General features: G+C 38.9%; 2 protein-coding genes and 1 long non-coding RNA gene across 4 annotated transcripts in view; 1 reads left to right on the forward strand and 2 right to left on the reverse strand.

Moving 5' to 3' along the window:
• Positions 1-9608: 9608 nt before the first annotated feature.
• LOC147513776 (uncharacterized) lies at positions 9609-12612 on the reverse strand. Its single transcript, XR_015215647.1, has 2 exons — positions 12478-12612; positions 9609-12064 (listed from the first exon to the last, which is right to left on the reverse strand). It is a non-coding gene; the product is annotated as an uncharacterized LOC147513776 (long non-coding RNA).
• A 41307-nt stretch (positions 12613-53919) lies between these two features.
• LOC147513777 (uncharacterized) lies at positions 53920-54873 on the reverse strand. The gene has a single exon (XM_086598957.1). It carries the CDS (start codon positions 54871-54873, stop codon positions 53920-53922), a length of 954 nt encoding a protein of 317 aa, XP_086455083.1.
• Positions 54874-68636: 13763 nt separating this feature from the next.
• The window catches only part of LOC147513778 (SPX domain-containing membrane protein At4g22990-like), a 7641-nt gene continuing 4188 nt past the window's right edge, over positions 68637-72089 (forward strand). Inside the window, exons 1-5 of one of the 2 annotated variants that reach the window (XM_086597055.1) lie at positions 68637-69052; positions 69983-70057; positions 70231-70351; positions 71486-71797; positions 71999-72089. The exon at positions 71999-72089 is cut by the window's right edge and continues 14 nt beyond it. In XM_086597055.1, the coding sequence (XP_086453181.1) occupies positions 70005-70057; positions 70231-70351; positions 71486-71797; positions 71999-72089 (577 nt within the window). In that variant the 5' untranslated portion in view covers positions 68637-69052; positions 69983-70004. Of the gene's footprint in view, positions 69053-69982; positions 70058-70230; positions 70352-71227; positions 71415-71485; positions 71798-71998 lie in introns of those variants that run through there. The other variant, XM_086597057.1, reaches the window with a different exon arrangement.

The following is a 72089-nucleotide window of genomic DNA, read 5'->3' on the forward strand; positions in this document are numbered from 1 at the left end:
TAATGTGGAACATAGGGAATCGAGGAGATAATATAAATCTATTTGATGAACTTTTGAGTGAAACATGTCAACCTTTGTATCCGGGCTGTAAATCTTCAAAGTTAGATTGTGTTGTGAAGTTGCTTTATTTGAAGATAATCAATCGCTGGAGTAACAAATCATTCACTATGATTCTCCAATTGATTAAAGCAATATTACTGAAGGTGAGACACTCCCAAAGTCCCATTATGAGGCGAAGGCATTAATCGTAATTTGGGACTTGGTTATATCTCAATCCATGCATGCAAAGTATGATTGTGTGTTGTTTTGGAAAGAAAATGAAAATCTTCAAAATTGTCGAATGTGGTGAGCGAGGTATCAAGTCTTTGAAGGCAAGACTAAAAAAATACCACAGAAGGTGTTACGTTACTTTCCACTTAAACCAAGGCTCAAGAGGCTATTCATGTCGAGGGTTAATGCTGCAGATATGAGATGGCATAAAGAAAAACTTGAGCATGAGGAGAACGTACTTAGACGCCCAGCATATTCTAAAGCTTGGGGTGATTTTGACAAGGAACATGAGTGGTTTGCCAATAATCCTTGCAATGTTCGCCTTGGTCTCGCAAGCGATGGATTTAACCCGTTTGACAATATGAGCAGCCAATATAGTATTTGGCTGGTACTGGTTATGCAGTATAATTTACCACCGTGGAAATGAAAGAACCATTCACTTTCATGTGCCTACTGATCTCAGGGCCTACATCACCTGGGAATGATATCGATGTCTATTTACGACCTTTGATTGATGAACTAAAATAGTTATGGAATGATGGGGTGGAGGCGTATGATCACGGTAGCAAAGGAAACATTTCGGTTGCATGCTGTAGTGTTATGGACTATATATGATTTTCCAGCACTAGGTAATTTATCTGGTTTGGAGCACAAAGGGAAAGCTGGCTTGCCCTAATTGTAACAAGGATACAATTTCCATGTATTTAAAGAATGGCGAAAGTTGTGTTATATAGCCAATCGATGGTTTTCTGATAAGGCATCCTTGGAGAACTTCGTGGCAAATACTTATTTGATGGAAATAGGGAGCAGGTTGCCACCTACAGAGTTGTCTAGGGATGAATTGTTATCACAGGTGAACTATGTAGAACCTTTTCAGAAATTCGGAAAGCCGCCGCCTAACAAGAATAGAAAGCATACTGAGATGGAGTTGAATTGGACAAAGAAAAACATATTTTTTGAGTTACCGTATTGGGACACTCTTAAGCTATGACACAACTTGGATGTTATGCATGTTGAGAAGAACATCTGTGACAATGTAGTGGGGATATTGTTATATATAGATAGCAAAACAAAAGATTCAGTAAAAGCTTGATTAGATTTGGCCGCATTGGGTATAAGAAAAGAGTTGCATCTAATCCCAAGAAGTGATAAATTTGTAATGCCGCCAACATGCTACACATTGTTATCTTCAGAGAAAAAAATCTTTTTGCGAGTAGTTGAAGTCAGTGAAGTTTCCTGATGGCTATACATCTAACATTTCTAGATGTGCAAATGCTAAAGATGGTAAGATAATAGGAATGAAAAGTCATGACTGTCATGTGCTCTTGCAACAACTTCTCCCAATTGCAATGTCGTGGTTTTGTGCCTGATGATGTAGCCATTGCATTGGTTGAGTTGGGAATGTTCTTTAAAGAGTTATGTTGCAAGACTTTAAAATTGGAAATATTAGAAAATGGAAAAGGACATTACGGTGATACTTTGTAAGCTCGAGCAAATATTTCCTCATGCATTCTTTGATGTAATGGTCAATTTGGCTATCCACTTGCGTGGTGATACTTGAAGGACCAGTGCAGTATAGGTGGATGTATCTTATTGAAAAGGTGAGGTTTACGGTTTGTAATTTATTTAATTTGAAATTAGCATGTTCAAGTTTTTATTTACTATATATATATATATATATATTACATGTGTGTGTTATATGTAAGCGGTATCTACACCGCTAAAACAATATGTTGAAATAAAAGCTGCGCCCGAAGGTTCAATTCTTTGAAGCGTATGTAGACTGCAGATGTCTCACGTTTTGCTCCATATATTTTCAAAGGAGTTGAAACTTCGGTTCAATCGTGAAGAAACGAAACTATGATGGTGGTAATGAGAATCAAGCGGGTTGGATTTAGGTGTTTTTCACCTGAGAATGTTTGGCCTTTGGGAGCCTATACAAGTTCCATTCTTGATCAAAGACTATGCCAAGGCTCATTACTATGTGTTGAATAATTCTGAAGAAATTTCAACATATTTAGAGTAAGTTTTATTGCATTTAGCTTAATAGGAGTCTTTTTTATCATCATCAACTACTCTAAGTTATTAAGTTTATATATATTTGATATGCATGCAATCAACACATAATGAGCTTGAAATGCAAAGCTCACACAACTTACATGAGAGACAAAAATATTGTTTCCTAGTTGGTTTCAAAAGCGTGTAAGAATTTCATTATTGCTACTTTTTTTTATACATTGGTTATGAACTTGGATAATATGCTAATTATATTTTTCTAATTTGGTGTACTAATTTTATGAATAGATGCAAGTATTGCGGTGAGAACTCCTCAGGCGGACAGGATGAATTATATTCATTGGCATGTGGGCTGATAAGCGTGTGAAAGCGGTATAAGCGGATGCATTGTTAATGGGATTAGGTCTCACACCAGGATGAGGAAAAAAATCTCGAACCCAAAATAGTGGTGTTGAAGTAAAGGGAACACCAAAGAGAAGATATTGACTTTTATGGTGTGTTAAGCGTGTTTTGAGGTTAGTTATCTATTTGGGAATCGAGGTTTATCTTTTCAAATGTGATTGGTATGATGTTGGTAATAGAAGGACGGAGATTCAAGCGGATGGTCACTTTACTAGTATTAATGGCTCCAAGATGTGGTATAAAGATGACCAATTTGTGCTATACGTAAGCATGTCAAGTCTTTTCGTCGATGATACCAAATTAGGTGTTGGTTGGAAAGTTGTGTAGAAGACAAAGCCTCGAAACATGTTTGATGTTCCGAGAAAGAAGCGGTAGTGATGTAGCATATCAGCGGGGAGAGGAGAAGGTTGGGGGTGAATATCGACAATGTCAACTTGATCAAACTCATGAAGCAAGCAAAGCGGGGTTTAAAATGCACCATTCACTGCACGTCTAGATGGGGAGGATTTGGACCCAAGCGAAGTTGATGCTAATGTGGTCGTGGGTATGGAAAGTCATCAAACCGATGACAATTTCATTATTAATGAGGAAGATGATGAAATAGATGACACATTAATGGAGTATTGTTACGAAAAGGGCATGTGGTATCCATTGATGATGATACAAACATTATTTGAATGTTAATGAAAAACTTCATTATCCATTTTGTATGTGGGTAATCTATATATATATATATATATATCATGCATTCATATTAAAGCGTTAAAGCATATTCTAGCTAGGACGAGTTTATGCGGATTGCATTATATTAAGTGATAGTTTTGTTGTTGGATCTATTTAGGTGCTAAGTGAGGGTACATGCTTATATATTAAGAATTGAAACTCTCCATTTTAATGCTATATTAATCTTTTATATATGACTTTTAATGTACTTTATTATTGTATTTAGATTATGTGCCATTTTATATCAATTGTTTTTATCAAATTTAAGTTTTTCGTGTATAGTTATGGCGTCGGGTGTAACTTCGATGAGTGAGGGCACAACCAATGTCGGAGTTAGTGAAGTGAACACATCAAGTATTAGTAATAAGATTATATTTTGATTTGTTTAATGCATTGGATAATTCAATAATAAAGACTAGGGCATCTTTTTTCTTTTTTTCTTCTTTTATGAATGTATTTGTTAACAGCTCAACTAAGAATAAAATAGGCAAGGCTATGAATAAGAAACTCATTGATTACAAAGCTGCTATTGGTCAAAACCTAGGATAGAGATCCACAAAGATCATGCAAGACTTGTAGGAAAGGTGGAGTACTCAATTCGTGAGGGAGATTGGAGTAGTAAAACAACATGGACCTCTTCGGTGGTGATTGGGATAAAAGTGGAAGAGGGCGTGAAAGGACCGTTAATGAGTGATCGCATTAAGGTAATAAAGTTTTTTATTCTAGTTGCATGGCATATCATAATGATTCTCTTGTAACTTTGTAATGCATTTCTTGTAGGACAAGTTTGATGTGGATATGCAACTTCCCACATGTGAAATGCGATCGTGGACAAGATATTGGGGGGCGGCTTAAGAGGATATGTGTGTCTCTTTCACTTGCTATAAACATTTTGGAAATGATGCAGTGGTACGAAAAAAAATCCTTATAGTGGCGCACTTAAGATAAATGGGATGCTTGTTGTGATTGGTTTGGGCGGAAGATTTCAAGGTATGATAGTTTTACTTATTGCTCTCCTTTAAATGGTTATTGTTGGCTAGTTATTGTTGTGATTGGTTTCATCGTTTTGAGGAAATTAAGGAAATCTAGAAGAGGATATAATTATATTTTTGAGGTTGAAATGGTAGTCCGGGCTATGTTCCAAAGGAAAGGATTGTTATAATTTTTTATTAAAATTTTGAGACCTTTTTGTTTTCCTCGACTTGAGGGTAAGGCAATAATGTAGCTCTTTGCATCTATCCCATTTTAGTTTAAAGTTGAGTCCAATGAGTCACTGATTATATGATTATATGATTTAAATACAACTTGTAATACAATATTCATTTTACTTGAGAAAATTAGCGGAAAGGAGATTCAAATAATCGGCAAAGCTTCCTAACAAACCATTGTCTTTGGTTCAAAGTCATTTCTACATTTCTTGGTGAATCGATTATATTTTTATTTACATAATTTATGTTGCTTTGAGTTGTGTACTATTATTTAAAATAAGTTATGGGTTCAAATATTTTTCAAGAACTCAAAACCCAACAAACATGTAGGAAAGATTGAATTCTACCGGTCGAACCCACTTTTTAGTAGTAAGGGGATGGACTAGTCCTGTAGCTCAAGAAAATTATGTAAGTTAAATTACTCTTACTTACTTTTACCATTGCACTTTAATTTCATATATTTATCCCTAGTTTAAACTACAGGAACGGATCGACAACTTAAAGTTAGTCCATGTATGAAGGTGGCCAAAAGCATCGAGGATGAAATTTTTAGTACTGAGATTGAGTGTAAGATCTGGATATTATAAAAGGCCTTGAGCATGGTGTCATGCCACCATCAGTAGAAGGATGAGATCCATTCACTTAGAGGAGTCAAAAAGTGATGAAGAGGGATGGTGAAAAGGGAAAGCTCAGCTTGCTGGGAAATGGTATCCCAAAGGAAGAAAGAACCTTGTTACAAAGCTTAAATATGATAATGGTGGGTGGGTGCAAGGAAGGGATCAAGTGGGGAGACAACATCAACCACTTTTTCAACAACCTGTTCACTTCAGATACTCCTGAGCCAAACCAGGAGATGCTTTCTCTGTTCCAACCCTATATCACAGAAAGGGAAAATAGCCTCCTTATTGCTATCCCTAGTGATCAGGAAGTGTGGAAGGTTGTCCACAAGATGGGTAAATCTAAGGCTTCTGGGCCTAATGGTCTCCAAGGCATCTTTTACTCAGAATGTTGGGATATTGTGGGGAGTGACATTATTAGCAATTTTGTCCAAGATTTCTTCAGGCTTGGAGTCATGCATCCTAAGATGAATGAAACTTTCATCACTCTAATCCTAAAGATTAGCATGCAATCCTGATCATATTTCTAAGTTTAGGCCTATTAGCTTGTGTAACTTTGCATACAAGATTGTATCCAAAATACTTGCTAATAGGTTTAAACCCTACCTAAACAAAATTGTTTCACCATTCCAAGGTGCCTTTGTTAAGGGAAGAAATATTGGGGATAACGTGGGATTAGCAAGTGAGATGTTCTATAATATGGATCATATGACCAAAAAGAAATGTGGGTGGATGGCTCTGAAAATAGATATGGCTAAGGCTTATGACAGGGTGGAGTGGAGTATGCTGGACAATATCTTTGAACAACTGGCCTTCAGTGAGAAATGGAAGGGGCTAATTCAGCCTCTCAACTGTGTCTTTCAGGGTTTTACTGAATGGGTCCCCTTTGTCACATATTACTCCACACAGGGGTATTAGACAAGGAGACCCATTATCACCCTATTTGTTCATTATTGTTACAGACGCTTTGTCAAGGCTGATTCTCAAGAAGGAGAATGAAGGCACTATCCATGGGATTAAAATAAGAAGAAATGCCCCCTCAATCTATGCAGATGATCTTATCATCTTCACCAAAGCAACTATGGATGAAGTTGTGGCTTTGTATGGCATCTTGGAACAATATTGTGATGCCTGGCGGTTGGTTAACAAAGAAAAGTTCAGCATTTTTTCAAGAAGAATGTGCATCCGGACCAACAGAGGCATATCAGAGAACCCTCAATATGAGGGAGTTCTCGAAAAGACAAATACCTGGGGTACCCATTATTCTTTCTAGAAAGAAAACCGAGGACTTCAACCACCGGTGGACAAGGTCTACTTCAAGATTCAAGGGTGGAGGACAAATGTCCTTTCCCAAGTAGATAGAACAGTGCTTATCAAGGTAGTGGCTCAGGCTATGCCTTTATATGCAATGTCTACCTATTCTATCCCTCAAGGGATTTGTGATAAAATTGATGCTGCATGCAGAACCTTCTGGTGGCAAGGGGGGAAACCAAACAAAGTAATACACATTGTCAAATGGGATAAGCTGTGTAAGGATAAAGATCATGGAGGGTTAGGGTTGATTGGCGTGGCAAAGTAATAACTTTCTGCTATCTAAGTTGAGTTGGAAAACCATGACTGACTTTGACTCTCTGTGGTACAAAACTTTCAAAGCTATATACCATACATGGTGGCCTAGAGGAGGAGGGAAAGATCTTCCTTATACAGCCTCACCTTTTTGGAGGGGAGTTTATAAAAACTTTAGATCCATTGACAAGGGTCTTATTTGGAATACTGGGGATGGGTGCAGGACTAATGCTCTTAATGACCCCTGGGTAACAAGGCGGAACAAGCCCATCATCCTAAGTTATCACTGCTTAAGAGGGGATATGGATCCTAATATGAAAAGGTTACAGACCTTAAGAATGTCTCTGGGGATGGATGGGATGTGACTAAGCTGGAAAACTTGTTCCCAGTTAATATTGTCCAAGACATCCAAGAGGTTAAGGTGAGAAATCTAAACACCCTTCGACAGGACACATTTTTCGGGTTTGGGACAAAGGCCGGGAAGTTCTCGTTAAGAGTGCTTTCAAGGTAAAGTACAATGGAGAGAGTTGTGAAGGACAAAGCTCAAGCTACCAATGAGAGAACTATTAATAGAATATGGGGGCTCGGTGGGCTTCCACATGGCAACTCTTCATATGGAAACTCTATATGGGGATGCTACCTACTAGGGAGATTCTGAAAGCGAAATATATGAAAGGCAATTTTGATTGCCCCTTCTGTGGAAAGGAAGCAGAAACTGACACATTTGTTTTTCAAGTGTGACTGGATTCGAGAAATCTGGTTCAGATCAGAGATAAGCATCAGAGTGGATATGCATGGGTGGGAAGCAAATGCATGGTTGGTTAGATGAGATTATGCAATGGAGTGGTAGCTATGATAGAACATAGCTAAGCTGGCTAACTATGCATGTATCCTTTTGTATGGCATCCGGGGTTAAGGAACTCTTGCAAATTCGAACAGGGGCTTCCCAATGGAGAAAAGCTGCTGAGAAGGACATACAAGCTATGGATTAAGAGCTGCAAGGCCTTTGATCAGGGAGCTTCTTCCTCTAACTCATTTTCTCATAACAATACTATTACAGCTAGCTATAATGATACTGAGTATGATGTATTTAATAACTCTGCAGTAGAAAGTAATGAGGAGTATATGTGGTCTAATATAAATGTGGATGCTTCCTATAACAGGGATACTAGGGAGGGAGCTGCTTGAGCCATTCTATGGGATGGAGATGGGAGGATAGTGGCAGTAGCTTGCAAGGAGTTCAGTGCGGGATCTCCTGAAAAGGCTGAGTACATGGCTGCTGAGGTGGGTGTGATGCTGGCAAAGAAAGAAGGGATCAAGTTTGTCATACTACAAGGAGATTGCCATCAAGTGATCCTGGGACTACAAAACCCATAAAAAGCTAATTGGTGGATGCAGGCGATTGTCAAGACCATCATCAGTGTTCTCGATAGTTGTTCTCCCTGTAACTTCTTTTGGATTCCTAAGAATCTTAATAGCCAAGCCCATGAACTAGCAAAATGGGTAGCTAGGCATTTGGCCATGGAATATGTCCCAAGTTGGTTTGTAAATTCTGGATGTAGACTCCACGTTATTGAAGTAATATATGATACTTAACGAAAAAAAAATATTAAGAGCTTGGGGATATCTCATCTTTATACCAATGCTTGAAGACTTGCTCAAACCTAAAACGAACTTGTCAAGTTTTAAATGAATTGAATTTGTTTTATTTATTTTCTTGCTTTCGTTTTCATGCTAATCATACATCTGATTATAGTTTGGGATCTTTTAAACTAGCTGCTTGAGGGATCATATTGCATTTGAATGCATATTCTAAAAAAAAAAAAAAAAAAAAGTTTTATTTGTGTTTGTAATTGAATTTCTGGTTGGCTGAGGCCTGAGGGTCGATCACTGTTTCATACACGAATACATTTTTTTATGGTTTTTCATTAGTTTTGGTCCTAACGGATCAACTATGAGCGGCGCTGAACTGCTGATTCACGTCTCGCTTTCTTGAATTATTGGTGCTTGAGGGGTCATTTCCAACATGCAGGCAACTTTAAAGGACTTCAGGTGGCTGATGGTGACGACAAAACTACTAGTCCGAACCCAGCTTTGATACATAGATATGCAGATGACCCGAATTGCTATGACGTGAAAGATTATGAACTTACAAATGACAGTGGATACACATTCATGTATGGAGGCCCAGAGGACGGTGTGGCGTTTGAGAGTTGAGACACATTTAGTTATTTTGTTATTGTAATAGTTTAGCTATTGACTTTTATGTGTATGGTTGCATTTGCGTATCTACTAATTTGCAACTACAGAGTTCTTAGTCATGGTTAGCAATGATAATCACGTTCTCCTGGAAACAAGCTGTACCAAAGAAGATGTGAAATACAGTGAGGGTGCAGCTTCTCTAAAAGAGGTTTTTTTGCATGTGAGCTTCTACCTACTGAAGAACCAAAGTCCATGATGTACATCTCCCTTGGTTGGTTCTATTCTAGCTAGCAAATACTTGTACCAATTGAAGACTCTAGTGAAAAACATTTCGCATTAGGGAGATGAAGGACTATAATAAGTTTAATGGAGGAATAAAACATCAAGTTGCTAACTGACTGAACTAAAACAGATTGGGAAGTCGTAGAAACCATTTTGTCACATAATTTGTTTTTCACGCTATAACCACGACACCACCTGAGAACAAGTAGTCATTTTCAGTTTTCACGCTGGTCTTCTGATTACAGTCAAATACTGTTGTGACAGGACTCTGTTACAGGATTTTTTTTTTTTTTTTTTTTTTTTTATGAATGAGCAAACTATATTAATGAAAGAATAGTCATAGAAGGTTAAGTATTAGGCTGTCACAAAGCTTCCTAATTACACACAAACCTAAAATAGGCTACTCCTACTATAAAACTAAATTCTCATAAAGAAGTTTAGTAGCATGCTTCGCTGCTTGATCTGCAGAGAAGTTGGCTTCTCATGCACTTGAAATGAGACAGTAGTCCAGCTCCTTCGCGCACTTTTCCCATCTTGGCTTCACCTTACAAAGGGAGTTGAGATTATCCAAAAGCTGTTACTGAAGCCACTGAATCTGACTCAGCCCATAGCCTCTTCCACCCTTTCCCGATTGCCTGCTCAATGCCTTCCAAAATAGGCATGCATTCTGCCATGTAACTAGTACTTATGCCAAGGTACCTGCGAGTGACTTGTAGTATTTCACACAAGTGATTTCTAAAGACAGTCCACATTGATTTTAATGATTCCAGGATCAGGTGGCTCCCATGAACACTCCTTAATTTTCAGTGCCTTGCCATGCTTTTCTGGTAGTCCCCACGACTTCAAAGTGGTAATATCAGCTACTGTATTGTACATAGTACCTTTTGATAGCCAGAAAGTGTTCTTCACTTGTTTCTTGATCTCCTCGTTGCAGAAGTTCGACTCAGGTGTCTTGTTGTCCATTACAATCATGGTACTGAATTTCCAGATTGATACCATGCCTGACAATATAGCCGCTACCAACAAATGCTTGATAATAGTACTACGCCCATCACATATCTTAACTACCTCTTTGAAGTCGTAGAAATTGTTACTGAACCCAAAGCATTCAACCACCCAATATCCCACACTTTCCTCGCACTAACACAATACCAAAGAAGATGTTGTAGCAACTCCTCACAGTGACACCCCATGTAACACTTAGACACCAGCTTGATGCCCCTCCTCTGCATTCCTTTGATGGTGGTAGCACAGTCACTGCAAAGTTTCCATGCTATACCAGCTAATTTGGAATGAATATCTTCATTCCACACTAACTTGTACCACCACACCTAATTTCTCTTGCTTCTTGTATCTTCGAATGCCGATTTCATATTAAATTGCCCTTTCTGATCTGGTAACCAAACCCTATAATCCTTCTCACACTGATTACATCTCAGTAGTCGATCCACACCTGAAATCTGCAGCACCTCTTTCAACTGAATTGGAACTCTCCATTCTCCATTGATGATTACTTGGCTCAATCTTGTTTTGCAGCCTTGGAGAACTGAGTTGTGAAATTGTAGAGCTTGTTTAATTGACTGTGAACTAGCCCAGTTGTCCCTCCACAAGTCCACGCTACTCCCATCACCAATGACCCATTGAGTTCTTTCTTGCACTTCCACTAAAGCAGATTTGTCACATAGTAGGAAATAATCTCACCATCCCTGGTAAAGAATTTAGCCCTCATAAATTTAGAAAAGTCATCCTCTTTGGTCAAAATATGCCACGCCAACTTCATAAGTAAAGCCATATTTACTTCTTTGAGCCTTCTATAATGCCAATACCTCCTTCTTCATAGGGTTTACAACACTTATCCCAAGCTAGTGCAACCTTTTTCTGAGTTGAGGGGTTCCCCATCCACAAGAAGTTTCGCAATGGTAGTTCCCATGGTCATGTTTCCAATGAGCTTGAGTAGGTGCGCTAGTGTAGAGAATAAGAACATACCAAATAGGACGATGAAGAAACCTTGTGTGGCAGATACTTGAGATCATCATTTACATTTCATAAAACAATAAAGAGTAGAAATTCTGAATCAGAGGTAGAAGATACTGGAAGATTGACTTAATGCTTGGGGAGTTGGGGCAATAAAAAGAAAAACTGGAAAACTGGAACATGCATTTCTTAAGGGATATAGATCTGGAAAGTAGCCATGGAAGTGCACAATCTTTGGTCTATAGCTGGCGGGCAAGCAGACAAATTGCTGAAATTTTCTAGGAATTTTGTAAATCAACTAGCAAGCTTGAAAGCATCGATGAAGAGGCCATAGGTGAAACCCATCTTAAAATTGTTGAGTAATGCAAGGGGAAAGGTAACCTTGGGCCGACTGTAATAAAATCTAGTTGCATATTCTGTGAGTAGAACACACAGTACTGCAGCAATTACGTCGTTCACTCCTAAAGCTCCGAACGACAAAGAGATGGTTTGAGCCACATAAAACCCACCCAACAAGGAGATTCCACCAAAAAGAGCCCTTCGAGAAGGGCTTCTGAAATAGTTCCTTGAAAGCTGAGGCACAAACCTGATTATGTCTACTAGCCTTCGAGGCCCCCCATTCTCCTGCACAGCTCTGATAGTTAAATACCTAGGTGAAGATTTCCTAGCAATAACTCCAATTCTTCCGCGTGGGACACTCGTCCCAGGTGTTAAGCTGAGATGACAGATACATGGGGAGATGAAACTCGACGCTTGTGCCATTGGATATCTTTATCACGTACTCTATGAAAATTATGGCCTTATCTGAAAAAAGAAAATGATGAATCAAGCCTACAAGTATACAAGCAAGTAACACAACACTAAACCATACAAAAAAACCCCTTTACAGTAAGCACCAACAACGCCATCAGTCAATTAAGTTTGTAGACAAACATTTGTTCTGATCATCACAATGCCTAGTAAGTAGTAACTAATAAACAGTTTAAAAACGTCGCTCACAAAAAAGATTTCGTCTACAGTCACATGAAGCATGGTGTATATAGAGAAAAATATAACACAACCAAATACATTACGAGGAATTTATACCCTTCAAAAACAATATATAATGCTAACATAATCAACCTTATTTCCCTCTAACAACCGTCTGTCTTTACTTAAATTCAGATGGTAAAAACAAATGAAACAGATACCAATTTAGTTGAGGTAAAGTAAATTACCCGATCGCTAACAACATCTCACACCAACAAACATATGTAGTAGTGTGTTATATCTCTATATCTCGTCTTTCCCTTTCTTTGCAGTTAAAACTCGTATTCCCACATGAAAACTAGTCCACCAAAATGAGATATTTTGTTGATAAACAAAAACTTTATGTTAATATGGCTGTCTAGGGACCGGCCCGTTAAGAATTTTTGTTCAGACTATCGGGCTTTGTCAATGAAGTATCAAACAAATGTTGGGTCCAAAGTCGGCCCGTTATGAGAAGGGGGAAAGGTTTTGACTAATTCCATATTTTTTATATGGAAAAAGTTGAATCACTGTGGATGAGATCATGAGAGCATCATCAACACACTGCTATATTTTTTTGTGACACTTCAGCATTTTTAGTCAATCAAAATTTCTAAAAACGAATAAAATACTAACGCATTTGGACAAAATTTGGGATTTTTATTTTGGACGGGAATAATTGTCCTGTTCCAAATTAATTTTTTTATTTTTTGGGCCCAACGGTAGAAAAGCCCAACGATACAAAATTGAGCCATTTAAATTTTTTATTAAAAAAAAATGCTAAATAGCAAAACTTGTCTCATTTCTATGTTTTTCAGTATTTTGGTTTGGAATTTGACAATTGTTAGAATAAAAACAATGTTTTGGCAGCGTATTGGGAGTCAAAATTGTCAAATTCATTTCCATCTGTCACATTAGAAATGAGATTTGACAATGCGTTGATGATGCTCTAAAAATATGAGACTTAGAAAGTCAGAAAAAAAGAAGTGAGAAACGTTTGAGAATATAGTACTAAAAGTGGTTTTTGTGATGAAAGGGAATGGCTGGTGCATTTACCACCACGCTTTATGACCCAAAATCAGGGCTACACTTGTTAATATGAGATGATAACCTGGGTGAGATAAATTGTACCAAAATAACTTTTAAAAAATGCACCGAGGTCAATGATAATTTTCTTCACTATTGAGTTCTTCCTACCAAAGAAAATAGAGAATGATTCAATAATTGGGCGCTATAGAATTTCTATCCAAATCATAAAAGCAATCCGCAAGCGTATGGTACTGGGAATTGGTTGGTCCATATTGGTTGGTTGTTATAGAGGGGGCTAAGTCGCAGGCTTGACAACCTTTTCAATAAGCTGGCCCACTAACTCATTTTGCACGCCTAAGAAGCCCAACCCAAGAAGTCGTCTTATGGAATTTCGAATTTGTCAATTGGCTGAATTCTCATGTGAGTCGTGTCTCAAGTCTCAACTTGTGTGAAACGGTTAAATTCAACGGGACGAGTGGGTCATTGCGTTAGACCGTTAGAATGTTAGACACTATGCATCCACCTGGTTGGGCACGAGTACCACTCCTACGAAACCGACCCACCCATGACCATCTTTATTTATAATTTTATATCATCTAAAAAGTGTAAACCAACACTATCATATGTCTAATTTACTAGGCTTGCTAATTATCGGTTTCTTTTTTCTTTACTAAGCTTGCCCTTACCTATATGTTAATTACACATTTTTTCTTTTACCAATTTTTTTCCAAATTTAAAACATTTAACAAACAATAATTTTCCTTACATTAAATTTTAGAAATAATAAACTGCTTGAAACTTGAATCAATAGAATCCATCGATAAACATTTTTTCCCCTTTTCTAAAAGTATAAATCATTCATACATACAAAACAAAGGTCGTACAATCCTACACGCATTAAGACTTTAGAAAACTGGAAATTGAATCTCTTAAAACTTAAGTATAATCGAATTTCAAAATTTTATGCACAAACCAGAATGCCAATGTCGAAACTTCTGACAATTCTTGTATTAAATTTCGTTGTACCATTAGCAACGGACTAGCCATTTTCAAGCCCATTTTTTTAGAGACAGGGTGTCGTTTATAGGCAACTCATGCTTTCTTTGTGGTACGTATTAAATCCTTGTGTTAGCTAACTGATCTATGTACAATGGGACAATTCTTCACGTATATTAATATGCTTGAAACGGTTAGCTTATAATATAAACAATTAATGAAATTCGCTTTGTACATGGCGTGAAATGCTAGGATCACGATTATATTGCATTAGACATCTATCAAAGAGTGTTTCCGTTTATTCCAAGAGAGCAAGCTGCGTAAATTGGTTTCAAATCTTTAACAACCTTTAACTTCAAGACTTTTTTATATTTATTTCTTAAAAGGAAGACATTTCTAAAATTAGAAAAAACTTCCTACAGTCGTTACATCTATATATAAACTAATCAGTGACCTTGCCTTAGCAGGGTTTAAAGATAGTTAGATATGAATGAGATTTCAATGAAAAATTTAACAAAGGAAGAAGACAATCTTTACTAAAAAAAACTAATGTAAATTATATATACATGTGTTATTTCTGTACCAAATATCAAATTATTATATTTTTATTTTTATTCTTTTGGGTTAAACAAAAAAATTCGATGAATCAGTCAAATCTTAAACTTTCACAAGATAATATTTGAAGTCTAATTAAACATTCATGACAATACATTTGAGTTAGTGACCAAACTTATTGGATGGTGGCAACTGGATCAGTCGACCAACTAAATTTGAACATATAAAATTGTCGACAAATTAAATAAATCAATAAACAATTATGATTATATTTGAACTGAAGTGTTTTAAGAAAATAAAAAAAACATGGCCTCTTCTGTAACTTTACGTCACAAGAAACAGAAGAAGGTGATACACGTAACACATAAAGCCAATGTCACGTAGGCACGTAGCCTTGTTGTAGTTGAAATGTTGAACGGCTACATAAGTACATAACCCCCTCAAGTAAACCGCCAAACACTTCCACATACACCCGCTTTTCTCCCTCTCTTTCTCAACTCCACCTTCCTTCCTTTTATATATACGAAACCCCAACGCTCAATTTTTCATATCAACTTCTCTAATGGCACCCAAGTCCAAAAATAAGTCTATGAACACAATAGTGACCGTAGCTGATGCTGCTTCATGGTGGTGTGCACTTGTTCTAGTCAGTTTTATTTTGATAGCAGGTACTTTTAAAGAGAGTTCTCTTATGGCTGATCCTGGTATGAGAGGGAATCATCTTATGACTCGACCTTGCGAAGAAATTTATGTTGTTGGCGAAGGCGAGACGCTTCACACTATAAGCGACAAGTGTGGTGATCCATACATAGTTGAACGAAATCCACACATCCATGACCCTGATGATGTTTTCCCTGGTTTAGTTATCAAAATCACTCCTGCGAAGACTAGCTAGAAAGTTATTGAGATGATATACAAGTTTAATTTTTAGTTCTATGAATTTCGATATAGAATTTGTATATTCAGAGTTCCAATAGAAGCTTAATTCACATCTTTTTAACGTTTCCATTTCCCCCCTTCTTGTTCATCTTTTTTCCCCTATCAATTTATTTAAGATAAAAGTCGTATTAACATATGACCATGATGTTGTTGATCATGAGTTCATGCCTTCATGGTTTATTATTTGTTTCCTGTGATGGTTGTATTTTAGGTGTAAAACAGATTTTGTTACAGACTTAATTACAATATTAAACTAGTTATTCAGATTGATTCTTAGTAATATGTATATTTATTAAATCTGTGGCACTTCTATATTTTGATCAAATTCAATATTTGGATTTAGTTAAAATACTATAGGATGTTGTTGTTTTAAATGAATTTTTTGTTCTGTCATGAAGTAATAGAACAGTTCCATTCCATTTGATTAAGGGATGTTCTGTGTAATTTGGTTCAGGTATCCATATTACCATTTCTTAGTTTAAAGAGGGGAACAAAAGCATGAGCCTTGATTTAAGAAATAGATACTTGTTTTTAACATTGAAGCGTTGTTCTTTCTTGTTCTGTTGTAGAGGGAAAGAGGCATCTGCTGGGAGGAAAAACACAAGTTCTGTTTTAGGTGCATAAGAAATGGCATCGTTGCATGCGTATCTTTTGGGCCTACTTTCCTGGACCATGATCACTTAGGCATCCCTAAATAATTTTTCCTAAATCAAATGGACTGCTAACCAACACCATGCATGCGCACTTTGGGGACTCGAGGTTATTTAGGGATGTTGGCACGATAAGACAGTCTTCGGTACATAGCTTCTGGATTTTAAGCCGGTTCCAGCACCCCGGAGTTCATGTCTCTACCTGGAGTTACGAGCTAGAACGCCCCCCTAGATAGCTTAAACTAAAAAATAAGCCGACCGGTCTTACCACTATCCAAATTATTATGAAATGCATTTTCACCGAAACTACATAACTTCATGAGTTTAATGATGAGGATAGCAGCCATTAGCTATGTAGACTGGATATAACCGTTTTGTTTATGGCAGCAGTATGTGTCAATCTTTTGGATGTTGTCACTTGTCTTGTTGTCTATTTCTTCGTATATGATATAAGGGTCCCATGATATAAACATTAGTTGATATTTTACTCTGGTGATAAGTTGATAACCACACTAATGTAGGTTATAGGGCGATGGCTGCTTTAATTTAGGTCAGCCAAAAATTTGTTCAATATGTTTTGGTCAAAGGTAGATTTATTTGATTGACCATATTGTTATTTTCTTGTTATGTGCGTCCTCAGTCCTCACAATCTCATTGTATAATCTGTAGTCATGGCTAATGAGGTTTGGAACTTTGAATTACTCTGAACGTGAACACAATGTCAGCAATATAGCGTGCCAAAGGAAAGAGTTCCTTAATATTTTCATCAAAACTTTAATAAACGTGTCCATCATGAGCAATCAGCCATGAGGATTATATCTAAGTTTGGAAATCAATTAATCAAACAGATATATACCAGAGGATGTCTTCTGTTTCTTTTGTTGCAATTATTTTATTTTGCATGACAATATATAAGATAAGGATGTGGATCTCCTCATCTCCAATTCTCCAAACAGTTGGGCTTTGAAAAACTTTCTTTTGTTTAGAGCGAGCATAGTAGCCCACCTTCGATACGTTGTCTTATCCAATTATCCAAGTCTGATGAACCACCACTTTGCAATGTCACACTGTAACACTTTTTTTGTCTCTCCTACAGTGTTAGTTGCACATTCCACCAGTTGTCCTCCCACTTTGTACTTTGATCATAGCATTTTGACTATGATCAATAGGTGATGAAAGATCTAATAAAAGATTAGAAGTTGTAATTATTTTCGTGAGGTTTACTACAGGTGGATTCCGAGTCGTTTTCCTCATATAACTTACATTTAATTTAGTGACACTTCTCCACTTTAGAGAGAGTCAAAGAAAATGAGCTAGGTTTTTGTTTGGTGGGTGTAGTAATCTCGTCAAATTAAGTAGTTATGTTCAAAGGATCAAATTAATTAGTTTTGATTAAGATAGTAAATAAACCTAGATAAAAGTTAGCCATCTTGATGGTCTTAAAGTGGAGAACTTGATGTCAGGGCATTGCTTGGTTCATGGAAGTCAGCAAAGTCTTTATCAAAAAAATTAGCTTACAAACTTCTCCAATTTCTTTATATGGAGTTTAGCACTAAATATAGTCAAGAACGATAGAATTCATTTTCTGTTCTTTCTCTCGTTTAAAAGCAAAAGGAGAAGATTGGTTAATATTTCTTTTTTTAGCTTCGTAAGGTGAAAATATATTAAAGAAAAAAACAAAAGATTGGTTAATATTTCTATCGGATTGCAGATTAGATTTGAAGGTTGTACATATTCTCAGATTCTCTGGTCAGTCCGGTTATCGAAAAAAAAAAAAAAAAATCTCTGGTCAGTCCAGCTCCTCTAAAACCGGGTTTAGGTATTAGGGATCAACTCTTTACAAGTGTGTTCATCAATCGTTTATGTGCACCGTGATAACTACCAAAAGCTCTAGATATACGTACTGCATATTCCCATGCACTTTAATGGTGGATCAACACCTTTGTAGGAAAAATGTCATCGGAAAAAAAAAACATTTTTAGAGCATTTCTAATGCAGGTGAAAAAAAAGGGAATGTGAAAATTTTCACCTCCTTTTTGTTCAAATCCAGTTCCCAATGCAGAGGTGAAAACGAGGATGATTATTTTTCCAAGTCATTACCAGAATGAAACCTACAACCGAAATAGTGGCTGACTTGTGAACTTCGGACGGGATGTTGAATTCCATCTCGTGTGTTTTTTTAAAAAAAAATCGGGTTTTTTTAAGGACGGAATGTTAAGTTTAATTCCATCTCGCGTGTTTTTTCGGTTTTTTTTTATTTTTTTTAACTCCAGATAAAATACAAGAATGCAGACGGGATGTTACATTCCATCTCGATTAAAAAGCCTCCAGACGGAAGTTAACATCTCGTCCGAGATTATTTTTCACATTTGCATTGGACAGTTTCACCTTGCTTTTCACCAAAACGATGATAAGAGAAGAAAATACTGCCTACGTGGAGGTGATAAGAAGGAGAAAATATTGACTTGCATTGAGAATACTCTTATAAGAATTTGATCACTCAGCCCAAAATTTAATGGAGTTGACCTCTTCACTGGTAAAAAGTCCAAAGTTTTTTTTTGAGCAAAATTACAAAACTCCTTGAGCATGTGTAGATAATTATTTTTTTTTTTTTTTTTTTTTTTTTTTTTTTGGTTAGAATCATAATTTCACCTAGCGAAAGTGTTGAAAATTTCTTTTCTTTTCTTCCTGAATTAAGTCGTCCCACTTTCTGACTTTCTCCCCAATACACAAGATAATCAGCACTTAGCAAATGTCATAGATTGGTTTTAGTGAATATCCATGGTATTATTGGTCATAGTTCAATCAGCAGGAATAATTGGGCTTTAAAGGCCAACAAGTTGCTACGAAAACGTCCCCTTGTGCCTCGCTCAACCCAAAAATTGGAAAAGGTCTCACCAAACCCATTGATTTGATGCATTCTTGCACAACCTAGTATTGGAAACAAGTTTTCAACCCAATTAAGGTCACTCGTCCAAATAATAATTCTACACTGACACAGAAAATTTGACATAGTTGACCGACACAGTGACATGACACTACAACATCAATGCTGCACTATGAAAACCACTACTGCAACATCAATGTTGTACCAAGAAATATCACTGTAACATCAATGTTGCACTATGAAAACCATTCCAACGTGAATGTTGCACCAAGAAATATCACTTCAACATCAATGTTTTACCATGAAAACCACTACAACATCAATGTTGTATCGTGAAAAATCAATGGAATTGATGGTTTGCTATGAAGAAAAGATGAAAATGGCAAAATAAAAATAGAAAAATGATAATGAAAAGAGAAGAAGTGTTTTGAGTGAGAGAAAAGAGATTTTTTACTCTTATTTTCACCACTGCAATATTGATGTTGCAACATGTCACGTCAGCGTGTCTGTTGGTTGTGTCATTTTTTCTTGTGTCAGTGTAGTATTACTCCTCGTCCAAGTGATATGGAAGTACGATACACTAACACTATCAATAATACGTACTACATTTACACATGAAAAATGACACAGTGACGTGGCATGTTGCAATATCAATGTTGTAGTGTGAAAATAAAAACCAAAAATCTATTTTCTCTATCTCAAAACATCTTTTCTCTTTTCATTATTATCTTTTTTTCATGGCAAACTATCCATTCAATGATATTTCTCGGTATAACATTGACGACGCAGCAGTGATATTTCTTGGTGCAACATTGATGTTGCAGTGATTTTCATAGTGCAACATTGATGTTGCAATGATAGTTCTCGGTGCAACGTTGATGTTGCAGTAGTATTTCTATAGCACTCTGAAACCAATCTTTTACCTTAGATCGGTCTTTCACCCTTGGGACATTAATTAACTTTATAATTTCTAACTAATTGATGCATTTTAATATGGATTCATAATTAAAGACAAATAACATTATAACTAAATTATTACAAAGCAACTTAAAAGGAATCAATTTGAAAATAAAATGAATAGGTAAAGAACCGTTGTATCAATCAGAGTGTGCTTCATTCACGTTAAATTGTTCTTAACTTGCACATATGCCTTTTCTTGTCTTATGGGAGCACCTATGAAAATACTCCAACGCTCAACGTTGGATACGTAGTCAAGATATAATAATCAATTGGAAATGAAATTGAATACAAAAAAGCAAAGGTTAACACGTACATTTAGCTGCTTAATAAAACTTACCGTTTTCTTATTAAATTCTCGTAAGTGCATCGCTTAACATAATCTTAAGAAAAACGTTAGCATTCAATATAAATCAATATTTCCATGTCTAACACATACAATTATATATTTCTCATGTTCAAATTCAACAGCAGTAAAAGAATATGAAAGAATTCGGTTCCCTTTCTCAAGGGGTAGGGGTTTTTCTATGGAAGCGGCTGAGTCGGGTGGCTGCCTACGTACTCTTTTTAAGGGATCAAGCCATTTGTTGTTCTCCAATTGGGGTGTAAGGTTCTATGGGAATAGATTAAGTCATTCCGATGAGGAAGGTAGTATGGGTTCCTCACTCATGTTCTAATTAGGTAACGTCCACTAATTAACCGATTCTCAACTTGAATCGGTATTCTACCTAGTATGTCACTTTACTTCTACTTATTTGGGAATTTTCTCGAATTCTCAAGCAAACGAACAAAAATCTCTATACCAATAAAAGAATATTAATTCATACTATTCTAACTAAAAATATAGTTACGCTAGAAAATCAAACAATAAATTAAAGCGTGGCCTGTCATTGGCCCTAGCGATATAAGTGACATAGATCTTTGCCTAAAAGCGGCCTAACACGGCCTGGTGATGGCATAGTGCGGCCCGTTGATATGGCTTGACGCGACCTTGCTGCGGTCTGACAACGGCCTGACAGTTTGTTTGATCTTAATAACTTAATAACTTAATAATCAACTTAAGGTGAAATACACATTGTACTAAGAAGCCACAGAAGAAATTAGAAGATATGGGTAGTGTCCAACATAAAGTATATTTGTTCAATACATACATATGATGCATGTCTACGACAAGTCTAAAAGATGAAGTATGCACAAATTAAATTACCTACTAACTAATGATTTCAGGGTTCACAATCCATTCAAGATAAACATGAAAACTAGGTACCGAAATTCTCCAGCCCGCCTCTCTTCCAATAGCTCCTGATCCGTAGAGACAGTAGTGAGTGCTCAAACAACATAATCAAAGTCGTTCCCCCTCTCCAATTCCCTAAACACCAGCTCTTTTTCCCCCTAGTTCGCGAAGGTTTTCCCCTACTAGTACGTGGATTCCCATTCTTATTAGATGGCCACCTCCACCTTATGTCTCCAAGAGGTGATGTAACCCAAGCTCCCCTTTTTAAAAGAGTGCATGGAAATGGAGGAGTGAACACTATTGGCCGCCACATGTATCTCCTTTTTTAATTTCCTCCTTTTTCTGGATGTCCTTTCTCTCCCTTTTCTGCTTGTTAGCTAGCTTCCCATATAGAGAGATATATTAAAGAACCCACTATATATTAAAGAACCCCATTCTTAGCTAAGTATCATAATTAGGATAATATCCACCACAAGAGGTAAGAAAACTCCAAAACTAGAAAGATCCCTCTCCTCCATAAGAAACTCGCTCAATCATCTTTTTTACAAGTAGGAGGTGTTCTACTCTCTCTCCCCCGATTTGAAAGCTAGCATTTTTTTTATTTTTATCCCCATCCAAAAGAAGCCATACATGCCAACTAATAATACGGGCCAAAAATATAAAACAGACCCAATAATATAAGAAGCCCAAAAGTAAGCCCAATATATTAAGATAAAGCCCAAAACAGTTCTAAGCCCACATAATTTAAACTAGTAATATAAATAAAGGCCCAAAATACAATAGACCCAACATAAAATTAACCATCAATGAAAAACCCATATCAATTAATCAAGCCCGCCATATGATAAATGTTAAACCTCGCCATATAGTACGTAATTACCTAGAATGGCACTTAACTAACACGTAAAATGACCGGTTTACCCATAGATAAAATTCCGGGTCATTACAATTTCTCAATGCAACATTAATATTGCAGTGGTAGTTTTTTATGTTGCAACATTGATATTGTAGTACCACATCATTATGTCAATATAGAATTCCACGTTTCCAGTGTTCTTCCATTTAACCCAACTTCTCTCACTACTATGACAATTTGGATAAGTTGTCAACATATAACTCAACAATGACTAATATTGAGTGAGAATTTTTCATTTATTAGCTTCAGTCAGATAGACCAAAAATTTGTTGGATCAATAGAAGATTATAGAGTAGCTATGAATTAACAATAGACTACATAACACAAAATATGAAAATGTAATGGAGGGAATTTTATTATTGAATGAAAACTGGAGAAAACAAACAGGGGACTTGTTCCTTGAATTACTTGGTGTGGAGCAATGATCCTTATTTATTTATACTTGTTACAAACCGGCCATTGTAACCTCCTTAATAGATTTAACTAATAAGTTTTTGACTCTTTAGAGCAAGCCCAATGGAAGTGCTATATGGGCTATTAAACGTCATATATATAGCTAGCACCCCAAACGTCAAATGACCATTCCAATGGGGCTATTAGAAAAGTCTTAAATTTGGCTAGTGTGGGTCTAACCAAATTTGTGGCATTGTCTAGCATCTGCCATAATATAATTAAGTTTTGGGAGATGAACGGCACAATTTATGTCGTCCGTGTGTTAAATTTAGACGGACGGCAGAAATTGTGTTGTCCATATTAATTTACCAGCTCTAAGTCTAAACCCCCATTGGAATGGTTTTTTATGTTTGGCATGCCAAATTTGGCTGGGCAAGGTAAAAAGGCTAAAAATCCTACGTGACAACCTTTTAGCAGCTCCATTTAGCATCTCTCCATTAGACTTGTTCTTAAATACTAAGCATTTGAATGCTATAGTTTGGAGCAAATACAACATACGCTATTAGCACCTCCTTAGTTTTATCTAGAAGACACTAGCACACACTTGACTAATTAGCCGACTCTTCACCTCCATACTCTTTTCTAGATAATACTAGCATGACCATATATACTCTTTCTAGATAGCACCAACACTTCCATTATATTCTTCTAAACTGGATTACAAGTTACTAATTTTTATCATTGTTAAGTTATTGCAAAGCAAATTAACTAATTTCTTTTTTAGTTATCACTACAACAGAAGGGATCTGTTGCAACGTAGCCTTTTGCAACGCCTACTTTTCGTTGGTAAAGCATAGCATTTGCAACGCCTAATGGCGTTGCTCAAACGTTTCCGTCTTATTAGTACCACCTGATTGGGATATAACTGGTGTGACGCTAGCTGGCGTTGCAAAAACATTTGTTTAAATTTTTTGTTTAAGTGAAATTTCATTTTTAATAAAAAAAATTGAGCACCAGCTACGACGTAGTGACCGCAAAAAAGTATTTTGCCCTTGGCGTCTTTAATAAATTTAATATTACAATTTCTTTTTTTCACGAATTTCTATTTTTCTATACGATTGTAATTGTCAGCGCCATTGGTGTCACGTAACAGTATTGGGCGGGTTAATTTTAGGTGGGAATTGTTTTGGCGGTCACCTTGCGCTAACAATTTGGGAAACCAAAAGAAACCCTACCCGAGAAAAGAAACTACCGCTACTCATAAAAAAAAGGATAAAAGCAAAAAAAAAAAAAAAAAAAACCATTCTTCATCGACTGAGGAGGCCGAGTGTACCACAAAAATTGTTTCTTCAAATTGCTAAAAGCCATTTCTTTGGTTCTTGATTCTCGATTCGGTGCGTCGCCCTTTAAATTTAGAAAATATATACTTCAAGTTATGATTTTTGGTTTTGTATTTTTTGGAATTAAAGTTTGAAGCTTTGGTTATTACTTCAAACTCGAATCTTTGGTAATGGTTTACTCTATTTCTGATATACCCCATTCTCTCTTATCCCCTAGTCATAATTTATTTACCTTTTCTTTAGTGTTTATCTACAGGAATTGAGGTTCTCTCCACTGTTTCTATACACAATTCCCGTAGTGTTTCAGGTTCTAATAAATTTCTTTGTAATATTTTCGTTAATTTATGAGTATGATTGATTTTTTGTCATTGTTTTGTTGTATGATTATTTCGTTGGGTGTTTGGTTTTTCATTATTGAATTCTTTGTTTGATTCTCCTTACTTTATATTCGTTAAATTTATTTTACTTCAAGTATGCCATGTTATTGGTGTAAAAAATTGTTCATTGGTTTTCACTGTCACATACCATGTAACCGAATCATCTTGCTAGCATTTTTTAGTATCTGTAATTCTGCTATTCTGTATCATACTAACTTGATGATTTTTTTTTTCTTTTGAGCTGATGGGATCATCAGCTACAAGCATTTGCTGCTTGTAGGATCATCTGTCCTCTTAGTTTTGTTCTTATAAGAACCTAAGGAGTGAAATTTGAACATGACGTCACTAAATCCCCTTTTGCACTTGCACTTGCATCTCCACCATAACAGACTCTTATTAGGCACTTGGTTTAGTTATATACAATGAGATTTCCTCTCTGTAGTAGTGTATTTAATTTCACTATTTCTATTTTGATTGAAAAAAGTTGAAAATCTAATAAACTGCCATAACTATGAAAAAAACTAGTTTCCATAAACTGCCATAGTTATATACAATGAGCTTATGGGTGAATTATGTGCTTCTTTGGTTTCCGTAGCGTGTGTGCATGCTTGCTAAGATGACTTATGTATTAGAACCGAAGTTCACGGTGATGATTCTTGGCCCTTTTTTCTCGATTTTGGTTGCTTTTCAATCTTTCTATCATGTGTATGTATTTTAAGGACGGTAGAAGTCTGGTTGAATGCAATCTTGAATACAATACCACTTTGTGAAGTTAAATTACACTTTGTTTTACGGTAATTGTTCAGTATATTCTTATATGCATGCCTAAATTAATTTCTATCAATAGTGGTGTAGGAAGTTGGATTGTTAATGGATTGTCCTTGGTTAGTTTAAATGTTTGGGTTTTCTTATTTTGTGATGTACAATTATTATCTCGTAGTAGGGAACACGGAAATGGATAAGAGTTGGATGCAATTGCCAAATAGGTTTTGGCCAGCATATCAAAAAGGAATTAGGGATTAGCTTGAGAAGTAGTCGCGAAGAGCTACTATATAAATAAGATATATACATTTCTTACCTTTTATGATTAAATTTGGATGCAGCAAGTCAAATGTAAGTTATATTGTGGATGCAGCAAGTCAAATTGTCCTTACATAGTAGTTTCAATTATTCATACCAGCTTAAGTATGATAATAGATCGAGTGACTGTGATATTTTTTTCCTCAAATTTGCACTCCCCGACAGCTCCCTGGTTCGAGCCATTTGGATATACATATATTGTGATACATATTTCACTTGTTGCTTTTGTGCTAAGGCTACCTGAACCTTATAGTGAGACATTTTATTTTTTTGTGAAAAACAACTATTTCATTAAGGCTCAAGAGGAAGTTTCTTGATTGTGAACCTCTAGTCTCAAGAGAATCTATTTCACTTTATGATATATACTTGAAAGCTACATGCTGGATTGTGAGTCACATAGTTGTGGATACTATAAACTATGTATGCATAACACGATTTGGTGTGAAATTGGTATAATGAGTATCCTCTAATAAGGTGCTAAATAGCAAAAGTGAGTCAAGATCTTCAACTAATTATAAGAAAACTTCTGACTTGAGCTTTATTTGTTTTAAGTATTCTTTGCATGAGGTATCTCTATGTCGTTGATGGATTTTGACTTCTTAAAATATTCACATGCATTGCTTACTTCACTACAACAGAAGGGGTCTTTATATTTCAATTTGAAGGAATTTTAGCGTGTATTCTATTCCAATATCAATCTTTCTATGGGAATAATATTGCCTTTTAATATTCTTGTTATGCAATTTTGTTGATTATTCCTCGGTCTTCGCAACTTAATGTAATAGAGTGACGGTAATGTCTGTTTGAAAACTTGGTTCAGGTCCTCAACTTAAACACTCGCAACAAGGAAAACATTGTCTCTTGTTCACATTGATTATAGTTTGCCATGTCTAACGTAAATGCATGTTGATCCTCGTTTTAATCTAGTAGTGTTGTTTTGTTCTACCATGTGACGTGTACAAGTATTTTTTTTTCCTTTGGTGAGATATGTTTCCTTTGCCATATTTATTAAAGGTGCAACATACTTGATTCATGTTTTCTTCTTTGATTACTAGAAATGGATAAGAGTTGGATGCAATCCCCGAATAGGTTTAGGCGACTATAAAAAGGAATTATAGATTTTATTGAGATTGCTTTCGTGGTCATACTGCATTTAGCAGGCGGGACCAAATGTCCATGCAAACAATGCAAAAATTGGAATTACAAGCACATCGACGAGGTAAAAGACGATCTAGACCTTTACGGCATGGACAAGAATTACACCCGTTGGGTTTTTCATGGAGAAGACTATGAGGAACAAAGTGACGATGATGTTGGTGAAGGGGTACAATTTGATGGATTGGATGACATGTTTGAAGATTTGCAGGCTCCAATACACATTGATAATCTGGTGCCTAATGTGGAACATAGGGAATCAGGAGATAATATAAATCTATTTGATGAACTTTTGAGTGAAACATGTCAACCTTTGTATCCAGGCTGTAAATCTTCAAAGTTAGATTGTGTTGTGAAGTTGCTTTATTTGAAGATAATCAATCGCTGGAGTAACAAATCATTCACTATGATTCTCCAATTGATTAAAGCAATATTGCCTGAAGGTGAGACACTCCCAAAGTCCCATTATGAGGCGAAGGCATTAATGCGTAATTTGGGACTTGGTTATATCTCAATCCATGCATGCAAGTATGATTGTGTGTTGTTTTGGAAAGAAAATGAAAATCTTCAAAATTGTCCAGAATGTGGTGAGCCGAGGTATCAAGTCTTTGAAGGCAAGACTAAAAAAATACCACAGAAGGTGTTACGTTACTTTCCACTTAAACCAAGGCTCAAGAGGCTATTCATGTCGAGGGTTAATGCTGCAGATATGAGATGGCATAAAGAAAAACTTGAGCATGAGGAGAGCGTGCTTAGGCATGACATATTCTAAAGCTTGGGGTGATTTTGACAAGGAACATGAGTGGTTTGCCAATAATCCTTGCAATGTTCGCCTTGGTCTCGCAAGCGATGGATTTAACCCGTTTGACAATATGAGCAGCCAATATAGTATTTGGCTGGTACTGGTTATGCAGTATAATTTACCACCGTGGAAATGAAAGAACCATTCACTTTCATGTGCCTACTGATCTCAGGGCCTACATCACCTGGGAATGATATCGATGTCTATTTACGACCTTTGATTGATGAACTAAAATAGTTATGGAATGATGGGGTGGAGACGTATGATGCGGTAGCAAAGGAAACATTTCGGTTGCATGCTGTAGTGTTATGGACTATATATGATTTTCCAGCACTAGGTAATTTATCTGGTTGGAGCACAAAGGGGAAACTGGCTTGCCCTAATTGTAACAAGGATACAATTTCCATGTATTTAAAGAATGGCCGAAAGTTGTGTTATATAGCCAATCGTCGTTTTCTGCAGCCAAGGCATCCTTGGAGAACTCGTGGCAAATACTTATTTGATGGAAATAGGGAGAGCAGGTTGCCACCTACAGAGTTGTCTAGGGATGAATTGTTATCACAGGTGAACTATGTAGAACCTTTTCAGAAATCGGAGGAAAGCCGCCTAACAAGAAGAGAAAGCATCTTTGAGATGGAGTTGAATTGGACAAAGAAAAACATATTTTTGAGTTACGTATTGGGACACTCTTAAGCTATGACACAACTTGGATGTTATGCATGTTGAGAAGAACATCTGTGACAATGTAGTGGGGATATTGTTATATATAGATAGCAAAACAAAAGATTCAGTAAAAGCTTGATTAGATTTGGCCGCATTGGGTATAAGAAAAGAGTTGCATCTAATCCCAAGAAGTGATAAATTTGTAATGCCGCCAGCATGCTACACATTGTTATCTTCAGAGAAAAAAAATCTTTTTGCGAGTAGTTGAAGTCAGTGAAGTTTCCTGATGGCTATACATCTAACATTTCTAGATGTGCAAATGCTAAAGATGGTAAGATAATAGGAATGAAAAGTCATGACTGTCATGTGCTCTTGCAACAACTTCTCCCAATTGCAATACGTGGTTTTGTGCCCAATGATGTAGCCATTGCATTGGTTGAGTTGGGAATGTTCTTTAAAGAGTTATGTTGCAAGACTTTAAAATTGGAAATATTAGAGAAAATGGAAAAGGACATTACGGTGATACTTTGTAAGCTCGAGCAAATATTTCCTCATGCATTCTTTGATGTAATGGTCAATTTGGCTATCCACTTGCCACGTGAGGCGATACTTGGAAGGACCAGTGCAGTATAGGTGGATGTATCTTATTGAAAGGTGAGGTTTACGGTTTGTAATTTATTTAATTTGAAATTAGCATGTTCAAGTTTTTATTTACTATATATATATATATATATATATATTACATGTGTGTGTTATATGTAAACAGGTATCTACACACGCTAAAACAATATGTTCGAAATAAAGCTGCCCGAAGGTTCAATTCTTTGAAGCGTGTATGTAGACACGAATGTCTCGCGTTTTGCTCCATATATTTTCAAGGAGTTGAAACTTCGGTTCAATCGTGAAGAACGAAACTATGATGGTGGTAATGAGAATCAACAGGTTGGATTTCGTGTTTTCACACAGAATGTTTGGCCTTTGGGAGCCTATACAAGTTCCATTCTTGATCCAAAAGACTATGCCAAGGCTCATTACTATGTGTTGAATAATTCTGAAGAAATTTCAACATATTTAGAGTAAGTTTTATTGCATTTAGCTTACCGAGTCTTTTTTTATCATCATCAACTACTCTAAGTTATTAAGTTTATATATATTTGATATGCATGCAATCAACACATGACAGAGCTTGAAATGCAAAGCTCACACAACTTACATGAGAGACAAGAAATATTGTTTCCTAGTTGGTTTCAAAAACGTGTAAGAGCTCGTATTGCTACTTTTTTATACATTGGTTATGAACTTGGATAATATGCTAATTATATTTTTCTAATTTGGTGTACTAATTTTATGAATAGATGCAAGTATTGCGCAGTGAGAACTCCTCCGGGCTGACGGATGAATTATATTCATTGGCATGTGGGCCTGATAAACGTGTGAAACGGTATAGCGGATGCATTGTTAATGGGATTAGGTCTCACACCAAGGATCGAGAAAAAAATCTCCGAACCCAAAATAGTGGTGTTGAAGTAAAAGGGGAACACCAAAGAGAAGATATTGACTTTTATGGTGTGTTAACTGATGTTTTTGAGGTTAGTTATCTATTTGGGAATCGAGTTTATCTTTTCAAATGTGATTGGTATGATGTTGGTAATAGAAGGACGGAGATTCAAACGGATGGTCACTTTACTAGTATTAATGGCTCCAAGATGTGGTATAAAGATGACCAATTTGTCTTAGCCACGTAAGCATGTCAAGTCTTTTACGTCGATGATACCAAATTAGGTGTTGGTTGGAAAGTTGTGTAGAAGACAAAGCCTCGAAACATGTTTGATGTTCCAGAGAAAGAAGAAGCAGGTAGTGATGTAGCATATCAACAGGAGGAGAAGGTTGGGGTGAATATCGACAATGTCCAACTTGATCAAACTCATGAAGCAAGCAGCAGCGGGGTTTAAAATGCACCATTCACACCCATACGTCTAGATAGGGAGGATTTGGACCCAAACGAAGTTGATGCTAATGTGGTCGTGGCCGCTATGGAAAGTCATCAAACCGATGACAATTTCATTATTGACGAGGAAGATGATGAAATAGATGACACATTAATGGAGTATTGTTCTGAAAAGGAGCATGTCGTATCCAGTGATGATGATACAAACATTGACTGAATGTTAATGAAAAACTTCATTATCCATTTTGTATGTGGGTAATCTATATATATATATATATATATGTCATGCATTCATATTAAGCGTTAAAGCATATTCTAGCTAGGACAGTTTGTCTGGATTGCATTATATTAAGTGATAGTTTTGTTGTTGGATCTATTTCGTGCTAAGTCAGGTACATGCTTATATATTAAGAATTGAAACTCTCCATTTTAATGCTATATTAATCTTTTTATATATGACTTTTAATGTACTTTATTATTGTATTTAGATTATGTGCCATTTGATATCAATTGTTTTTTTTATCAAATTTAAGTTTTGCGTGTATAGTTATGACGTCAGGTGTAACTCGATGAGTGAGGGCACAACCAATGTCAGCAGTTAGCGAAGTGAACACATCAAGTATTGGTAATAAGATTATATTTTGATTTGTTTAATGCATTGGATAATTCAATAATAAAAGACTAGGGCATCTTTTTTTCTTTTTTTTTTCTTCTTTTTATGAATGTATTTGTTAACAGCTCCAACTAAGAATAAAATAGGCAAGGCTATGAATAAGAAACTCATTGATTACAAAGCTGCTATTGGTCAAAAACCTAGGATAGAGATCCACAAAGATCATGCAAGACTTGTAGGAAGGTGGAGTACTCAATTCGTGAGGGAGATTGGAGTAGTAGCGCAACAACATGGACCTCTTACAGGCAGTGATTGGGATAAAGTGGAAGAGGACGTGAAAGGACCATTACGTGATCGCATTAAGGTAATAAAGTTTTTATTCTAGTTGCATGGCATATCATAATGATTCCTTGTAACTTTGTAATGCATTTCTTGTAGGACAAGTTTGATGTGGATATGCAACTTCCACATGTGAAGTACGTCGTGGACAAGATATTAGGGGAGCGCTTAAGAGGATATATGTGTCTTCTTCACTTGCACTATAAACATTTTGGAAATGATGCAGTGGCACGAAAAAATCCTTATAGTGGCGTGGCGCAAGATAAATGGGATGCTTGTTGTGATTGGTTTCGAAGGGAAGATTTCAAGGTATGATAGTTTACTTATTGGTCTCCTTTAAATGGTTATTGTTGGCTAGTTATTGTTGTTGTGATTGGTTTCATGCGTTTTGAGGAAATTAAGGAAATCTAGAAGAGGATATAATTATATTTTTGAGGTTGAAATGGTAGTCTGGCTATGTTCCAAGGAAAGGATTGTTATAATTTTTTTTTTATTAAGGCTGAGACCTTTTGTTTTCCTCCTGACTTGAGATTAGGCAATAATGTAGCTCTTTGCATCTATCCCATTTTAGTTTAAAGTTGAGTCCAATGAGTCACTGATTATATGATTATATGATTTAAATACAACTTGTAATACAATATTCATTTTACTTCAGAAAATTAGCGAGCAGAATTCAAGTAATCGGCAAAAGCTCTCAACAAACCATTGTGCTGGTTCAAAGTCATTTCTACATTTCTTCGAGGAATCAGTACTATTTTTTATTTACATAATTTATGTTGCTTTGGAGTTGTGTACTATTATTTAAAATAAATTATGCGATTTCAAATATTTTTCAGCGCGACTCTGAAACCCAACAAACTGTGGGAAAGATTGAATTCTACCGTCGAACCCACTTTAGTAGTAAGGGATGGACTAGTCCTGTAGCTCAAGAAAATTATGTAAGTTAAATTACTCTTACTTGCTTTTACCATTGCACTTTAATTTCATATATTTATCCCTAGTTTAAACTTACAGAACCGGATGCGACAACTTAAAGTTGAGTCCGGGCGAAGGTGGTGAGCCAAAGGCGAGGATGAAATTTTTAGTACAGTATTGAGTGTAAGATCTGGATATTATAAAGGCCTTGAGCATGGTGTCATGCCACCATCAGCTAGAAGGATGAGATCCATTCACTTAGAGGAGGAAGTGCAAAGGAGAAGTGATGAAGAGGAAGTACAAAGGACGAGGGCTGAGGAAGCTGAAAAATGTAATGACGAGCTCACTGCTGAAATGGTATCCCAAAGAACTAAATTGGAAGAGGTTTTGGCCGTTCAAGCTAGGATGGAGGCTTGGATGCTACAGTTCAGTGGAGGTTCTCAATGGTACGTAGTTTGAGAACTTTAAGCAAGTAAGAAATATTGGTATCTTATTTTCTATTAATGATGTTTTTTTTTTTTTTTTTTTTTTTTTTTTCACACAATTAGGGATATATGATTGACAATTAGGTGTACACATCGAGGCATTGATAATTCCTTGAAAGCTTGGTGTGTCTGAACATTTAAGACGTCAGATAACCAGTGCCATAGTTCCTTAGATATTGTATGACATTTTTTTATTTTTTTTTTAATGAAATTGTGTAACTATATATCTTCAGCATCCAATGGTATATCATGTTTCTGTAGCTTCTCGTATCCTGTAATATACTTCAATTTTCAACAATCTAGAACTACCAAAAAACTCAAACCCCCATCACGGACACACAAAAAGCGATTATTCTGGATGGATGGGTCGATCATTTTGTCTCCCTACACTAGCTGCCTTCACAAGTCCTATATTTAGAGTCACATACATTCATCAATCTGGGAAAAGCTTGTAACTTTGCCTTTGAGCTTTTCTCACGCATGAACCATCAGGTTAGGCGTATTTTTGTTTTTTAGTGTCATCATTCTTTTGCAAAGCCAAAAGCTTCTTCTTTATACGCATCTTCTTACCCCTCCTGCTTCCTTTGCAGCCTCTTCATCTTCAGCCATAGCAGTTTCTACATATGAAACTGCACAAGCAGCAGCAGCAGCCTTTTGTGCGGTCATGTTTCTCAACTTTGCAATCTTTACATCAATTTCCAGCACTAATTCCTACACTTGATCCGGTCTCATATGTTACCTTAAAAGAGCTGGTTCAACATGCACGACTTAAACGCTATTCTAGAGCCCATCCCTTCCCTCGAGCATTTTTGTTGATGGTTGAGCTTCCAACCTTCCCCGATCCTTGCCTATCCATCTCGCCTTTGTTCCTTTTGTTAGGACCTGGGCACACCCGCCATGCCTGAGCCTCCGCGCCCATGGGATAACTAGTACCGATATTGTCCCCCACTTAACCACCCATTGGGCTTTGGGCCACATCTTGGCCATGGGTGTGGGGTTTTATCTTAAAAGGCCTCGGTACTAGTTAGTGGTCTTCCCACTTTATCAACCAATGATGAACTCCTTTCTTGTTCAATGTGGGACTATTTCTCTTTTTGGTCCACACACTCTAACAATCTCCACCTTGGACCGAACTCCAAGGGACTTCATTCGTTCATCGTCGAGCACGATCCAATGCCAGAGCTCTGGTGTGTCTGGGCCTCTGAGGGAGGTGGCTTTTTCTCAACCCCAGAGCCTACTCCACCTCGAACATCATTCCATGTTGTTAGATCCAACTCGAGTTACACCCTTTCGAATCTCTACAACATCCAAGGGGCACCAATCTTTGGTGTAACGGGCACACGTCATTAATCAACTCCACCTGAGTTATGGCCTTCCCTGGCGCTCCAGCTTGAATGATTTCGTCTCTTGATTTTGCATGATCAGTGCCTTTGTCCCTACCGAACCATCGGCTCTGATACCAGTTGTTAGGACCTGGGCACACCCGCCAGGCCTGAGCCTCCGCGCCCATGGGATAACTAGTACCGATATTGTCCCCCACTTAATCACCCATTGAGCTTTGGGCCACATTTTGGCCATGGGTGTGGGGTTTTATCTTAAAAGGCCTCAGTACTAGTTAGTGATTTTCCCACTTTATCAACCAATGATGAACTCCTTTCTTGTTCAATGTGGGACTATTTCTCTTTTCGGTCCACACACTCTAACACCTTTTGTGGTAGTGCTTGTTTTTTGAGCTTAGGTTCTTTCCTCAATGTACATGGCAATAGTATAAGACCGCTAGAAAGAGAGACTAAGCTATAAGAAGAGGACGAAGCCAAAGCAGACAGAGCTAACATTCCTCCTTTAGGCCGTTACGTCCCCCGCCACACCCAATTCGGCCGTAATTCGGAAAACATTATTTGTCCCCGACTCTTCGATCTCAGGGTGTGACGACTCTCAACTTCAAAACCCATAAACAGCGGTTTTAAATATCGCGGATAATTAAAACCAATAAAATTTTAACTTAAATAATGATCATCTTCATTACCAAAAACAATTTACAAATGAAAATGCAAATAATCTTATCTCAACTGAAAATCTATATCACCCTCAAGGAAAACAAAACTTATCCCGAGGATTAACGTATTAACGCAAAACCACAAGCAAAGAACCGATCTTCTTCAACACTAAACTTTCTCAAGACTTATCAACTATGTTCATTTAATGAACACACCGATAAGCAAACATGCAATCGGGTCAAGATTATAAACAATGTGGTGTGAGTAGTCCTAAAATACAACATATAATATACATATATATACACAATTCATACGGGGTTAGTTAGTTCCTCCACCGAGTTTTAACTTTCAACGACTAATACAACATTCTTAAGTACATTAATCTAGGCGGCGGTAGTTCCTCCAATCGAGTTTTTAACTTCCCACTCAACCACACAACAAACTATACTCATAATAAATAAGGCATGTAGTTCCTCCATCGAGGCGCTTTTAGGTTCTAACTAAACTATAACCACCAACCATATACAAATCATCTATCTAGATATATCATTTACCAACATATTACCATAATTATATTAGTTTAGGCTTTCTTTGTGTGTCCCTAAAATCACGTCGTATCTATGTCTTACCTAGTTTCCCGGGCTACCACAATCGCGAACCCAACCCGAACATGTACATCCACATGCCTCCCCTTACATAATGAGCCACTCCGTATGTAACCACCCCGGCCGGGATGTCGCGACACTGTAAATCCTCACACGGAAGCCAAATCTATGTAAGAACCGCCACTATTCGCATAAAATATTGGCGCATCATCGTTCTATTTTCTTGAACGGAATATATCAAGCCACTATTACTATTCGCCACGATTGCCCAACACATGGGTCAATCAACATCTTATATATACACCCAACACATGGGTCAATCATATCACATAAGCCCACACAAGGCAAATCACATGAGTTGTGGTAGTGGGGTTCTAGGATTTTCGTACGTAATTTATTCAGTGTCATACGTTTATGACTCATAAGCATTTCTACTATACCCGTGCAGGTCAATTACCTTATTGCACTAAGCCACAATACATAGAAATATCTCGGTTACCTCATAACCATTTTTATTCTTTTCACGTGCCAATATATTATTCAGACTACACCACACTCCTGGCAAATATTCACCAATACTATATTAGCATCTCACATATAAAATAATGGAGTGTATATACATTTTTCCATGGTATTGCGGTAATATAACTATCTCAACATATTATATTATGTCACAATGCTTCAACGTATCGCATACGTTTTATTATAACATTATTAGGAATATAATATCTCCTAACATCTCAATATCGTCACGCATGTCAAAATACACAACATCAAGGTCAAATCTTTCTTAGATAATGACCACCAAATTATACCGAAGCTTCCCCTAACATTTTATTACTATATGTGTCCATATAATATACACATAAAACGTGAAGACAAATAAAGCGATCCATACCCACAATCAAAGCCCAATATATATATGCTTTTACCCACTACTCACGCGTCAAATCTAAATTAGATAATGACAAACCCAAATTATATAATATTCGACAACGCGTTTTATTATTACATTTATCAATATAGTCAAATATGTGAAAACTGGAAAAGTCAACGGTCAAAGTCAACGGCCGACGGTCAAAGCCAAAGTCAACACATCATGGTCAAAGTCAAAGTCAACACATCATGGTCAAAGTCAACACATCATGGTCAAAATCAAAGTCAACCCATCATGGTCAAAGTCAACACATCATGGTTCAAAGCCAAAGTCAACACATCATGGTCAAAGCCAAAGTCCAATGTCGGCCGGTCAAAGTCAACCCATCATGGTCAAAATCAAAGTCAACCCATCATGGTCAAAGTCAACACATCATGGTCAAAATCAAAGTCAACCCATCATGGTCAAAGTCAACACATCATGGTCAACGTCAAAATCAACACGCCGTGGGAAGTCAAACCGTCATTGTCAAAGTCCAACCGCGTTTTAGGTGTTCGATAGTTCAGGTCATAGCCATGGTTTGGCTAAGGTCGAAAAGGTGCATGGCTCATGGGCTCATGACCAAAGGTAATGGTTCGACCCAATAATAAAGTGCCCAAACCTTAGAACCCTAAGTCTAAACGGTTGAAAGACCCATGTAGATCTATTTTAAGTCCAATGGTGGTTCATGCAATATTAGATCACGGGCCCAAAACGATAATTATCTTGGCCCAAAACACAACCGAAGTTCGCCCCAAAACAAACAAAGAAAACTGTCCCAAAACTTAACTTAAACCGGGCCCCAAACTAGACTTAATTAAACCGGTCCAAAGATACTTAAAATCGGGCCCAACCAAATAAATAGAACCGCCCACATAAAATTAAAGCTTTTGGCCCAACCCAATGCCTAAGGTCCGAATTTTGCCCAAGCCCAAATCGGCTTGGTAATCGTTCATCATCTTCTTCCCTAACCACCACCACCACCACCACCAAAACCGCTGGCCACCATTCCCCCTTCCATCAAACCTAAAAATGAAGAGAAGGAAAAACCAAACCACTTTACTAAACACAAAACTTCAAATGTTTAAATTTCGATTTCACCAAAACTAGATCTGAGATAAAATCGGCCACCATTAAAGCTTGGTTCAAGCTTAAATCGACAGCACTACTATCAAGCTCTAATCGGCCACCCATTTCATCAAGTCGGTTTCCCTCCTCATGAAAACCCTTTAAACTTTAACAAAAGCCCAAAAACCGAAACTCATACAATCCAAACTCTTTCTAAACCTAGATCTGAAAATCGTGACCGCCATTAATGCGTGTTTCAAGCTCCCAACAGCCCTCATACCAACCTCACACACACCCCCTCACACCCAAACATCAACCCAATCATCCACAAAACAACATAGCAAATCAAACCCGAAAATAAACACCAAAAGTCAATTTACTGGAGGATGGGCGTGCCGCCATTAACAGCTTGTTTCCAAGCTTTTACAGCCCTCACTCGACCGTTCAACCACCCATAACACCTTACCACCGTTCAATCTTCCTACCCCCACCACCACAACAATATACCCGGTATCACGGTATCAACTTCAGCCCCATTATCAGCGTCCTTGAAGTTTCCAAATCCTAAAGAGTTCGAGCACAATCGGTATGGGCTTATAACATCGGCATGTTTTGTGCTACATCCCCGACATCCCGTAACGCACACACACACGGAGGAGCCATTGACGCTCTCTTGAGTTCAACGGTTTAATTACGTAAAACTAAATTTAACAAAGTTGAATAATACAAAGACACTTAAGTCCAACCAACAATGATAACGAAGCGGTATTAATAGGCGTAAACCTTAGTCGGTATACTCCGATACTGAGGAAAACCATAAACCGTGAAATAGCAAAATAGCTACTCACCGCATGAACAGCTCCTACTAATTTCTCCGAAGTCCGAAACCGTTGGCTCCACCTTCCAAAAACCCAACTTTTCTCTCGCCTCCATTTTCATTATTTTATTATTTCTCTGAACCCTATTTTCTAGAAAAATATGTTTATATACTTGGGTCCGAAACCCAAGCCCAACACCGACTCGGGCCCAAAAAACCAGGCCCACGTATCCCGAGTCCAATCCGACGAATTTTGAAAATAATTAATTAAATTAATTAATAAATAATTAGAAAAATACGTATTTAAAAATACGGGCGTTTTCCAACCAACCATCGTATAAAAAGGGGAGGGATTATTTGTCCGAAAGCTAATTGTATTCCACTACTTACTCTTATTCGGGAGCAATCCTTTCATAACCAAAATACCGGGTCTTGCGTGAACATCTAATTTCTATTAGAGTTTAGATAGATAAAATAGGGGGGATGGGAGTCAAATCCATAGGTGGCAAAGAATAAGCAAACGGGAGTAGATCGATCGACTTCTAATGAGACAAATACCGCCGCGTTTTCTTTTCACCAGATTCATTTTTACCCGGTGATCGATACCGTTGCCAAGTTAAGGGCGAAGGTGGTTAAGTCACTCAATCAAGTAAAAGTACATCATTTGGTGATCAATTGCCCTGGCTTAAAAGGCTCAAGGACTTGTTTTCCGAGTTTGGAACGATAACATCCTGCAAAGTCATGCTTGATTCTCAAGGGCAGAGCAGGGGGTTTGGTTTTGTTGCCTTTTCTACCCCAAAGAATGCCACTAAGGCAGTCAAAGAAATGAATGGAAAGATGATTGGAAAAAAGCATCTTTATGTTGCTATGGCCCAGAGTAAAGAAGAAAGGAAGGCAATTCTCCTCACGTCCTGCTCAAGTTCAATCATCATCTGCTCAAGTTCAAGCATCAGGAGTGGCACACGTGTCCTCCGGTTTGCATTTATCATCTCCTTTGGCTTCTACCGTACCCGTGGCCCTCAGCAACCTTACTTTGGCCAAGGTTATGCTGGTTTAGTTCGACCACAGCCCGCAAGTTGTGGATATGAGCAATTTGATTTTGGAAATCGTCCAGCTATGGCTCATAGTATACAGTGCCATACCACCTCCGGAGCCAAAGGCGAGCCGAAGCGCCAATAGGTGTAAGACTAAGTGGAACTCCACAACAAAGAATCTGATCGCACGCCCCTGCTTCAACTCAAGCATCGGGGAATGGCACATCGTCCTCCGGGTTTGCATTTATCATATCCTTTGGCTCCTACACTTGGCCCTCACCACCTTACTTTTCGCCAAGGCTATTCCGATTTAGTTCCACTAGAGCTGCGGGTTGTGGCTATGAGCAACAATTCGTGTTTGGAAATCTTCCGGCTATGGCTTTAAAGTATATGATGCGGACCACCTCGGAGTGAAGGGCAGCCTGGACTTCCGAAGAGGTGTAAATCGCGATGGAATTCCACAACCGCGAATCGCCTGTCAGATGTGAGAGTCGACTATATCCTCTGTTGTAGTGACTTGAACATGATTTTCTTTGGTGCAATGGCGAAAAACTGCTTTAGATTGACCGGTCACCGGATGTCTTGAAGAAGTAAGTAGGTGAAGCCATGATTGCCGGTTGGCTTTTAAAGGGAGAAATTTTTGCGAAGAAAGTTGATTTATGTGTTTTATAGCTTCTATTATAGAATAGAATACTAATGGAGAGCGATATCATTAGTTTAATCAAGGCCATGTGTTTGGCAAGATCTAAGTAGCGTCACGGATCTCGGTCATATCACTATTAGTTGTATAATGAGTCGTTTTACGAAAAAAAAAATTGCCCGGCTTAAGCTTATGAATAGTATGATGATTTTGTTTGTTGTTTATCGCACTCTCACATAGAAAGAAGAGGAAGACTAGTGCTTCTTTTGAAGGCGAATATTAACAATGATTTCTTTTAATACGCCGACATGAGATCGACCATCAAGGGCTTTTGTGCCCAGGGTGGAGTTGGGAATAATTCAATTGGAACACCACAAAGGGCACGCACGACCAAGAAGGTTTTGAAGTGAAAATATACCACACCTCCCTCTTATGTTGTGCTTGGAGTTGGGAATGAGCTGCTATGCCCACAGCTCTTATTCGAGTCCTTTTATTTTGAGTATACAGAAGCATCCCGCCCGATACCTTTACATCGACTCGCCATCCATTTGAACCGCTTTTTTGTAGTTGAGCTTGTTTGCTTGATTTATTTGATGTTTAGCCTTGCTTATTTTATTGTTTCATTAGTAATAACTTTATGACACGAGGTTTTTTAATGGTTTGGCATTTACATGTACAATTTAGTTCAAAACCTATTAGCTTTTGGCTATTTTTGTCTTCTTATTTGATCGTACCTTCATGAATGTGATCGAGTTATAACTTTGACAAGTTCTTTCTAAGCTTTTGGCCATGGGCACCAATTTACGCATATAGGAGGTGCATAGTTTCACATGCATTGCCAACTTGTGTATATTAGGTTTATTAATGTTTCTAATAAATTTACTAAAGTGATTTTTTTTTTTTTTTTAATTTGTTGTCGCGATTCGATTGGTGCTTGAAGTAGTAGAATCAAAAAGAAGCTCCGAAAGTGGATCTTTGCTCAAATTAGTATGTTATAGACATTATTTGTGGAATTTTAGTTTTGAATAATTAGGTCTAAATTTAGTTGAGCGTTGTTAAGATTATGTGAGGCGATGTTTTTTCGAAAAAATAGTTATGTGAATTCTTTAAGATCTTTTTGTATTGAATGATTTAGTAATGGAATTCATTTTGTTACGATTTGTGGTGAATTGTTATAGGTTCTTGTGTTCTATAAAAATTGTTTTGGGCGGGGATTATGTAAATGAAAATGTACGGTATATGTATGAATTGCACCATTTGTAATGTTAAATGCGTTCCAAATAAAGCGTGTGCTTTTCTGGAATTTATATCATTCGCAACATTTTTGGTGTAGCTAAAAGTTTTGATTCTACCGTAACGTAGACACCTTTAGCCACACTTGGTGCGTCGCTAAATTTATGGACGTCTTTTGCCACGCCAAATGTACAGCTAAAAATTCAAACTTTCCGCATTGTGTAGCCAAATATTTAAACTTTTCGCAACGAAAATAGTGTAGCAAAAGGTTGTCTTTTGCGATGCTTAGTTGTGCAGCTAAATGTATCAATTTTGCAACGCCATCCTAGTTGTTACAAACTCTCTTTTGCAACGCTAAGCGCTGCAAATAGTTTGAAATAAATTTACAATTAATTTAATTTTCATAAATGAAGTAGCAACGGAATTAGTGTATTAAAGCGCCTTCATATAAGGCGCCGCGAACAAACTAGGAACATTTGCCATGCCACTTTTGGCGTTGCATTTGAGTATTTGAGATACACTTTTTAGCCACGCCTTTGCAACGCTATCTGGTGCGTTGCGACAGATCTTTTGCCAAGCTCAAAAGCACCTTTAACGAAATTTTGAATACCTACTAGCTATTTCATCATCAATCACAAATGCTTCATTTTTGTCGAATGCCTACTATTTCATCATCAATCACTATCGAATGTGTTTTATTTCGACATTTCCCACTTAAAGATTAGGAAACGGATTACTCAATATCAAAAGTTAGGACCACATGATGTTTCAAAATTTTGAAATCGACGTTATCTTGTTTGATCATTATATTTTGAAATAGTAGAACCACCTTATATATCAGGTGGCTAGCAGCTAGACCCGGAAATGGTCCCATTAAAAGGGATGAGAGTTAGTGAATCATCCACATTGGAGTGATTGTTCTGCTTATCGGTATGGAAAATTAGGATTCACTTTTAGAGGATGAAAAGTTGGTTTGAACTGCAACCACATATGGTACCCCACATTATATGGTGTTAGTTATTTGTATGTTGTATCATGTATGGCTTATTCTTGAATATTTGTGACCATATGATTTTGTAGTGTTCAACTTGGATGGACTTCGGCGACAAGGGTGCCAAACTATAAATTGGATTGAATTAAAGAAGGATGTTGATTTCCTATTGATAAGTGTCTAAATATGCCTATTTTTTTATACTAGTACAGGCCTTATTAAATTTTTTTTATGTATAGTTCTACATTTTCACGTAAAATTATTTATTTTTATTATTTCTTTGTGAAGTGCGTATTTTTATGAGTTCTATGATATATTGCATGTTCTAGAAGTGGCCCATACAATGTGACAAATTTGATTAACTCTAATTTTGAATTGCAGGAAATTAATGTTTAAAACACAAGCCCGAAGTGAGTTGCGAAAGTCCATTAAGGTGATTAAGTCAAAGAAAGGCGATCCATGTTGGTACAAAGTTTAGTGTTGGAAAATAGCAAAGTATGGAAATTGATGGATGACATCATCTGGAATCTAACCAAGCTCGTGAACATCAGGAGAATTGGAAAGATTTTGGTATTACCTATAGTACAAAATTTCGTGCGAGGCTAATATATCGGATTGTCTAAATTCCAATTTTTTTAGCAGATATAATAGATCATGTATTGGCAAGATGAGGTTTTGTAAAATGGTATTTTTGATATATATTGTATATATCGATATTCCAAAAAAATATTAGTGTCAAAGGGAGTTTTCACAAAACGTAGTTGACTAAGTTGAGGTCCTTCAGTTTCTTTCCAAATTGAAAACAAGCTTTCACCTCTTGGTTTCCACGTGTATCGTCCAAACCTAGTAGTCTAGTCACTCCAGTAGTCCAATACACTACCATAAGATTTTTCCACCTCATCAGTAAAAGATAAGGCTTAAAAGTTAAAACCTTCTAAGTTCACTATGCAACTATCAACTATGGAAACAAACAAAGTGAGGAGTCTTCTTCTTTTATGTTTGGATCCTTGGCTATTTTCTGTGTAATTCGATGTATGCTTATCTTTTATTCTTCTTTCTTGTCTTTCTTTTCTTTTTGGTTCTTCACCAGCGGTGATAATGACATGTTTCCAGTAATTTAAAGGTTTCAAGTTACAAATTTCCGGCAGCAAAACTATGTCTCTTATTCGGAATAATTTCATATAATATATTCGGCTTTTGACAAAATTTTGAATTTACCGGTTAAAAATCGCGATTTTAAACTGGTAAAATGAGTTTCTCTTACCATAGCATATATCGTAATATATTGGTGCCGGTTAGCTTGAAAAACGATATATATTGTGATTTATCGCAGCATTTTGTACTATGGTATTACCTATTTGAACTTTGGACCCACATGTAATCTTGTCTTTTATCTCACCTCATCTTTCATTTTTAACCTTGCCACCCATATCATATATTTATTACATTTGAACCTTCCAACCCATGATTCTTCGATGTTATTCTCTTCCATGTTACGCCACCTCAAGCTTTGGGAATATTTTTGGTATCTTTACGCCATCTCCTACTGGGAGAAATCGTATTCGTATTTGTAAAGGTGGGTTTTGGGTTTCTTGTTGGGACCGAGTTCGCTTCTGAGCGAACTGCCTACGTATTTTCTTGTTGGTTTCTCCTTTTCTTTTCTTCTGGGGAGAGAGGAATCAGGCCCGACGTAGTTCAATCAGGTAGTATTTATAGGCTTAGGGAAATGTCAATCTAGAAGACACGTGTGTCTATGGTACACGTGTAAGGTGGAGATCGTGAATGAGTGTTGAGCTGGTTATATTATAAGTCATGTGTTGATTGGGTGTTGGCGAGGCTACCCCTATTTCCCGGTGGTGGGAAATACAATCAAGATTTTGGTAATGATTACCCCTGGTGGTGATCATTACCCGAGGCGTTCTGCCTTTAGCCATGTGCTCGTACCGAGACATCTTCGTTCGTACCACCTACCAGAAAGGAGCTATTCGTAGGTCGTTCTTGGAGGTCGATGCATTGAGTTCGCTGTACCTGTGTATTCTTGAGGGAGCTGCTCACAGTTCGGTCTTGAAGGTCGATGTCCTGAGTTCGCTTACGTTGCACGCGTGCATGATAAGATATCGCTCCCCTACACAGCCCCCTCTCAGTAGAGTGTTTATGCCACAGGAAACGTTCTGCTGAGAGAAAAGATGGAAGAACGTGTGAAACGTGAGCGAGCTGTGGTGGACGATTCGACCAGGACGGCATGACTTTTGACTTCATTTATCATGATGCTTTGGCGGGAAAGGGAAGTTATGTAAGTATGCACGCGTATTAATCGTAGCGGTTGAGGGAGAAGCGTGTCGCCACAAAGATTCGAGGCTGGCTGAAAAGGCGATTACCTTAGAACGCGTTAATGCGGGCTATAGCCCAGGGCCATGTAATCATAACTTCTTGGTAATTGAACAGGCGGTTTATACAAAATCAAATTTGGGACATCGAAAAGGCATTGCGTGTTTTCATCTTCTGCAAAAACGCAAGCTAGGGTTCTTCAGGTGAGTGCTTCTGCTGCTATTAGCTTTCCATTTTCAATTTACTTTCCTCTCTGTCCAGTGCGCTTTGTTAAGTCGGTAGGTCATCATAAAGTTATAGGGTTTAAGCTTGAGTAATTGCTAGAAAAGATTTGCCATAATGTCTGATCCTGATGATACTCGATCGGAGGAGGTCCGAGAGATATCCTTGAGTTGCGGAGAGTATGAGGATGAAGAAGCAGTGAGTGTTAGCGTTGAGGTTGGTGTGGATGAAGAGGATAGGATAGATGAGGGTAATACTCGATCTAGGTCAGAAGGTGGCGTAGCCAGTACGTCAGGTCGAGGGGAGATGTCGTCATCAAGCGATGTGCCCCTTAGAAGTGTAAACCGTCGTGGTGCTAACGCGTTTCCCGAACTGAGGGCAGCGTATGGGATTAATGTCCCTGACCTGGAGATATACGAACCACGATTGAGTGAAAATGTTCGTAGTGAGGAGTACAACCCGTCGAATGGTGGAATAATAATCTATGAGGGCCAGTTGAGAGCGCATATGCACATACCGTTCTCGAAACTGGTATGCGACTTCTTGGCGCTTTGTTGGAAGTCTCCCTGTCAGTTCGTGGGTAACACCTGGCGATTACTTAAGGTGTTCGACCTGTTGAACGCGAGTGGGGAATATGACATAAGTGTATCTGACATAGTGGAGCACTATGTGGTACGGCGATCGGGGAACATGAACTTTAGCTTGCAAACCATGACGACGCGTTCTGCTGTGATCGATGGAATAAGCAATGATGCCTGGACTAAGAGGCCGTTGTTGCTAGTTGGCAACTACTGTGTGAACGGGTGTATACTGCAAACTAGGATTTGTAACATATCCGGTGGGTAGGAACATTTTTTGTTGTTGCTATTCAGAACGTTTGATAGTTGTTCTAACCGGTCCTTGTTTTGCATTGATTGCAGAGTTTTCCGTGAAGAAGCGAACTGATCGTGGGGAGATAGAGAAGTTCGCGCGGTTGACTCGTGAAGAAAAACAAGCGAAGCTGCCTGAAGTTGCCTGAAGTTGCACACTTTTTCATGGAAAAGGGTGGGCCTGCGATCCGGGAGAAAAGAAAGGCGCAAAAAGACCGAGCTCGAGGTCAGATAAGGGAAAAAGTGATGGAGACGCGGACGAGTGACTTAGTAACACGAGAAGAGAGGCAACGGGCTCAGGGCGGTGCGAGGCAACTGCTAGAGGTGGTACCTCAGGAGCTGGAGGATCAAGCTTCCGGCCTGAAGGAGGTTCGATCGATGCTCCGGTGGAGTTGGAAACGGTGGTTTTCAATCCTCGATCGAGGAGCAGGTCGGAGAAGAGGCCGCAGAGCCCTCGAGCAAAGACGTTGGCGAAGTTACACGAAAGTAGCCAAGACGCTCTTGGGAGAACTCCAAATGGGGGCGATTCGATGGTAACTAGGGCTATGGTTTCGCCCGGAGTGGAGCGACTGGCGGTCATGGACTTGGCCATGTTCGGGGCAGGGTCTAGTGCGCCCCGACGGGGGCGTGAACCTAGTCCGCTGCCGAAAGCGAAAGCTCCGCGTAAGGCGAGTGGAAAGGCTGTTGTGACGTCTGACGACTTGGAGGGACATTTTGTGTTTCTAGATGAGCATGGGGCGCAACGTATTGTGAAGCGGAGTGATTGTAGCTTCAGGTCGAGCAAGATAGCGGGTTGCCTGTTAGAACAGATAGCTCTGGATGGCAACTGCAGGGAGCTGGATGAGAAAGGGTTGGCTGATAATCTGAGGCGAATGGAAATTGCACAATGTTTGGTACGCTTGTCTAATCTTCATTTGATGTATCTGTCTTTGTATAAACGCTGGTGCTTTGTGGCTATTAACCATGCGTGTGTATTTGCAGCTGGTAAGTGGTTTTCAGAAGTTAAAGGAGATTGCGCAGTTCGCAGAAGCAGATAGAGAAACGGTGGTGAAGCTGTCTGATGAGCTAAAGAACGTCCAGGAGGCCTCGAAGATGGAACGCGAGGAACTGGAAGATCTGAAGAAAGCTCATCAAGCGTTGAGTTTGGCCAAGATGTTGAAAGACACGGAATTTGAAGATTTGAGGTAAAACTTGTGGATTTGAAGAGAACGCCCGGCAGCGCATCGTGGAGATTGGTAGGTTGAGCGATTATGCCTTATAATCGCAAGAAGGTTGCTTTCGGGGCTACCAAAGCCTATGATGTTTTGGACGCAGATTTTGTTGAACTGGAGGCGGACTACAACGCTTTGAAGACAGATCATGCACGCTGCACATCGCACATCGGGGTAGACCAGGTGTTTGGAGGAATGAGTAGTGATCCCCCTGCTTTAGAGGTCGTGCCTACGACTGCGATACCGCGAACTGATGCCGCTGCGTCGGATGTGCTGCTGAGTTTAGATTTGGATAGAGTATCTGTTATTGTAGGTGGGAGGGAGGCTGAGATTGACGAAGCACTTGTGCCCGGAAGGTTAATCGTTGAGCCCAGAGATGGCGAGTTGTAAATTTGTTATGTTAAATTTGTCGGCTTATAGCGCGGATACATTAAAATTTGGTTTCTGGGGTAACACAGGCGGTTCGTCTTTTACTTGTATGCTTAAGTACGATGAACGACCTGGTGCTCCGCTCTATGGTGGGGTACTCATGTGGGAATGAAAATTGTTTAGCCGGGTTGGATTTCCTGAGTAGTCTCAGCAACCTGGTTAACTTATTATGTTTATATCCTGCTAATACAGATCGTTGATTATATGTATACCACGCGTGTCGGTGGTTGCCTTATTATGTACGAACTGCTTGCTTAACAATAGGGATGTGTGATCACGGTGCGTATAACAAAGAATGGCAGGGACGTTGCAGTGACAACTTCTCTACGCCTGGCTGGTAAATTTGCATGAGCGTCTTGTTGTTACATGACCTGCAGCTCTGAGGTGGTTTTCGTAATGAGGCCACCAGGTCGGTGGCCTCAGTTTTGTGAAGCAGGTCGGATCGTTTCGTGTTTAGTGCCACTAACGGCAGTGTTCCCTCGCGTGTCTGACACGTGGAGGGATACGAGCGGTTCAAGGAACGTAATGATGGCGGGCAGATGGCGTTTGGCGTCTCAAGGTAATTAAGAGGCGCTTAGGAAAAGACGTTTCCTTTTGAATAAAAATGGCTCATCAAAGACGAAACAAATATTTGCTTGCCTTTGTGCCTAAAAGCTTCAGTCAGTCTTCTTGCTCTGCTCATTTGCTGTGCCTCTCCTCCATTGCTGCTTAATCAGGTATGTGTATTCTCTTCTGTGAGAACTCTTTCGTTGATAAAAGGTTGGGATAAAAATTGTAGCTCATGTGTCAGTACGTTTGTGTGCTAGGTTTTTATCATGGCGAGATGTCATCCATACGCGGGGGAAAGGAACAGCATGAGGGAAACTTCGCCGCTGATAATGGAAAAGATAGAGTTTGAGCCTCACGTGCATGACGATCGCGGGAAGAGGAAAGCTGAGGCTGTAGAAGCGAAGAGTCATAAGCGTCCTAGGAGGGCTGGACGTCCATCTGGCGACATTGTCTTTAGGTCACCGCTGCGTGTAGGCGACACGGATCGTCATGCTGCGAAGTGTAGCGACCTGAGGCGAGGTCGCGCAGTCGCTGGTGAGAATTTGTCCCCGCATTGTGGTGATGTGGGGAGCGAGTTCTACTACGTGGGGAAGACTGGGAAGAAGCGTATGGTGAAACGCTCAGACTGTAGCTTCCACTCGGCGCCCATAGCGACTAGCGTTCTGAAGGGGATCGTGCTGGATGGTGACAAGGCAGAGATGAAGGATGAGGACATGGAAACGCTACTGGGGACGATGGATATGGCCGCTTGTTTGGTAAGTTCATGATACAGTAGGTTGTTATGTCAGTTACCAAGGCAAACTGACTCTTGGACTTCGTTCGTGCAGTTTCTTGCAGGATATGATAAAGTGAAAGAAGTTGTTCAAAACACCGAGGCTGTTGATAACCCTCATGTCGATTTGGGTATGTACGCGCGGGAAATGACAAGAAAATTTGGAGGTGATGGCTAAAAACCGTAACGCAAATCGCTGAGAATGCCGCGTTAGTGACTGACGTGACGGAGTTAGAAAGGGAATTAGCTGTGGTGACTGCTTATGCGAAAAAGTGTCAGAAGGTGGCGCGCAAAGCGAAGAAGGCGTATACTGAAGCCTGTATCGCTTATGCCGCTCTGGATGAAAAGTATGATGCACTGAAGAAAACGATTGCAAGCGATGATCGAGGGCAGGAGATGCGTGTGATGTTGAGGTCAGCGCGGCAGACTGCTTCGACTAGCGCAGCACCGGAAGATAAGCATGTCATCAATGAGAGTCGATAAGGTGATCTGTATTTGGCTCTGTCGGCGTTGAGTTGTAAGTTTCGTTTACATTTCTCTCTCTTATACGAGAGTCAACAATAGAGCTGTGTTTTCAGGCTTGCCTGAGCAGTTCGCTATATTTATTTAGGGAACTGGTTTCCACGAAAGTGGCAGTTCAATACTTGGTTAATTTTTGTAATGATCCTCGATCTGGATTTTCTGGGTAATCCCAGTAGATCGGTGGATGTATTTGTTATGTCGAATGGTTATATAATCTGAATGGTGATGGTCCGTCGGTATGTTGCCGTGTACTTGTGTGTAACTAGTGCTTTGCTTAGGATTCTAGAAATATGCGTCCTGCCTTGAAGTCAACCCTAGAAATGTAGGTCGTCGACGTGACAGAAATCGGAGGGGGCTATGGATTCTGCGAGCTCCAGGGAGCGGTCTGCTCATGGAGAGCGTTCTCGTGTAGTCGACCTTAAAAATATAGGTCCTCGGCGTAACAAGAACTGGTGAGGCAGCCTGTGAGCTCCAGAGAGTTGTTTGCTCACGGAGAGCGTTCTCGTGTAGTCGATCCTAGAAATATAGGTCCTCGACGTGACAAGAATTGGAGAGGCGATGTAGCCTGAGCTCAAGTTGAGCTCCGAGAGTCGTTTGCTTCTGCGTGTAGTCGATCCTAGAAATATAGGTCCTCGACGTGACAAGAATTGGAGAGGCGATGTAGCCTGTGAGCTCCAGAGAGTTGTTTGCTCACGGAAGGCGTTCTTGCGTATGAGAGTTTCTGGCGCGTTAAGCGCGAAAGGATACCGGTCGTTCGTCATATGCGAGCTGGAGGACGTTTTGACGCCGATAAATGGAGTAACTTATACTAGGCAGTAGAAAAATTTAACCTTACATTTACAATGCTGAAAAGAAAATTTACAACCACGAAGGATTTATTGATAAAATCTTTTCAGCAAATAGGTATTCCATGGGCGAGGTAACTGTCACGCCCCGAGACCCATCACACATCCCGAGGACGTGTAATGAATCTCGAGGCAGACACCTATCCCGATTCTACCGAAATTTCGGCAGAGTTTCCTTTGTTTTATCGACATTCGTAAACCCTAAAACCTGTCATAAACCTGTCATAAACCTGGAAATCCTAACTACAACCTTCCAACAACATCAAATCCCATCCACCAACTATGTAAGTATAAGCGATGCTTAAATACATCAAATATTACATCAAAATGGCCTAGCTCACCATATATACAACCAAATGAACTAGCCTCTTTACTATACAACCAAAAAGAAAAGAGCTATGCTCATTATATACAAAGAAAAGAATAACCTAGCTTATCTCTATACGATAAAAATATAAACTTGACTCGTCTCTCGTCAATCATAAGGGAATCCTCCCAAATCCCCATAACCCTCATCGCTAGGGTTAGGAAAAGCCTCCTCCCAGAATCAAATGCGAGAAATGTTAAGTAGGATGAGCAAACAACTATGCCCAAGAGAAAGCGACATAACCAATACATATTCTACTTATAGAAATCATTTGAAACATGCAGGTTTTTATAATACGAATCAAAATATCGTGACTATATACATACATCACTAGCTAGCATAAATCATATCGGCATGCTTCTTTAATATTCAAATATATCTTTCACAACCATCATACAACTATTGTGGGTGGCATTTGCATCCTATTAGAATGGTGAGGGTACGCGGTACTTCGGCCCGATCCCGCGGGCAATCTCGTTCAATGCTTCCCGGTGTGAACCATGCACCGTTGTTTTCCTGATTTTACCGGCAGGGAGATGAAATGCCGTTGTTGTGTTCGTACACACAAAATCCCCAAAGCTTTTAGGGCTCAGGTGGGCCCTGTGACCACGACCCCCATACGGGCTGTCACCTAACTTACGGTGGTCAACCGTTCGATGACTGCAGACTGTGCCAGCTCAGGATCCTGAGACACATCCAGGAGTGGACTAAACTCTCACTCCTCGCGTCTAAACCTCATCGAGGTAACATGTAACCCCACTCAAGCTAATCACCATACAAATGATGACACGCACAAGCATGGTTATCTAGAAAAGTAGAAAAGGAATTCCGGACTACATCGGTGATGCATCCCTTTAAAGGTGGCCCACCACCTCGAAAAGGTGTACACCAAAGTTGGAATCCTAGAAATGAAGCGCCGCCTCAGGAAATGCGACAACAGTTCCTTCTTTATAGGAATTCACAATTCCTTTTCTAAATCCCCTCGTGATAAACATAGTAATATCTATATATATATATACTCATATTACCGATTATTTTCAAATACTCTAGTTACCTATGTAGTTTTTCTTTTAAAACTGTTGATTATGTAGGTGTGAGTTCCTGGATTTCCCATCCTCGAGTAGAACAACCTATGACTCCCCAAACGGGCGGTCATAGTAAATAATAACCGATGATTCCCTAAACGGCGAATCATCGTAAAATAACAACACCCATTCGGGGAAAAATCGGAACCTCGCGCCTAATTACAAACAATCGGGTAATCCTTACCCGCATTTCAAAATCCATCTCTCTGTCTCCTTACTGAGACAAGAGACACGAACCTTTCCCAAAACCAGTTTTTCACTTTTAACAAAGAAACAATCCCTCGCTACCCCGATTTTACAGAAAACCCATTTCACACGAAAGCTATCTATATATATAGTTTATAGCGAGGAAATACAATGCAAAACATGAATATCATATATACATGCATGGTTGATACACAACTATCTATTTCCTAGTTAAACAATTCAAATCATGCATGAAAATAAGCAGGCTATATACTGGTATGTAGGTTCCTACCTTAGCAAGCTCCGTTCTCCTCCAGCCCACTTAACCAAATCAAGCCCACTTAATCAAATTCACTCGAGATCACTCCTATAACATCAGATAAGCCCAATCGTAAATCTATTAGAACCCGAAGAAGACAATTAATATTTCCTTTCAACATAAGTCGAGAGAAATAATTACTCGTTGATTATATTAACCACTAAAGTAATTATTAACGTACTACCCTTCCAGTTACCCAAAAGTTTTGTTCTAAACTGCTATAGGCCACCACAAACCGTTACAGAATACCGACAGACTGCTGTCAGGCGGTCTGACTACAGGCCATTTCCAGTTCTTACATATATTTTCTCAGTAACTTAACCCCTTTAGATGCTTCGTATTCACTCTCCTCCCATCCCACACAATTTCCATTTGTAATAAGATCCCAATCCAATTCCAAATTTCCACTACAACCCATTCCACCCTCTTCGGTTCATATCAAATCTAATTACAATTTATCATCGGTGTGTTTCTTATCAATCGTGCATTCTTGAATCAAATCCTAACCAAGTTTAGACTAACATAACTTCTTTAAATTACAGTTGAATATAGCAATTCTTATCGAAGTCGAGAACCGAAAATCGGCTCCTAGCTTTCTCGCTTCCACCAAAATCGCCCACTTTGTCTCTCCCAATTTCTTTGTCGACCTAACAACCACCCAATTTCAATCATCCTTCATCAATACAACCCAATAGAACGAAATCGAAGTTCACATTATTTGATTGAGGCTTAAACTAACTCACCTTCCTGGTGTGTTACGGGCAAAATCCGAATTTTTATGAAGTCTCCACACTTGAATTCATGTTGTTGTTAGTGATTAAGTTGTTCAAAGTCGTGGGTTTGAATTGATTGGAGAGGAATTCACTCACTGTCGCCGCGATTCCACTTCGGTTTCGCTTGGGTACGCTCGAATTTCCAGTAGATTACTTTAGTGTAGTGTTTCTAGGTTGGAGTGTGAAGGATTGTGGTAGAATCGATGGGAATTGAGAGGATTAGGTCTCTCTCTCTCCTAGGGTTTTGAAAAGTAGCGAAATTGGAGAAGAAGATGAAGTTGGGTGTGATTTTTGTTTGGGCCGATTTTTTTCATGTTTCGCGATTTTCGTTTTTTCTATTTGGGCCGCGATATATTTAGGCCCAAGCCCAATATATCCTAATTAGACTTAACGTCCTACTTAGACTCCTAACCACTAACGAATTTGACGTCGCGTCGTAATTATTTCTCGGCTCATCCCGCTAAATTTAATCTTCCATATTCTATCTCCGCAGGCTATAATAATAATAACTCGCTCTAAGCGTTAACTCGTCGCTTCGTGCCGCAAGACGCATAAAACCGCTTAACCGCCATTTTTGGTCAAATTTTTCGCCTATGGTCGCTTACCTAGCGTGATTTTATGAGTCGGAGTTAAGTTTCATCCAGTTACGTACGTTTGAAACATAAACCCGACGACCAATTTACATAAATGACCCTAAATTTGATATGAAATTTACACAAATACCCTTAATAATAATTCAGGACTTTACAGTAACAATGTCCCTTCTTGAGTTTTTATCCAGTACGCTCCATTGCCGACAACGCGTTCTACAATGTACGGACCTTCCCAAGTAAGGGCTAACTTGGAGTCGTCTTGCGTCTTTTTTAGCACTAGATCGCCAGGCTGGAAAGATCGAGGATGCACTCGTTTATTGTAAGAGTTCTTCAGGGTTTGCTTATAAGATGCGACTCGGATTGTGGCTAGGTCCCGCCGTTCTTCGAGCAAATCGACCTCTCGGGCTAAGACAGAATCATTGTGTCCAGTCTCAACGAGCTCAAACCGGGTCGTAGTGACTGTCAGTTCGGTAGGAATGACAGCTTCTGTGCCATAACACAAGGAAAATGGAGATTCGCCGGTACTGGACCGAGCTGTGGTACGATGAGCCCACAAGATGTTTTCCAAGTGGTTCGGCCATTGGCTCTTGTTCTTTGTAATCTTTTTCTTCAAATTTTCTAAGATGGCCTTGTTGCTGGCTTCCGCTTGACCATTACTTTGAGCGTAATGTGGAGTAGAAAATGCATGAACTATCTTCCATTTTGCGAGAAATTCTTTAACGGTTCGTCCTCTGAATTGGGGTCCATTGTCCATGACGAGTGTGTGTGGCAACCCAAATCTGGTGATGATATGAGTCCAGATGAAATTTCGGACATGCGATTCTTTGACATGGGCTAAAGGAATGGCTTCGACCCACTTGGTGAAATAGTCGGTTGTCGCTTTTAAGACGAACCGAAAACCGGTGCTTTTACGGGGACGAACGGTCCCATAATGTCCATGCCCCACATGTGAAATGGCCGTGGGTCGGCAATATTGATCATTTCGGCTTCGCGTATGGTGAATGATGTTAATGGCCAAATGTTTGACATTTTAAGCACTTGAGAACGTATGCTTTGGCGTCGGTCTGCATACGAGGCCAGAAGTATCCTTGGGAAATTGCCTTATGGGCTAAAGAGCGACCTCCGGCATGGTTTCCGCATGCGCCTTCATGGATTTCGGCAAATATCCATTGTCCCTGCTCTGGAGTAATACATCGCAAGTGCGGTCCACCAGCAGATTTCCTAAATAACTTATCATGTAACATGCAATAACGACGCGCTTGATATTGGATTTGTCTGGCTTTGGCACGCTCTGCAGGGAGCGTGCCCTGTTGGATGTAGTCCATAATGGGCTGCATCCAAGTCTGTCGCAGCTGATCGTCAGAGAGAGGAAATAGATCGGTTATGACTAGGGCATGCTCAACCTGGTATGCAGGTCGATCGACGACCTCAATGAGGAGTTGTCGTGGAGCACAACTCGGTATTTGAGTGGCTAGGTAAGCCAGGCTATCGGCGTGACGATTCTCATCACGCAAAAAATGATGTACGGTAGCTTTCTTAAAAGAAGGTAACAAATGATAAACGATCCGAAGATATTTCGAAAGGTTACCTTCCTGAGTAGTGTACTCCTTAGCAATCTGGCGAACGACCAGTTGCGAGTCACTAAAAACTTGGAGCTCTTGGACACCGAGTTGTAGTGCCATACGAAGACCCATGATCAGTGCTTCGTATTCTGCCTCGTTATTGGAAGATGCGAAGTCGAGTCGCACTGACTTTTCAACCATAACTCCTTCGGGAGACACTAAAACGACCCCAATGCCACTCCCGCCGGGGTTGCTAGAGCCATCAACAAATAGGGACCAGACTGATTTGACACGCTCTTTGACAACGGCGAGCTCCAGGTCGGGTTCCCAGTGGGGGTCCTTAACAGGGAAATCAGCAACGACTTGACCCTTCTGAGAGATACGAGGTACAAACTCCATGTGGTGTTCACCGAGCTCCTCGGCCCAGACGACCATATGAGTAGTTTTGTGTTCTTTGTGGAGGAGTTTTTTCAGTGGAAGGTCGGTCAGTACGTTGATCGGATGGGCTTGAAAGTACGGCGAATTTTCTTGCCGAATACACCAAAGCAAGGACGGCTCGTTCAAGGAAAGAATAATTCCTCTCAGCTGGCGTGAGCGTCTTACTTGTGAAGTATATTGGCTTTTCTGAGTTGTTCGCCTCCTTGAAGAGAACCGAACTAATCGCAAAATTTGATACTGCCAGGTATAGCCCCAGTGTCTCTCCATCTACTGGTGTGGTTAAGACGGCAGGCGTGGTGAGGTATTTTTTGAGAGTGGCGAATGCGTGATGGCATTGGTCATTCCATGAGAACTGCTCGCCTTTCTTAAGGAGTTGTAGGAATGAACGACATTTGTCTGACACTCTGGATATGAATCGATTAAGTGCAGCAACCATGCCTGACAACTTCTGTATCTGCCTCTTGGTCTGTGGATCAGGCATGTCTAAGAACGCTCTGATTTGGTCAGGATTTGCTTCGATCCCGCGTTGTGACACCTGATAACCTAGAAACTTACCAGAGGACGCTCCAAAGAGGCATTTCGCTGGGTTCAACTTCATTCGAGTCCGACGCAATCTGGAGAACGCTTGCTCCAAGTGAGTAATATGGTCGACTGCTTTTTTGCTCTTGACGACCATGTCGTCGATGTAAACTTCCATGGTTTCTCCTAACATGTCCTGGAACATGTCAGTGACGAGACGCTGATATGTCGCGCCAGCGTTCTTAAGACCGAACGGGAGGACGTTATAACAATAAATTCCTTGTTCAGTAATGAACGAGGTCTTCTCTTGATCTTCCTCCGCGAGTGGGATTTGGTTGTATCCGCTATATGCATCCATAAAGGAAACCAGTTCATGTCCGCAAGTCTGATCAAGCAGTCGGTCAATGCGTGGTAGGGGAAAACTATCTTTCGGCGTTTCTTGATTGACATTGGTGAAATCGACGCATAGGCGAACTGTTCCATTCTTTTTGGGGACCGCCACGATGTTAGCGACCCAATCAGGGTAGTCCACCCTTCTGATGAAACCGACTTGCTTGAGTTTGTCGACCTCGTCATTAATGGCTTTTTGAAAACGCAGAGATAATCGACGAGGCCGCTGGCGAACTAGCTTAGCATTAGGACGTACATTTAACCGATGACACGCTACACTAGGGTCTATACCGGGCACATCAATGTACGACCAAGCGAAAACATCTTTATTCATAGCCAGAAAATTTACAAGTTGAGCCTTGAGTGTAGGGTCAAGGTTTGCCCCTACATATACAAACTTGGGGTCGCTATCAGTTCCTAAGTTCACTCGCTCTCTGTCGAGCTGTTGAGATGCTGACTTAGGCGGCGACGCTTCGTCGCGTGTGGGCATTTCAACAACCTGAGGGAGAGTGCAGTTGTGCGTCTGAACTGGATCGGCAGCTGTGGTGACGAGACCAGGAACTGGAATAGTTTCTGTGGGCATACTCAGAGGGGCTGGAGTGACCGTCGGTAGGAAGACTTGTGATGTAACACGGGCCTGTGAATCCATCTGGTTGCGAACGGGTGTGCCAACAATAGCAGAGGGGTCTTCTGGGATCGTGACTGCGGCATGAATACCAACTGAGGCGACCTTTGGAATCTTGTCTGATGAAACGGCAACGGTTGGATTGACCTCTGGAGTGTGAGTGGATGACTTCCTCTTCCTACTGGAGCCCCCAGCGTGTTGTTTTGAGGCGTTGGCTCTGACTTCTGCAACCAGGTCATTAGCCATTGTATAAGTGATCGGTTCACTGCCTGCGTGTGGAGTGGTGTACTATCGGTCTTTCCGGCGGACAAGATTTGGTTACAGTGATATGCTTCCAGTTGATTGCTTCTCAGTTCCATCAGTCCTCTGAGGCCCGGGAAACGGAGAACTTGATGCAACGTTGATGGTACAGCTTGCATTTGGTGGATCCATCGTCGTCCTAAGATGGCATTATAGGTCGACGGGATGTCCAGGACACTGAAGCGCGTATTGCAGCTGACTTTGTCCTCTTTAGATCCCACTGATACGGGAAGGATGATATCAACGACTGGGTCGGTTCTGGAACCATTGAACCCATAAAGGGGGGCAATCGGGTCTATCAGAACTGACTTAGGTAAACTCATTTCTCGGAGAGTATGGTAAAATAAAACGTCGCAGGAACTTCCCGGGTCAATTAGGACGCGCTTGACGGTCCAGTCGCTGATCCTGACGTGGACGACTAATGCATCATTGTGAGGAAGACAGACCTTGTTAAGGTCGGTCTCTGTGAAAATGATATCTCGGTTGGCGACACGAAAGTGGCGTGGAGCATGTCTTTGCTTGGGAAGTAAAGTGATATACTTCTTGAAGAGCGCCAACACGACGTCTTTTCTCTCTGGATGAAGTAACTGAATCATTGGGGAAAGTAATCATGTGAACTGTTCGGGCGTTGTCACGATCAGAGGAGTGTTGTCTTCGTTCGTGACGAGAACGATCTTGGGGACGACCTCTGTTGTTGGGGCGAACTTGGAAGTCTTGATAGTGACGGCGATGCGGAGATCGACTACGGCCTCGGCGAGGTGGAGAGCGACTGCGCACTCGGTGAGGTGGGGATCGACTGTGCACTCGTCGTGCCATAAGCTTATGACGCAAATCACCGTCAGAAATGTTGGTGTAATGCTTGAGGTGACCAGCTTCGACAAGATCCTGAAGATAGTGCTTAAGCCCCCAGCATGCATTTGTTTCATGACATTTGGCTTTGTGGAATGCACAATATGGCTTGTCAGGTCGATCGACTGGCTGCTTCACATCGGGGTGAAAGTACGGGGCTCGCTGGATCTTGTCTAGGATGTAACTAGGAGATCGGGTCAAGACAGCGAACTTTCTGTTGTTATCTTGTCGGGTTCTTGCCTTTGGTGCCTGCGACCTTGGTCGCTGCTTGGTGCGCGGGGAATTGTCAGAGATCGTTGCTACCTCTTGGTTTTCGGCTAACCCATTGGACTGCAAACTTTCTTGCAACTTGATATACTTGTCAACTCGGGCGTACAGTTCGGACAGCATTTCGGGGCGTTCCTTCATCAGCGATCTGGATAGATCGGTATTGCGCACTCGACAGGCGTTTGAAAATGCCAGTGTGGCAAAAGACTCTTTCAATCCGCTTTCCATACACAACAGTTCAGCCTTGAACCGTCCTAAAAATTGGCGAATGGTCTCGTCTTCTCTGAATGACAGCTGGAACAGCGAATCAAGATCTACCTTCTTACGTCTATTATGCACGTATTGGCTGGCAAACAGGTCGGTAAGCTGCTCAAAAGTTTTAATAGAATCAGGCTCGAGAGAGAAGAACCAATCCAGTGCGCCATCCTTGAGGCTGGCCGGAAATAATCGACAATGAAGATGATCATACTCAGAAGAACTGTAAAGGGCCAAACTCTGAATGTATCGAGCCACATGTTGACCGGGACAAGTGCTGCCATCATACATGGGGAAACGTGGTTGGATAAAATCTTGAGGAGAAGATTTGCTGAGAACGTCAGCACTGAACGGGGACGCGCAGTATGTCTTGAGCATCTTTTGCACAATGTAAGTGGCATCTTTTTTTACTGCACTCTGGCCTATCCTGTGTGACAATTCGTTAATCTGCTGATTAACCTCGTTGATGCCGTTTTCAGCAACATTACTGACTTGATGCTGTTGATAAGTGTCAACTTGAGCCCGTAAAGTAGCATTTTCTTGCCGGAGCAAAGAAATGCTTTCGTTTGTTACACCTAGTTGTTCGGCAAGGTGTTGAACTTGAGCTTCGAGGCTGACCATGCTTCGTGGGCTTGAGAATTGCAAATTTTTAGGCTAGGATAACGTGGTTTCTCAAGTAATCGAAACCACAGACGGCGCCAATGTAAAGGTGGGTTTTGGGTTTCTTGTTGGGACCGAGTTCGCTTCTGAGCGAACTGCCTACGTATCCTCTTGTTGGTTTCTCCTTTTCTTTTCTTCTGGGGAGAGAGGAATTAGGCCCGACGTAGTTCAATCAGGTAGTATTTATAGGCTTAGGGAAATGTCAATCTAGAAGACACGTGTGTCTATGGTACACGTGTAAGGTGGAGATCGTGAATGAGTGTTGAGCTGGTTATATTATAAGTCATGTGCTGATTGGGTGTTGGCGAGGCTACCCCTATTTCCCGGTGGTGGGAAATACAATCAAGATTTTGGTAATGATTACCCCTGGTAGTGATCATTACCCGAGGCGTTCTGCCTTTAGCCATGTGCTCGTACCAAGACATCTTCGTTCGTACCACCTACCAGAAAGGAGTTATTCGTAGGTCGTTCTTGGAGGTCGATGCATTGAGTTCGCTGTACCTGTGTGTTCTTGAGGGAGCTGCTCACAGTTCGGTCTTGAAAGTCGATGTCCTGAGTTCGCTTACGTTGCACGCGTGCATGATAAGATATCGCTCCCCTACAATATTGACATATCGACAGACATAGTTAAATCTCTCTAGTGAGGAAACTAGAGGCTCTGTTGCCACTACAAGAAACGACTCTTTGCCACCATTACCAGTAGGTCCTTTGCGCTTATCTTTGACGGAGCTCTAGTCCAGTACCACCACATTGCAACGGCGCCTGTTCGTTACTCCCCTGTGCAATAATTATAATATTAACACCGTAATCTAGTGGGAAGGCTTGGAAATTCCCATTTTGTTGCGAGATGATCTTATTGACATAATCTGGAATAATAATTTGTCCAAGAGTGTTTGTTGTGAATGATTGAGCAAAACCGGGTTTGACTACTCTTTTTTAAGCACCACTTGCGCTAGGAGTGTTGTCCTGGGCTTTCAGCTCCACCATTTGTGTTGGCTTAAAGTCGCCTCACTCCTAATGATAACATGGAATTGTCGTGGAATAAGAACCTCCACAATGGTTTAGAATCTTAAGGACCTGATCCGGCAGCATCAACCAGATATTATGTCTTTTGGAAACTAAGGCTAAAGAGAAGAAGATAGAAAAAGTAGGTAGTGCGATTAATTATAAAGGTAGGTTCTGTTTACCAGCTGTTGGGGCTAGTGGTGGCTTAGCAATCTTCTAGAATGACGGCATACAACTGGATATCTTGGGAGCAACACAAAATCATGTGACAGGTAATATCACAAACTACCCTGATTCGCATTTTTGGTGTTTTACTTTAGTGTATGGTGAACCTGTTTTGAGTAATAGACTTAGAGTTTGGAATGAGCTAAGGGATTTGGCACCCATGATCCCTGAGCCTTGGATACTTCTAGGGGATTTCAATGCCATAACATCTTTGCATGAAAAAATTGGTGGTAGATCTATTTTTATGAAATGCATGCTAGATTCAATGCCTTTATTAATGATTTGGGCTTGATTGATTTGGGTTTCTCTGGGCCTAAATTTACCTGGTAATCAAACAATCGTATATTTAAGGATCATGTTATGGAAAGATTGGATAGAGTTCTGGTTACCCCAACTTGGATTGAATTGTTTCCACATGTTGCTGTGAAATATGTTCTTTGTGCTACATCTGATCATTAAGCTTTGAACATCAACCTGAAAGGTAAAAATGGTAAAGTGTATAGACCCTTTAGATTTTTTTAATATGTGGCTTAAAGATTCTTCTTGTATGTCTACCATTGAGGAAGCATGGAATGATGCTAATCATAATAAACTTGACTGCAATGTTTTAACTAAACTTACAAAAACAAGAATAAAACTTAAAACTTAAAAAATTGAATAAAGATGTTTTTGGTAATGTGTTTTCCAATATAAGAAAGATTCAAAATCAGCTTGAGGAGCTTATGAAAAATACTCTGTTTCGAACCAATGCACCCTTTCGAAAAGGTTTTTCTCACTTTACGTACTGTTTCTTTTCAGAAACCCATTTCATATCAATATGGGATAACTTGGGAAACAAATTACTCATTTATATCTCAAATGGATTTGAGCAAATCATTTTTCTAACAATCCCCTACATGAATGAAAATTTGGCTTCTTTTATCATAAACATCGGATTTCTGTTCTTTTACAAATGAAAAGATACCGCATCAGGTCAAGTAGCATGGGAGGCCTTGAACTTGCCTTAGTGAAAGATGATCGGATTTAATTGGATGATCAGTAGACTTCAATTAATGTCCTTGAACTGTTAGCCGTTTGTATAAACCTAGATAATCATTTGCACGCAGTACCTTCTCGAATACTGTTCGTTCTCACATTTGTGTTCATTTTGGCCTTGAACACTTCTTGGTTTCAGATAGTTCTTTTGAGACATTTGCCTTTAAAATTCTCATAGAAGCGGCCCCACTTCGCACTAACATAGGTGATTTCTATAAAGAGTATCCTGCAATACTCCACTTAGATAACATAACTTTCTAAGATATAGTAAATCATTAAAAGCTGGACTTATCCTGGTTCTCGCAGCAGATGTGCACTGTCTTATATAGGAATGGGTTAGAGTATAATATTACTCTTCAGTGCTAACTGAGTCACAAACATAATTTAGTTGGCCCATTGAACCTAGATCTTAGGATCTCCAGTCAACTAGGTTGGTTTTTCCATTATGATGACTCTTGGTTGATTATCTCAAAGGCTTTAAGCCCATTCCCCTTGATAATCTTTCTACTTGCTCTCTTGTTAAACATTTTGTAAGCGGATCCGCAATGTTATCTTTTGACCTTACATAGTCAATTGAGATCACTCCATTTGAGAGCAATTGTCTAACGGTATTATGTCTACGACGTATGTGTCGAGACTTCCCGTTATACATGCTATGCTGTGCTCTACCAATAGCAGATTGGTCATCCACGGTGTATACACACCGGGGCACAGTGTAGCCCAGATTTGAATATCCTCTAAGAAATTTGAAGCCACTGGCTTTCTCCAAACCTTGTCCAATGCAATGAATTCTGATTCCATAGTGGACCTCGCTATGCATGTTTGTTTTGAGGATTTCCAAGAAACTGCTGCACCTCCAAGTGTAAAGGCATATCCACTTGTGGACTTTGAGTCTTTAGTGTCAGATATCCAATTAGCATCGCAGTACCCTTCTGGAATGGCTGGATATCTTGTATAGTGCAGACCAAAATTTGGAGTATACTTTAAGTATCCCAAAACTCTCAGTATGGCAGTCTAATGATCTCTGCCAGGATTACTCGTATATCGACTTAGCTTGCTCACAGAGTATGCTATGTCAGGCCTTGTACAGTTCATGACATACATTAAACTGCTAAGTATACGAGAGTATTCTAGTTGAGATATGCTATCTCCAGTATTTTTGGCTAAATGAAGATTTACATCAACTGGTGACCTTTTTAGTGTGATGTTATATTTCTTAAATTTTTCAAGAATCATCTTAATGTAATGAGATTGTGATAGAACAAGTCCATCCTCCGTCCAAGAGATCTTAATTCCTAGGATAACATCAGTGACACATAAATCTTTCATGTCAAACTTACTAGACAACATTTGTTTGGTAGATTTTATGACATCCATGTTACTACCCAAAATTAGCATATCATCGACATAGAGACAAACAATGACACATCCCTTTTGAGTGCTTTTGATATAGGCACACTTGTCACACTCATTTATTTTGAAACCGTTTGACAACATTGCATTGTCAAATTTCTCATGTCATTGCTTAGGTGCTTGCTTTAATCCATATAAAGATTTAACAAGCTTGCAAACTTTTCTTTCTTGTCTAGGAGCAATAAACCCTTCGGGTTGTTCCATGTATATTTCTTTATCTAACTCACCATTTAAGAATGTCGTCTTTACATCCATTTTATGTATCTCAAATCCATGTATTGATGCTATTGCTATTAGCATCCTTATGGAAGTTATTCTTGTAATTGTAGAGTAAGTGTCAAAATAATCCAATCCTTCCTTTTGTCTAAAGCCTTTAACCACAAGTCTAGCTTTATACTTGTCGATTGATCCATCAGTCTTAAATTTCTTTGTGAATATCTACTTATATCCCAAAGTCTTGGAACCTGGTGGTAAATCCACCAATTCCCATGTATGATTTTGCATTATGGATTCAATCTCGCTATTTATTGCTTCTTTCCAATAAGTAGCTTCTGGAGATGACATTGCCTCCTTGAATGTTTGAGGATTATTTTCCAACAAGTATGTTATAAAATCAGGTCCAAAAGACGTTGACGTCCTTGACCTTTTACTACGTCTAGGTTCCTCCTCAATTTCTCTTTGTGTAGGATGGTTACTAGTTGTAGCGTCTAAAGTTCTCTTTGTTGAACTTGGCTCTATACATATGTTATACGGAAACGTATTTTCAAAGAATGAAGCATTCTTTGCCTCAATAATTGTATTAACATGTATATCTTGAATCTCTTATTTATGAACGAGAAAACGATATGCACTACTATTGTTTGCATATCCAATGAATACACAATCAATAGTCTTGGGTCCTATCTTCACCTTCTTAGGTTTAGGGACTTCCACTTTAGCAAGACACCCCCACACTTTTAAGAATTTGTAGGAAGTCTGATGACCTTTCCACAATTCGTATGGTGTTTTAAGCGTCTTCTTGTTAGGAATCTTGTTGAGAATGTAATTGGCAGAAAGCAAAGCTTCCCCCCACAAATTCTGGGGTAAACCAGAACTTAACAACATAGCATTCATTATCTCTTTTAGAGTTCAGTTTTTGCATTCCGCAATACCATTTGATTGAGGTGAATAAAGAGCTGTAGTTTGATGAATGATTCCATGTTCAGAACAGAAACCTTCAAAAGGTGATTCATATTCACCTCCTCTATCACTCCTTATAGTCTTAACCTTTTTGCGCGCTTAGTTGATTTTCAACTTCATTTTTATAGTGTTTGAACACTTCAATTGCCTCATCTTTATTTCTCAACAAGTAAACATAACTATATTTAGTGTTATCGTCAATAAAAGTAATGAAATACTTTTTACCACCTCTAGTTTGCATGTACTTAAGATCACATATATCTGTATGTATTAAGTCTAGAGGTTCAGTACTTCTTTCAATGGAATGAAAGGATGATCTGGTCCACTTGGATTCTACACAAGTTTCACATTTATGGTGTGGATCTATTTTTATCTTTGGTATATAGTCCAAATTAATTAATCTACGTAAAGTATCATAATTAACATGTCCTAATCTACCATACCATACATGTGAAGACTCAATCAAGTAAACAGAAGATTCAACTTTATTGGCGCTCTTTGGCGCAATAGTAAAACAAGATATCTTAAAGAGCCCATCCTGAAGATAGCCCTTTCCCACGAATACATCATTCTTAGGTAGTACAAATTTATCAGAAACAAAGACTAACTTAAAGCCATTCTTGCTCAGCAGCGACCCAGAAACCAAGTTCTTGCGAATGTCAGGCACATAGAGTACGTCATTCAGAGTTAGTTCCTTCCCAGAAGTCAACCTCATCACCACCTTTCTTTTGCCTTCAACCTTGGACGTAGAAGAGTTTCCCATAAAGAGTTGTTCTTCCTTTTCCACAGCATGATAAGTGGTGAACATCGACTTGTTGGAGCATATATAGCGAGTAGCACCAGTATCCACCCACCATTCCCTTTCATTTCCAATCATGGGACATTCAGAAACCATAACAGATAGGTTCATGTCATTAACATTATTCGAAAGCGTGTCCATTGTTACATTTGCTTCAGTCTTTTGCTTCTTGTACTTCTTTGGCTTGCGACATTCACTTGCCTTATGTCCAGCCTTCCCACAGTTATAGCACTTGCCCTTGAACTTAGTAGGCGTACTAATCTCTTCACCTTAAGCTTTGTCTTGGCGCTTCCTCTTTCCCTTAACACTTGATCCTTCCACAACATTGGCCTTTGCCACCATGGGATCATTGCCCTTCTTCTCAGATAGGCGGTTATCTTCCTCTATCCTTAGACGGACAATCAGTTCTTCAAGATTCATATCTTTGCGTTTATGCTTAAGATAGTTCTTAAAATTCTTCCAAGATGGTGGTAATTTCTCAATCATAGCAGCCACTTGGAAAGATTCTCCTAGGGTAATTCCTTCAGCAATGACATCATGGAGGATTACTTGAAGTTCTTGGACTTGGCTTATGATGGCCTTACTATCCGTCATTTTGAAATCAAGAAATCTGCCAACTATGAATTTCTTCATGCCAGCATCTTCACTCTTGTATTTCTTGTCCAACGAATCCCAAAGTTCCTTTGCAGTCTTGAACACACTATACACATTGTATAATGAGTCAGCCAACCCACTAAGGACATAATTTCTACACAAGAAATTAGCATGAAAATAAGTATCCTTGGCCAAAACCTTCTCCTTGTCGGTTTCATTAGGGCTTACATCAGGAGTCTTATCCCATAGAAACATTGCCAAGTTAAGGGTGGTTAGATAGAAGAGCATATTCTGTTGCCAACGCTTGAAATCAGTTCCATTGAACTTTTCAGGCTTCTCCCCATGAGGAATAGAATGGGGAACAACAGTAAGAACAATAACAACATGTGTAACTGGTGGTGTTGTCATATTCTGAAATACAACCACACTTTGTTATTTCTTTAAATAAAATAAAAAAATAAAAGAAAACAGAAACAAATTCTGTTCGGTAAAGAAGAAGAAAAAAAAAAATTGTCTTAAGTTGTTAGGAATATACAACTTAATTGTACTTACTCTTTACCAATTACCAAACTATACAAACCCTTTTGTCTTGTAAGTGTCTTGTGCTTCTTAATTAAATCCGAGCCTAGTGTAGATACACTATATCCTTAAGACAGATTTTCCCCCTCACGGTGCTTGAAGGTTGATAGGAAACTGTCTCCTAAGATAGAACGGATTTCCTTCTATAGAAAGCTAGCACTTCAATTCTATAGAATCATCGAACACAACATAGTATTTGACTAAGAATAGGGAGAGAAGAGAAAGATCAGAACTCTGTGTGATCTGGTGTGTCTTTCTCTCCAAATTCATCAACTATTTATAGGTGAGTGGTGCCTCTTCGAAACAACACAGTGACTCTTAGGAAAAAGTAAGCAACTATTTGAAAAGTCACATGTTTCGAAAAGACACACCATTTCGGTATAAAACACTGTTTCAAACTAGTGCCTATTTCGAAAGGTCACACCTTTTTAAGATGATGATCTTTGTTTGAACCAACAAGACATTTCAAAAGGTCCCACCTTTTCAGCATAATGCACTGTTTCGAACCAGTGTACCCTTTCGAAAAGATTTTTCTCACTTTACGTATTGTTTCTTTTCAGAAACCCATTTCATATCAATATGGGATAACTTGGGAGACAAATTACTCATTCATATCTCAAATAGATTTGAGCAAATCATTTTTCTAACAATTGTTATTAGGGCTGAGAATGGTACGGGATCAACCCGAATCCGACCCATATCCGAATTCATTTTTATCCGAATAGACCATATTCGAATCTAAATTATCCGACCCGAATATCCGAAAACCCGAACTATTTTAACAAGACTCATATTTTGATGCCTAAAAATATTTTATAACTTACATTTATAAATGAAAATTATTAAAATAGTGTATTTTTTTGTGTGTTTTTAGTGGATATGGATATCTGAAATCCGACCTGAATCCGGATGGATCCGGATATGGTAAAGAGTTTTGAGTGAAAATCCAATCCGAACCCGCTCCATTTCCTGCCCTACCCAACATTTGTTACCCCATATGAAGATGTACTGATGTAGTACATAGTATACGGTATTCGCTTCGTGTGCCACAATTTGACATTCTACCGCACATTCATAATGGAGTCCGGTTCCTCTATAGATCTCTGTACCACACACACACGTCTCGTATCTCGACGCACACACACATCTCGGAGCACACACACAGGTATCGAGGCACACACACATCTCGATTTCGAATCAACGGTGAGATAACACGGTTGTAGAGATCTCGAACCCTTCATAATGAAGTGTAGGACCATGTTCTGAAAGTTGATTGTGTTGCAATCGCTAGGAATTGGGATGAACTTGCTATACAATTTAACTCGTTTTGAGCACGTGGTTATGCACGATTAGTGGGAGATTTGATTTCAGTGGGGCCAAAGAGAAAAAAAAAAAAAGGTGCGAATGGTTTGGTTTTGTGGTTGGGTGGAGCATGAGAGAGAGATTCACAAAAAAACAAAAAATAAGTGGCGAACAGGCGAAGGGTTGTGTGTTGTCTGGTTGAGTGGGGCCAGATTATTAAAAATAGGAAAAAAGAAAAAAAAAATACAAAAATGTGGTGAACGACTGAACGTATTTGACATTTTGACCCACGCCTCTTTATATATATATATATATATATATATATAATAGATTTGGGAGGTGGGCTCCCCTCCTATGAATCACTCTCACCAAAATCCAAATTGAGAAATATATAATATCTTCCATTTTATTTTTCAAAGTTAAATTATTAATATGCATGGGCTATCTATTGAGATTTGAAAGAGTGAAAGAAAACATCGCAACAAACAAAAAAAAGGTTAATGAGAAAAGTAAGATATTATTATTATCATTATTATTATTTCAATACTAGGTCTTACTTCATATTAACTTTGATAAATTGGTTCTAGAGACTCACAATAGTTGCATCAGGTATCTATTATCTTCCAAAATGAGTGTGTGGCTTGGCCAATGCTTCATTAGGAGGTTGGTTGCTAATTATGCACCATCTACTTCTGCTTCTAATGTGGCTTTGAACGTCCTATATGTAGCACAATTGTAAGTACCTTCCGTTCTACATTTCATATCACTACAACACACGTGTTCATAACCCATATCGTATCTTTCTTAGCTCATACCACATTACCAATACGTCATAACGACCTGAACACAGGTCGTTCCAAATATCAGTTACAACCACATATGGAAGCAAATCATTTAGCGCAATCCTGGAGCTTAGTTAACACACCAATCAAATGAGACATTTACTTTGTAACATCAGAGTAATGTCGAATCATCAAGATAGCATAAATGATGAATCTACATTTGATAACGGCTTGGAGCAAATAAAGAAAGTCAACTCAAACATCTATAAGTAGAGAGAGATGAACTAGGTAAGGCTTGATTCAAGTTTACCCCTAGAAACTGGATACGTAAGCAACTCTTGACCCAAAAAGAGTGCAGTCATTCCCTATCAAACAGAGCATTAGGTCATTCACTCCAAAACATCAAACCTCTATAACGATCCACCAGTATAGCTGATGCTACTGCTGTTCCTTTTCCATTGTCTCTGTAAAAAGAGCCATAAAAAAAGATCTTATGCCAACTAGAATAGCAAACTGTACTATCTCTAAAACCGGCCATCATATTTTCAGTCCTCGATTTCACATCTATCTTGTGTTGATAATTTGAGTGAAGCTAAGTGTCATATATACGTTTCCAAACCTTTCCCCTTATAGTTTTAGAGTTGCAGGTTTATTTTTATTATTAATATTTTTTTTAGAGTTGCCTAGTTTTATCTAATTGCTTCATAAATTGTGATTTTAAATGTGCTTATGCTTTTTCCAAGTTGGGAAACGGCCCACAATGTCGTCAATATCAAAATTTGAGAAATATATAATGACGTCAATTTTAATTTTTCAAAGTTTAATTAGCCCATTGAGCTATCTATTGAAACTGGATAGAGTTTAACACCAACAGAAGAAAGGTTAATGAAAAAAGTAAGATATGCTGTTTGCCGAATATGTCCCAGTATATTCTCTACTTAAAACTATACATAAACTTCACGAGTTTTAACGAACGACTGACACGAATCTCTGTGTTCTCTCCTCTTTGTCATCACTCATCACTTAGTTCACTCCCTACTCCCTCCATCTTCTCCTCTTTACATACACAAACAAATAACATATAAAAAACAGACTCTCTCTCTCCCTCTCTGAAACCCTAATTCCAAACCCTTAAACCCACTTCAATGCAGGTTGTTGTTATAAGCTAAAAAGGAGGAGTTCATGTGTTCATGTGTTAACGTGGTGTGTCTGCATGTTAAGTTCTGTTTGTTGATGTCCATCTACGTTAACTAGATTCAAATAAAGAGAAGAAATAATTTGGACTTTTTTTATAAGGAGCTCTCTTTTATTTCTTTTCTCGTTTGGAATACTACTTCTAACTCGAATCGTCACATACACAACGTACGGTTAGCTTTCTCTGTCTTTGCTTTTTGTGAAAGATTTATTTATATTGGGGTGGGTGTTTTAAGTGGATGGCAATATGGCATGGATACTTGTTTGTCATATTCTTGTTGGGAGATTCTATTTCAATGATTTGTGTTAGTTGGAGAATTCAGCTTGAATAGAATTAAAGTGAATGCATGTTAGTTTTATCCCAAGGTACATGGACACGGATAGGTGTGCCTGTCTCTGACACAGATACGACACGGCGAAATATCAAAAATTGAGGTATATTACATACAATTTTGTGTGTGTGTGATGTGATAGGTATACGACACGGATTATTCTCAAAATATAGCATGTTCATGTAATATTTGTTTTCTCCATAATGGATATGAGAAAATCAAGATAACATGAATTGTGTGTGTGTTTTTCTTTTTTTTCTTAATAGTTTTGACATTTACTGTGCCCCACTTTTGTAGACACGATTTAATTGGAGAAACCCCCGGTAAATTATAGTATATGTTGCCTGTTGGTAGTTTATAGACAAAGCTGTGAATGCTTTGCACTAGAATGGAAATATTTGATTCAAGTTGTCAAATTCTGAATGCTGATATAGCACCTTTTCATTAGCTTCACGTGCTGCGATTCACGGTGAAGCATGCTTACTAATAATTGGGCTCGTACTTAGGGATTTGCTCTGTTCTTTTTGTGTTTCCTCTAGTAGACATTTTGTCGTGAATTAGGAATGTAAGTGGGAAATCAGTGATCGTGTTTAATACCTATGTTGAAGTTTCATAACACGCTTTGTAATAATTTCTATAAGCAGCATGGATAGTGAAAAATTGCCACTTGTTCTATATGGTGTGTTGTCCAAGTAGGATTATTTGATATTCTTTGTTTTTTATATTTACTATTGTACTCATTCCATAAACTATAATTTTCTTTCAGTATTTGTGAACTTATTTGAAAGATGGTCGCCTTTGGGAAAAGGTTGAAGGAGAGACAGATCCAAGAATGGCAAGGGTATGTAAATCACTAATCAGGAATGTTTGGTAAAGTTAGTTGATTACAAATCTTTATCGTTCTTTCAGTTAGAATTTACTTTTGCCATTTACTAACAAATCACTTGATATTATGTAACTGGTGATAACTCATGCAAGTATTTGGATTGTTAACTAACAAATTGTTATTTCCAGGTACTACATTAACTACAAAATGATGAAGAAGAAAGTAAAGCAGTATGCTCAACAAAATGGTGTTGGAGCACAAGATCGCCACAGTGTTTTCAAGGAATTCTCAACGATGCTAGATAAACAGGTATTGGGGAATAGCGTACATCATTACATAGACACATCATGCTGCATTCATGCATGCAAATTTTAATTCGTACCTTGAAACAATCAATATTATTTTCTGTTAATGGTGTTGAATAGTTCTGTAAATGGTCTTTGGCTCTTTTGGGTGGTTCTCTTTTGTACTTTCTTGTTTCTATTACCTTTATATATTTTTTGTTTTTCTGCTATTGGGTATGGCCGTATGGGCCAACTACAGGTAACCTTGGTTACTTGGGTTGGTTATGAGTATAATTAATTATTACTTATCCAATATGGTGTTGAATTCCGAGATATCTTCATGAAAACTTTGATCGGCTACTTTGATCTGGATCAAAATGAGTATGATGTATATAGTTCAATATTTCCACCGCCCGTGGTGGTTTTTACCCCTCCAAGATAGCAAAATGCCATAGCTCACCATCGGTAAATAGTGTTGCTAGTAACATTGGTAGTATTAAAATTCTCTTGCAGAGCTTTTATTTTGTGTGTTAAATGAGAAAAGTTAACATGAAAAAGGAAAATAACTAAAATCATAGTCTTTGCAAATAACTAGAATCATAGTGTAAGCAAAATTTTCCAATATAGACACGCAAGTTCGTCAAGGTCTAATAATTTCATACCGGCCTCTTGGGGATGCAATGGAAGCAAGTGGATATCATGCTAAATTGCTGATCAACTCTAGATATATGGTCACAATTGAACTATGGAAATTGTAAGGCAGGCTATGGAAAACATCCTAAACGTTCACAGTTGTCATGAATTTGATGGTCAACTGGTAAGGAGCATCAGAAATAGTCAGATTGCTGTTCGAGATAAAAGAAGGCCAGATTCATTTTTGTCCACAGCACTTTGAGAAATATTACTGGAATCTGGCAAGTACTAAGGGTATCCGTATTACTAAAAAATCAGTCTAACAAACAGTCAATTCTTCAAGGAAGGGTTTTAGTTTAGAAAATGCCTTTCCTTCTAATCCTTTTATTGTTTGTTTTAGTGTAATGGAAGACTTGCCTCTGTGGGAAGACCTGGTTTTCTGCTTTGCCATTATAGTATGTAAACATTATTTGTTCTTTTAAAGGAACTAACTGCGCGATGTATTGATGTCCATTTTGTTTATCAGATCGAAAAGATAGTCCTATTCCTATTAAAGCAACAAGGGTTACTTGCAAGCAAGATAGCCAAGCTTGGAGAACAGCATACCGAGCTTTTGCAGCAGCCAGATATATCCCAAATTTCTGAACTCCGTGAAGCATATAGAGCAGCTGGGCAAGATCTTTTAAAGCTTCTATATTTTGTAGAGATGAATGCTATTGGTCTACGTAAGATCCTGAAGAAATTTGATAAACGCTTTGGGTACAAATTTACAGATTATTATGTCAGTTCTCGTGCAAACCATCCTTACTCTCAGCTACAACAAGTTTTTAAGCATGTGGTAATATATCCAGATCCGAGCTAAAGATATTGTTATTACATCTTTCAAGTATATCCATCGAAATAATAGCTCTTGATAATGACTTTCTGCAACAGTCGACATGCTACGAAGAGTGTAGTCATGCAATAGAGGGTTACACTTACAGTAATAGTCTTCTCTACAAATAGAAGAACACAATATTCACAAATCTGTAACATGCAGGGTATTGGGGCTGTGGTTGGGGCCTTATCTCGTAACCTTGCCGAGCTTCAGGATGGTACAGGAAGCTACTCATCAATCTATGACCATCCCT

This window comes from Coptis chinensis, chromosome 3 (assembly GCF_015680905.1).
Source record: "Coptis chinensis isolate HL-2020 chromosome 3, ASM1568090v1, whole genome shotgun sequence".
NCBI lineage: Eukaryota > Viridiplantae > Streptophyta > Magnoliopsida > Ranunculales > Ranunculaceae > Coptis > Coptis chinensis.

Excerpts from the sequence above, each read along its gene's own strand:
- LOC147513777 (XM_086598957.1), bottom strand. The coding sequence starts at position 54,873 with ATGGAGTTTGTACCTCGTATCTCTCAGAAGGGTCAAGTCGTTGCTGAT.